The 66,750-nt window shown below is 39.3% G+C and overlaps 9 protein-coding genes, 4 long non-coding RNA genes and 1 pseudogene across 29 annotated transcripts; 6 read left to right on the top strand and 8 right to left on the bottom strand.

The window, feature by feature from the left end:
• Window positions 1–8,740: 8,740 nt before the first annotated feature.
• LOC123470593 lies at window positions 8,741–17,078 on the bottom strand. 2 transcript variants are annotated; one of them, XR_006644359.1, is made up of 3 exons: window positions 10,410–10,861; window positions 8,921–10,337; window positions 8,741–8,847 (listed from the first exon to the last, which is right to left on the bottom strand). It is a non-coding gene; the product is annotated as an uncharacterized LOC123470593 (long non-coding RNA). The 2 variants fall into 2 exon arrangements; XR_006644358.1 differs by lacking the exon at window positions 8,741–8,847 and adding an exon at window positions 17,068–17,078 and having other exon boundaries at window positions 9,036–10,337; window positions 10,410–11,281.
• LOC116918907 (ribosomal RNA-processing protein 8) lies at window positions 11,527–12,882 on the top strand. The gene is made up of 6 exons (XM_032924705.2): window positions 11,527–11,673; window positions 11,775–11,994; window positions 12,050–12,211; window positions 12,282–12,441; window positions 12,507–12,583; window positions 12,641–12,882. Exons 1-6 carry the CDS (start codon window positions 11,652–11,654, stop codon window positions 12,846–12,848), a joined length of 849 nt encoding a protein of 282 aa, XP_032780596.1. The 5' UTR covers window positions 11,527–11,651; the 3' UTR covers window positions 12,849–12,882.
• Window positions 12,872–14,803, bottom strand: LOC116918906 (vesicle-associated membrane protein 7). 2 transcript variants are annotated; one of them, XM_045171025.1, is made up of 7 exons: window positions 14,611–14,803; window positions 14,307–14,519; window positions 14,107–14,244; window positions 13,957–14,047; window positions 13,816–13,883; window positions 13,647–13,739; window positions 12,872–13,056 (listed from the first exon to the last, which is right to left on the bottom strand). In XM_045171025.1, the coding sequence occupies exons 2-7, from the start codon at window positions 14,511–14,513 to the stop codon at window positions 12,985–12,987; spliced, it is 669 nt and encodes a 222-aa protein (XP_045026960.1). In that variant the 5' UTR covers window positions 14,514–14,519; window positions 14,611–14,803; the 3' UTR covers window positions 12,872–12,984. The 2 variants fall into 2 exon arrangements, with proteins under 2 accessions (XP_045026960.1, XP_032780595.2); XM_032924704.2 differs by having other exon boundaries at window positions 14,676–14,696.
• A 2,346-nt stretch (window positions 17,079–19,424) lies between the features above and the next one.
• On the top strand, window positions 19,425–23,627 carry LOC123470590. Of its 2 annotated transcripts, XM_045171019.1 has the most exons (3): window positions 19,426–22,924; window positions 23,137–23,334; window positions 23,407–23,627. In XM_045171019.1, exon 1 carries the CDS (start codon window positions 20,480–20,482, stop codon window positions 21,776–21,778), a length of 1,299 nt encoding a protein of 432 aa, XP_045026954.1. In that variant the 5' UTR covers window positions 19,426–20,479; the 3' UTR covers window positions 21,779–22,924; window positions 23,137–23,334; window positions 23,407–23,627. The 2 variants fall into 2 exon arrangements, with proteins under 2 accessions (XP_045026953.1, XP_045026954.1); XM_045171018.1 differs by having other exon boundaries at window positions 19,425–23,334.
• Window positions 23,615–26,745, bottom strand: LOC123470591. Of its 4 annotated transcripts, none has more exons than XM_045171020.1 (7): window positions 26,588–26,745; window positions 26,274–26,514; window positions 25,877–26,212; window positions 25,448–25,813; window positions 25,291–25,376; window positions 25,154–25,222; window positions 23,615–23,837 (listed from the first exon to the last, which is right to left on the bottom strand). In XM_045171020.1, exons 1-7 carry the CDS (start codon window positions 26,612–26,614, stop codon window positions 23,736–23,738), a joined length of 1,227 nt encoding a protein of 408 aa, XP_045026955.1. In that variant the 5' UTR covers window positions 26,615–26,745; the 3' UTR covers window positions 23,615–23,735. The 4 variants fall into 4 exon arrangements, with proteins under 4 accessions (XP_045026955.1, XP_045026956.1, XP_045026957.1 ...); XM_045171021.1 differs by having other exon boundaries at window positions 25,448–25,810; XM_045171022.1 differs by having other exon boundaries at window positions 26,583–26,722.
• A 121-nt stretch (window positions 26,746–26,866) lies between these two features.
• Window positions 26,867–30,009, top strand: LOC123466476. 2 transcript variants are annotated; one of them, XM_045171028.1, is made up of 5 exons: window positions 26,867–27,012; window positions 27,085–27,223; window positions 27,284–27,414; window positions 27,500–27,568; window positions 29,901–29,939. In XM_045171028.1, the coding sequence occupies exons 2-5, from the start codon at window positions 27,090–27,092 to the stop codon at window positions 29,903–29,905; spliced, it is 339 nt and encodes a 112-aa protein (XP_045026963.1). In that variant the 5' UTR covers window positions 26,867–27,012; window positions 27,085–27,089; the 3' UTR covers window positions 29,906–29,939. The 2 variants fall into 2 exon arrangements, with proteins under 2 accessions (XP_045026963.1, XP_045026961.1); XM_045171026.1 differs by having other exon boundaries at window positions 26,868–27,012; window positions 27,496–27,568; window positions 29,901–30,009.
• A 2,246-nt stretch (window positions 30,010–32,255) lies between these two features.
• On the top strand, window positions 32,256–42,850 carry LOC116918908 (ATP-dependent DNA helicase DDX11). 3 transcript variants are annotated; one of them, XM_045171016.1, is made up of 12 exons: window positions 32,256–32,651; window positions 32,737–33,183; window positions 33,285–33,466; window positions 33,524–33,755; window positions 33,867–33,953; window positions 34,013–34,662; window positions 34,720–34,963; window positions 35,032–35,082; window positions 35,153–35,342; window positions 35,445–35,575; window positions 35,703–35,940; window positions 36,002–36,388. In XM_045171016.1, exons 1-12 carry the CDS (start codon window positions 32,526–32,528, stop codon window positions 36,031–36,033), a joined length of 2,610 nt encoding a protein of 869 aa, XP_045026951.1. In that variant the 5' UTR covers window positions 32,256–32,525; the 3' UTR covers window positions 36,034–36,388. The 3 variants fall into 3 exon arrangements, with proteins under 3 accessions (XP_045026951.1, XP_045026952.1, XP_032780597.2); XM_045171017.1 differs by lacking the exons at window positions 35,153–35,342; window positions 35,445–35,575; window positions 35,703–35,940; window positions 36,002–36,388 and adding exons at window positions 41,616–41,805; window positions 41,907–42,037; window positions 42,165–42,407; window positions 42,464–42,850 and having other exon boundaries at window positions 32,305–32,651; XM_032924706.2 differs by having other exon boundaries at window positions 32,311–32,651; window positions 35,703–35,945.
• LOC116918911 (phosducin-like protein 3) lies at window positions 35,220–36,933 on the bottom strand. The gene is made up of 3 exons (XM_032924711.2): window positions 36,600–36,933; window positions 36,329–36,534; window positions 35,220–36,251 (listed from the first exon to the last, which is right to left on the bottom strand). The coding sequence occupies exons 1-3, from the start codon at window positions 36,722–36,724 to the stop codon at window positions 36,100–36,102; spliced, it is 483 nt and encodes a 160-aa protein (XP_032780602.1). The 5' UTR covers window positions 36,725–36,933; the 3' UTR covers window positions 35,220–36,099.
• On the bottom strand, window positions 37,816–40,945 carry LOC116918909 (delta-1-pyrroline-5-carboxylate dehydrogenase, mitochondrial). The gene is made up of 12 exons (XM_032924707.2): window positions 40,788–40,945; window positions 40,351–40,526; window positions 40,200–40,288; window positions 40,004–40,137; window positions 39,888–39,935; window positions 39,610–39,824; window positions 39,481–39,553; window positions 39,322–39,417; window positions 39,077–39,264; window positions 38,788–39,010; window positions 38,230–38,716; window positions 37,816–38,169 (listed from the first exon to the last, which is right to left on the bottom strand). The coding sequence occupies exons 2-12, from the start codon at window positions 40,410–40,412 to the stop codon at window positions 38,054–38,056; spliced, it is 1,731 nt and encodes a 576-aa protein (XP_032780598.1). The 5' UTR covers window positions 40,413–40,526; window positions 40,788–40,945; the 3' UTR covers window positions 37,816–38,053.
• Window positions 41,694–43,716, bottom strand: LOC116918910 (phosducin-like protein 3). Of its 3 annotated transcripts, none has more exons than XM_045171024.1 (6): window positions 43,555–43,716; window positions 43,353–43,491; window positions 43,062–43,287; window positions 42,791–42,996; window positions 42,560–42,713; window positions 41,694–41,975 (listed from the first exon to the last, which is right to left on the bottom strand). In XM_045171024.1, exons 1-5 carry the CDS (start codon window positions 43,558–43,560, stop codon window positions 42,562–42,564), a joined length of 729 nt encoding a protein of 242 aa, XP_045026959.1. In that variant the 5' UTR covers window positions 43,561–43,716; the 3' UTR covers window positions 41,694–41,975; window positions 42,560–42,561. The 3 variants fall into 3 exon arrangements, with proteins under 3 accessions (XP_045026959.1, XP_032780600.1, XP_032780599.1); XM_032924709.2 differs by having other exon boundaries at window positions 41,694–41,971; XM_032924708.2 differs by lacking the exon at window positions 41,694–41,975 and having other exon boundaries at window positions 42,426–42,713.
• A 2,088-nt stretch (window positions 43,717–45,804) lies between these two features.
• LOC123470592 lies at window positions 45,805–47,352 on the bottom strand (annotated as a pseudogene).
• Window positions 47,353–56,342: 8,990 nt separating this feature from the next.
• Window positions 56,343–57,378, top strand: LOC123470594. Its single transcript, XR_006644366.1, has 3 exons — window positions 56,343–56,522; window positions 56,593–56,738; window positions 56,821–57,378. It is a non-coding gene; the product is annotated as an uncharacterized LOC123470594 (long non-coding RNA).
• A 746-nt stretch (window positions 57,379–58,124) lies between these two features.
• On the top strand, window positions 58,125–63,556 carry LOC116918383. Of its 6 annotated transcripts, XR_006644364.1 has the most exons (13): window positions 58,125–58,179; window positions 59,182–59,316; window positions 59,414–59,691; window positions 59,752–59,894; window positions 59,954–60,202; window positions 60,623–60,720; window positions 60,786–61,002; window positions 61,584–61,835; window positions 62,330–62,520; window positions 62,598–62,796; window positions 62,857–63,008; window positions 63,070–63,239; window positions 63,298–63,556. It is a non-coding gene; the product is annotated as an uncharacterized LOC116918383 (long non-coding RNA). The 6 variants fall into 6 exon arrangements; XR_006644365.1 differs by having other exon boundaries at window positions 59,752–60,202; window positions 62,598–62,777; XR_006644362.1 differs by having other exon boundaries at window positions 59,752–60,202; window positions 62,598–62,790.
• On the bottom strand, window positions 58,931–61,330 carry LOC116918384. The gene is made up of 4 exons (XR_006644367.1): window positions 60,778–61,330; window positions 59,760–60,718; window positions 59,212–59,677; window positions 58,931–59,143 (listed from the first exon to the last, which is right to left on the bottom strand). It is a non-coding gene; the product is annotated as an uncharacterized LOC116918384 (long non-coding RNA).
• Window positions 63,557–66,750: the final 3,194 nt, after the last annotated feature.

Raw genomic sequence — 66,750 nt, 5'->3', positions numbered from 1 at the left:
ATTTCCAATTTCCTCTTGCCACGTGAGCGCCTTGCCAAACAAAGAATTTATGGCCGCTCGACGCTTATCGTCGTCTCCCCAGTTTTCTGCTAAAGCCTTCCGATTAACTAATTGCAGCCAATCTTGTAAACACTCGTTCGAAAAATCCGTTGAATTTTATATCCGCGTCCAGGACAGCTCGAACTGCTACGGCTGGTACAGGTTGGACGACGGGAAGAATGGGAGCGGGAACGGCTAAGAGCCGGTTAGTTAGAGCCGTCAGTAAATCCTGTTGTTGTTGCATTTGTTGTTGTTGATGCTGTTGGTTGGCAACCAGTGCTGCTAAAGCGGCGTTCACTATATCCGGATCCATTCCTTCTTGTTCTAATTCTACCTCTTCTTGGGCGTCCAGAAACTCTTCAAACCTTCTATTGGAGCAACGTTCTGGGAAGCATAAACAATTTCCGTCACACCGTTTGTTTTCTCTCACACACACACACCTCACACACCGTCCTACCTCACAACGACAGTGACGCATCTAACAAATCTCGACGATTGATTTAATTCCCTTCCGCACAACCAGTAGGGATGTTAGCTGTAGCGACGCAGAATGTCAGCCACTGCAACACCAGCCACTGTTGTATAACAAAATTACCCTTCCGCACAACCAGCGGGGATGTCAGCTGTAGCGACGCAGAACGTCAGCCACTGTTGTATAACAACAAAAATACCCTCCCGCACAACTAACGGGAATGTCAGCGGTAGCGACGCATGAACGTCAGCCACTGCAACACTAGCCGTTGTTGGTTTACAAAAATGCCCTTCTGCACAACCAGCAGGGATGTCAGCGGTAGTGACGCATAAACGTCAGCCACTGCAACACCAGCCGCTGTTGTCTCACACACAAAGAAAAAGCGCGCCAAAATACCCCACACAAAACAAAGCCAAAAAAATATAAATAAATAAATAAATAAAAAAAAAGGGCTGAAATCTACTTGGAAACGTCCTCTCGACGAATTACCAGCAGCAATTGAAAAACACACACAAAAAAAATGCAACGAGAAATGTCTATTCACCGATCCGCCATGTTGGTTTGGCGCCAAGGATGGGAAGAATCCGCCACAAAATCCAGCAAATCGGGATGAAATTCGCTCCCAAACACCCAAATGCCACGTTCAGCGACAAGATTTTCTTCCGGAGAATGTCGATGGATGTTGAAATCTGCCTCAGCAAGCTGGATGTTTCCGATAAAGCCGGATGGTCAGTTTTAGCAAGGGGTCACCACGCCGTCGCCGCCACGGGAAGCGAGCACTCGATCACTTCTTTCACCACCTCTTTCTCTCTTTTTTTTTTTTTCTTTAGACAAGGTATGGTGGCATACCACAATACAAGAGTGTACGATCACTTCACCTAAACGATCTGTATGAAATCAAAGAGTAGTCAAGACGTTCCGATGTCACACACCCAAAATGGCGTCCTCCCGCGAGTTCTCTACCGGTACCAGTAGCCAGTTTTCCGAACTATCTGGGGACCGAAATCTCGCCACTGCCACCAAATGTTGCGTTTGCCAAACTCGGATAACGTGAACGAACGTCTTTTTACCAGAATAAATCAACACAATCGGACCGTTTTCGACTTTAAACCACGTTTGTATTGGGAACAAATCTCCAACGCTCGTCACACGAGCTTCGCCTGAGTCTGACTGCCCTTTCTTGCCCGTCCGCTCGCTCTCTTTTGGCAGGTCGGGGCAACGTTGTCAGACCGACCAGAAATAATACAACATTTGTAACACATACATTTCTTCTTCCCTCATTTCTATAGTGTCTTCCGTTTTTAATGCACCATCTTTCGTATACCCCATTAGTCTTTTCTTCACCGTTTGTACCACCTTCTTCTGATATCTTTAAGCGCACTTAATACACACTTTTCCCCCTGCAAATAATACGCCTTTATGTACCACCGTCCATTACAAGAGGTACTAACTCTCGCCTCAGCCTACGGACCAAGAAAGGGGTCTAGGCAGGGGCACGGGGGCAGTTCCGAGTGGCGCTCAACTATGAACAAGGCAATTATGTCCCCAAGATACACTGCCAATGGGGAAAACCATAAACGCGCAGACTTCACACCAAAAAATCGAAACGATTGGAAAGGTGAATGATGGGCTAATGTACAAAGCAGAATACAAAACACTACAATGACGGATGCAAAATAGATTATACTGTCATGTACTTCGCTCCTCAAATACCGCAAGGTATAAAACTTCAACGCAATCAACAGGGAAAACTTACCAATACATTGCACTCTCAAAACAACTTGACCAACAGGATTTTTCCCATATTTACACGAAGGTATTGTGCTATGCACGTCTTGTCCCTGAGTGTAAATATTGAAATACTTTAGTATTTTAATATTACCGAAGGTATTACCGGATTTATGCCGTAAAATTTACAATACGCTACAAAAAAAAAGAGGAGAAAAGATAAGGGGGAGGCAAGGGGGAGGGACGAGGAGGGAAAGGAGCTGCAGCCAGACCAAAACCGGGTTCCGGAGAAATTCGGCGGAAAAAAGGCGGCAAAATTCCTAAGAACCGTTTATAAAATTCCGGGAAACGGGCCTTTTTCCGCTGAAAATTTTGCGCACTGTTGCCATGTTTGACCGTGAATAACTTTTGTACGTGAACTCGGATCGCCCTACCAATGGAAAAATGACATATGAAGCCGGGCAGGAGCAGCTGGACCGTGAATTCCGCGTGAAAATCAGACATGCCGAAACCGGCCGAGTCAGCTACCGGAAAAAGCGGTCGCACGGCTCCTCATCTGCTACCGCTGGATAGAGCGCAATCACGCGATCGCAGCTGTCGAATTATTTTCGCGATCCGACGCACCGTTCAGCCGCTATGAATTTTTGAAAATCAATCTCGAACGCGGCTGCGCTTGGGACCTGCAATTCCTGGAAAAGGGCAGGTAGAGGCCCATCATAATTTCCCTGCTTTCAAAATCCTCTGCGGCCGAACGGTGGATCCGATCACGGCGGGACCTGCACCGTCGGAACCAGCTCAACGAGCCGCATCCGATTATACCGGTCTCGTGATGATTCGTGACCGAAAAAATATTTGAACGGAAAAAATCCCATGGCCGCTAGATGGCGTTGGTGGATGGTGATTATTTTCTGCAAAAAAAATAAATGGCCCTAGCCGAGGTGCTGAAATTTTAGGGGGTAATTTGGCGTTCCATAGTTGCCAGGTAATGCGTCACCGCCATAGGAGGTATACGAGTTTACAGGCATTGGGTTTACGCGGCGAAAATGATAACTAACCCGGGTAGTCAGCGCCCCTAACGGATGCCCCCAAATTTTCTAAAGGTTTAGCAGACGAGATGAGCAAAACAGCCCTAGCAGACGACAGTTCTTCGACCTCCAGTTTATAGACCACTGAACGAGATGGAGTTGCGAATTGAGCTGCCTATCTCTTGCTGCAAATTGAGGCCAGGGACCTGAACCCTACCAGGAGTTGTCGTCATGTTTTGCCTGACAGGGTTCAGGTCCCTGAACGAGATGGAGTTGGGAATAGACCTTCACCCATATAGCACATTTCTGCCGTCGGATGTCCGAATCATGGCCGAACATCCGTTAGATATCTATGTACTCAATGGGTAGTTCCAGGGATGTCCGTCGGCTAGTCACCTTGGAAGTGCAATGGATGTGCGAAAATTATATTCTACGGACCTCCTTCCAACAGCCAAAAAGATTTTCAATTGTTTCATTTAAGGATCGGCCTCGAGCCAATCGGGGTGCTTTTTTGCAAATCGGGTTTCTCATTTCGGGCCAAGGAGGCGTGGCTCAGGGTGGAAAATTCTTCTCCCCGAATTCAATTGGGGTTTGCAATCAATTGGATTGCAATCAATCGATTCATCAATGCAAAAAACATTATCGATTGACCCGATCTATCCGATAACAACCCCGATAATAGCTCGTTCTACCCGCTTGCCCCGATTTTTACTCTGAAACCGAAAGAACGGCATTTTTTTTATTGCTTCAGGGCAACGGGTTAACCTCAAATTTTTCCCCGCACCGCCCAGGTTGAAAAAGTGGCACCTTATTTCAACCCCGAATGCACTTTATCGGTGCGGGGCGGTTAACTCGATTAGAACTAATTGGGGCCGATCACTAAGTTTCATTATTAATTGTCAAAATTTCTTGAGAGGAAGAAAACTTAACCGTGTTCAAATTTTTCCCTTGAACGTATTTTTATTTGAAGTCCAGCATTTAAAATGAAAAATTTTAAAAATAAAGGAGTAATGATCTATTTGCCGGATGGTTTATTTTAAAATTTATTACAAAAAATGAATAAAATATATGAAAGTCGTGAGTTTGTTTGCACAAGCTTTCCGTTTAGCTTACGGGAACCAAGCCATTGAAAATTAACTCACAGAAAATAAATATTATTCGGCATCTAATAATATTAAAAGCAAGTATACTTATGATAGGATTATAATTTCAAATAATAAAAAACTACTTTAAACTTAATAAATCATGCTGAAGTTTAAAATTCAAAAAATATTTAGCATAAATTGTTTAATTTCAATTTATATACCTCTGGTTTAACCTAAGTTCGACATCATCTTGACTTCTTAAAAATCCTGTATGTGATTTGTTATCGAAAAAGCTCAAGTGTTTTACAACAATTCGATTGTATTGTTCGAAAATGATATATAATATATCTGTAGATTGGCAAAGTGGAATAAGATTCGACTGTGATGCGGGAGACCCGAGTTCGAATCCTGGTATAGCCTAATGTTTTTTCATGAATAGATGTCCAATACATGTCATATTTATAGCCAAATGAAAGCCCGTTCGGATATCCTTAGAATGTCTGACGGCGCTGTTTAGGGCGGTCAAAACCAAAATAAAATACATCCGTAGGACATCCAAATCGGATATCGGGCTGTCCGGAGGATATCAAAAAGATGTACTCAACATCCGACCCCGACATCTGTCGGACATCCGACGGACTGCCTTGTGTTATGTGGGCAGCGGATGCTGAGTTGCACCATATCGCAATTCAGCCCAATCCCATCTGGTGTTTTAGTCCCATAAGGCCCTCTTGAGAAAAAGTGTTGTTTTATCGGTTAAAGTCTATTTTACCCGACTAGATTTACTTAACTTTTTAATTTACTTTTACTTAATTGTAAGCCTGTAATATATATAACTGATCTGAGCTTTGTTGATTCTATGTCTGCAAGCAGTACTAATGTTACATTGTTGCCACATATTATATAATAGGGTAAATAATTTATATTTGTTTTTACTAAATCTGCTATTGCTACTGTATTTATTACTAAAATTATCAGCATTGCATGCCGCTTTGGTATAACACTTGATTGCGGCGATCGAGGTTATGAGTTGGTGAAATGAAGATGATTTAGTACTTGGTATTTATTGTTTGTTTTTTTTACTAAATTTCTTGATTAATTGATTTTACTTTATAGAAATAGTAAAGTAAAATTTTTACTTAGTTTAGCAAGTGAATTTTTTTGTTGGTTTTAAGTAAAGTAAAGATTAGTTATTCCACTTATAGAAAAAATGTATATAGGATTATGATACTTAATTGTTTAAGTTAAGTGTAATTTTTTGAGTTAAGTGTGGTTATGCGCGTATTTATTATTGTAAACAGTTACGATATAGTCATGTCAAATAACGGTTCAATGTTTCTTAGCTCGTCAAGTGAAATAATAAAGAGTTACAGTGAAGCTCTAGAAAGTTTTGATTTAAAATGTAAAAAAAAAAGAAATCTACAGTAAAATCTTTAATTCCGTTTGATAATTTAGTATGGACGTCATTCACAATCACAATGATATGCCTAAAAAAGAAACCAGATAGAACTAGGGCTAGAAAAAAAATTGGGAAATGAAAAAATGAATAGGGTATCCACTGTTAGGAAGAAAAGGGGGAAAATCTTAATTATATTTATGAAAACTAATTTTTTAACATGAAGAAGTTGGTTTCTCCATAAGACGCTGGAGCCGCAGCAGACCAACTTGAACACAAATGAGATTTTCGCATTTGTGAAGAACGTGCAACGTAGGATGTCGCTCTATTGAGATTTGTATTAACTATACTGTCAGTTTGCTATACTTTTTACTTTTTACTATATTGGCTACGATGTCTTGTTATATTAAACGTTGTAATAAATGTTTAAATGTATCGATTGTATTTATATATTTTTTGTCATTCTTATTTTATTTTTTTATTGACATTGTAAATAAAATAATTAATAATTCAATAAATAATAATTATTAGTTTGACCATACAACAGTGTGGTATTTCAATTAGCAGACTGTTTTCCAAGACCATTTTAGTTTTTTCCTCATAGCTTTGATGTTGTTATTCCTGTGCTGTGAAATTATACAGCAAATAAAAATTATTTGTAATTTCTCTATTTGGATAATTTAGTCTTGTAAGGTAAATATTGTTTTAATTGTAATGTTTTAATGCTATTGGTGTTTATTAATTTTAATTTCACTATAATTTATTCTATACTTTACTTAAGTTATATTTAGAATACTTTATCTATTACTGGTAGGTTTTAAATTACTATACTTAAAATGTAACAGTTTAGTTTAGTTAAGTTAAATTCTAGTACCACAGACTACGAAGTAAAGACTGCAATCGCCTATAACCCTCCTGAAGCGATACTCCTGCATGTCGGTAGTGGTCAGGTCGTACGGTTTCCAGTGGATATCTGTCGTTTCCCCTTTTCCTTACTGATTACGTGCTTCACACACACGCATTTTCGGGTATAATGTAATTCATATGGATTTTTAGTTTATATACTATAATTTTATATAGCCCTTCCCCGTGTCCCTTGAATTTCTACTTAATTTTACTTTTAAATTCGGGTGTAGAAAAAATTAATTTTATGTGACCCCCTTTTCTCTTAAATATACTTCGTTTTAAAGAAATCGTGAAACACTGGTTGTTGTTTTTTCGAATTCAACAGAAGGTAGTAGTAGGCGCGAGCTATAAACTACACTCATTGCATACAACTAATTTCGCCGTTTGTATCTGCCCTATATTAATATTTTAGTATATAAAATAAATAAATAGACATTAAAAATTAATTTAAATTTAAACCACAACGTAAACCACAATGTAAACAATGTAAATGACGCCTACAATTCACAAGTGTTTCAAGATTTCATTTAAAAATCCAAATATTCAAGAGAAACGGTGGTCACATAAAACTTTTTTTTATACACCCAAACTTGTAAGTAAAATTAAGTAAAAATTCACGGTGCACGGGGAAGGGATATATAAAATTATGATGTAAAATCTAAAAATCCATATGAATTACATATACCCGAAAATGCGTGTGTGTGAAGCACGTAATCAGTAGGGAAAAGGGGAAACGACTGATATCCACTGGGAACCATACGACCTGACCCCTACCGACATGCAGGAGCATCGCTTCAGATGATTCCTCTCAGGCTTATGGAGCCGATCACCGTCTTTACTTCTTAGTCTGTGCTAGTACCATGGCATAATAGGTTAAGGTACTTTCACTGGGCTCTTTTCAAGTGTCTTCGATTTCAGGCCCGTAGGTGGTTCAGGAATAATTCAGGAATAAAACAATCTTTTCCCCTATACCTACAATGTAAATCCGGTCTGCTCCTTCAATCAACACCACCTACGGGCCTGAAATCGAAGACATCGCTAGGGTACTCAATCCTCTCGCAGTGAAAGTACCTTAACCTATTATACCATGCTAGTACCATGGTATAATAGGATTTCCAGTATTAATCTTGCATTGGTGAATTATTGGCTCTCACGCAAGAAACAAAGTGAAGTTCAAGATGATTTTGGTCTTGCATTGGTGAATTATTAGCTCTCACGCAAGAAACAAAGTTAAGTTCAAGATGATTTTGGTCTTGCATTAATGAATTATTGGCTCTTATGCAAGAAACAAAGAGAAGTTCAAGATGATTTTGGTCTTGACTTTTGTTCTTTACTGGTTAGTTGAATTTGTCACACATTGAAAAACTTTAATCTGAAGAAAGATTCTTCAATAGTTGTTTGAAAATTGATAATTTTCAATAAAAATGATTTGAAAAATGATTTCCAATTCTTAAGTTAATTTTCTTATAACTACTTTTTTGTTACCTTAGAATAACGCAGTAGGTTTGTTTCCATTTCAATTATTAGGCAGCTGCATGACAGTTGACTTTTTGTAATCCAATTGTGTAATGGAATGGAGCACAATCGTCGTTCACAATCCTTTCGTAGTTACCAAACTTTGTTTACATCGTTAAAAATGTTTCGTCTGCTTTGTTTCCACAGTTACCAAAATATTTGGCGCGCCGCGGAAGTGAAAGTTTATAATTTTTTAAAAATAGTTATATAGGTGTGGCTAACGCAAAATTAACATAAATGTATTTCTGACAGTGAAATCTACAAAATAAAAAATACGACACTCACCAAATAAAAGTTTTTAAAAACAATTCAGGAATAAAACAATCTTTTCCTCTATAGATCTTATTGCAATTCAAAAGTACGCGACAAGCCAAAAGTCGTGCGCAGCTTACGCCGATGCGCACCACTGTGGCCTATAGCTGAACTAAAAATTGTTTTATGCTTGACTATAACCATTCGTACGATGCTTTACCGTTAAGCAGACAGATCGCACTCATGGTCATGGAATCTGCAAGTTTGTTTTCATTTCATGCAAGTTTCGTTTCATCATCATCTCTACTTGTTACTGGTACAATTTTAATTCCAATAACATTTATTTCATTGTAATATAAAGTCATGTTACAGGGAAAAAAACTCGAGGCCGTCCTAAGAAGATCTCACAAGAAAATGTCAATAGCACTCCTGTAGTTGAAAAAATCAATGTTTATGAAAGTAGAAAAGCAACCAAAAGATCATCAAAAAGTATCTCCGTTACCTGTGATACAGCAATAGATAACTCTTGTAACGTATTTAAAGATATCACCAATAACGTGGGACTGAGTAGAGGGAAAAAATTGAAAGTGTTATCTACAAAGAATACAAGCCGTTAATTTGGAAAAAAGGGTTTTTTATTTTGAAATTGGAAACTTGGTACATTAATGGAGAAATTAGCGAATTGGTACAACACTAGGGTTTGCGTTACTTAAGCAGCAACACACAAAAACAATTTTATCAAAAAAAGAAATTTTATCTTTGTCTCCTCCTACCAAACTTACAGGCACTCTGTCTCTCAAAATTCTGAAAGTTTGTCTCAATTTACCAATGACTCTCTCAACGTGAATGCGTACATTTGAAACTTTTCTGGAATAATTTACTTCACTACGTGTAAGTCGTGTTCTTCTTCCGAGAAACGCAGGAGTGATCAATTTTGCACCCCTCTTTCGAACTTCTTCTTCTACTAGAAATCCTCGATCGGCCAATACAACGTCATCTTTTTGGAGCTTATCCAAGAAATTCTCATCATCAACTACAGCAACATTTTTTTATCCAAAGTAATATGCACATCTGTACTTCTACCGCCATATCCCTGAGATATGTACGATATAGATCCAACAGGTGTTACTGAAATTAGATATTTAATAGTGTTCCTGCCCTTGTAAAATGAAAAAGTTGAAGACCTAGCTAGTAGATTGTTGAACCTTTCCAAAGGGATTTCGAAAGCATCAATTATGCTCACGCATCCAGGAAATTTGTTTCGAAAATATGTTGGCGTTGATTTCCTTAAAGCTTCCCTTGTTGGCCAAACCATGAAGTTTCTGGATAGACGAATGTACATTACATCAATCCATTTTGCTAAATAAGAGGAAACAGATGTTTGAGAAATATGAAATCGGTAAGCTAAGTCTTGTTCGGATAAGTTTAGTCGCAGCCTCATGAGGACTAACAGAAATTGCTCTTCTGTTTGAAGTGATCGTTTGGTAGATAAACTGCAGTGATCAATTCCAGGTAAAAGTAATTTGTACATTACTAAGAACAGTTTCCAAGACTTGAGTCCTGTATAAAACTTGGTCATTTTGTCATTGTCGGTTATTCTATTGATTAATTTTTCTTTTTTGAGTTTTTCCTCCAAAGAACCAATTGTTTCTTTTAGCTTTTGGATTCTTCAATCAGTGAATGCAGTTGTGTGTCGTTGTAATTCTTGTCGTAATTACTATCTTCACAGTGAATGTCACATGAAATACCAGGTACTGAATTTGGTACCATTTCAGATTCTGTAGAAATTAATGCTTCACTTTGTAAGCTGCAATCAGCCACATTCTCAATACCAGATTCTTCATGTTGTTGAAGGTTGGATAAATTTTTGGACGGAACCCAATCAACATCATTGTCAAGGTACAGATATGATGGTTTACCTACAAAATATTACCTTAGTTACCTAACTACTGCAACAGTAGGCTAATATTTATTATAAATGAAAAAAATACCTGAATGGAAATGGTTGGAACAAACACATTGAATACCATAGTGTCTATTTAAATACTGCCCAAGAATAGCATTCCAAGCTGAAATTCGTCTTTCCACTAACTGGATCTCATTTGCACGCAATAATCCATGTTTCTTAGGAATTGAAAAAAAAGAGAAAGAACTTTTTCTTGATTGCGTTTCGAATTCACCACAAATACAACAAACTCGTCTCATGTTATTTAATAACAAGGTTTTACGCTGCAGTGACTGAAACAACGGACGAAATGTCAACTGGAAAATAACTGGCAATCCGTCTGTGGTAAAGCATCGTACGAATGGTTATAGTCAAGCATAAAACAATTTTTAGTTCGGCTATAGGCCACAGTGGTGCGCATCGGCGTAAGCTGCGCACGACTTTTGGCTTGTCGCGTACTTTTGAATTGCAATAAGATCTATAGACCTTATTAAGATCCAAAGGTATGGGTCAAGCCTACCCCCTAGCGGCGCGTTTCAGTGTGAAGGGGTGCCGTGAACAGCCGCTTTTTATTTGGCTTGCCGCATGTGGTATGGTAATAGGCTATTCAACGGTAGCAGGCGACTACCACATTTTTCGTAAGTTTCTGTCATATGTTGGATTACACGGTTTCGAACAACATTACAAGAAATGGGAAATACAAGAGTGTGTTGTATTTGTGGTGTTTCTACAGTTTATAAAAAGAAGAATAAACTTACGAAAAATGTGGTAGTCGCCTGCTACCGTTGAATAGCCTATTACCATGCCACATGCGGCAAGCCAAATAAAAAGCGGCTGTTCACGGCACCCCTTCACACTGAAACGCGCCGCTAGGGGGTAGGCTTGACCCATACCTTTGGATCTTAATAAGGTCTATACCTACAATGTAAATCCGGCCTGCTCCTTCAATCAGCACCACCTACGGGCCTGAAATCGAAGACACATGAAAAGAGCCCAGTGAAAGTACCTTAACCTATTATACCATGCTAGTACTGTTCGGTTTTAAATTACTATACTTAAAAAGTAAGAGTTAAGTTTAGTTAATTTAAATTTACTAAGTATAGTTAAGTAAATCTAGTCGGATAAAATTTCAGCCATGCTGACACGCGAGAGGCGAAACTATGTTGTACAGAAACAACAATTCCCTCCCCACCACGACATCTGCTGGGTAATACATCAAAACGAACCATACTGCAATAGGTCTCAATTTTTAACCGCAACGGATGATTGCACCCAGGTTCTATAAAAAATGGGCAATAAACAACGGTTAGGTATAACAAGCAACATTTTAAATAATTACTACTAAGCGCATATAATCTACGTACGTAGAAATTCAATGTGCTTCATTTACCCTAAATTCCCAAACTGTTAGTGTCCACGTGTGTCAAAAGGGTAACTCCAACAAAAGCGAAAAATGTCCGATCCAGTGCGTCATCGGCGTACGTTAAGCGACTAAAGGCTGCCCTAGTAAAGAAGGAGATCTATCCTTGTACCATACAGCAGAAAGCTCATATTGAGACATCTAAAGCCAAACCAAAACCAAAAGATCTTGCAGCTGATGCTAGAAAAAGACTGGAATCTGCACGTTTCAGGTTATTAACTATCATTTCTTATTTTCCCATGGCATCTAATAGTACTTTGTTACAGATATCTTAATGAAAAGCTTTATACTACAACCAGTAGTGAGGCATGGGAACTTTTCCAAGAAGATCCAGAATCATTTGATGTTTATCACAAGGGGTTTAAGAACCAGGTTTTAAAGTGGCCAGTAAACCCATTAGATATAATCATTTCTGATATTTTAAAAGGGTAAAATTAATTGTAACCATGTATAATTAGCATTGCTCTAATTTTGTTACATGTTGTTTTATTGTCAAAGACCAAAGCACTGGGTAGTTGCTGATTTTGGTTGTGGTGAGGCTCAGATGGCACAAACAATACCTAATCAAGTTCATTCTTTTGACCTTGTAGCAGCCAATGACAAAGTCACTGCATGTGACATGGCTTCAGTTCCATTGGCTATGAAAGTTGTTGATGTGGTATTTTCTACTTAACATAAAACTAGCTTAAATGTTGTTATAGCAATATTCTTTATTTGTGGCAGGTTGTTTTCTGTCTATCTCTCATGGGTTCCAACATCCATGATTTCCTAAAAGAAGCCAATAGAGTTCTCAGGATTGGGTATGTTGGTCATCAGTGAAAGTAATGTGCAAGTTAAGTAATAATTTTTCTAATTAGAGGTATGCTATATGTGGCGGAAGTTGAAAGCAGATGCCAAAATACTCAAGAATTTTTGAAAAACATAGAAAGATTTGGATTTCAGCTGAAAGAAAATAGTTCGCAGAAATATTTTTTCTTAGCAAAGTTTAACAAGATCCAGAATCTGAGTCCTAAAGCAACTATACCAAGATTGTATTTGAAACCTTGTCTTTATAAAAAAAGATGAATAAGAAAATACAAAATCGATCGTAACAACGGAACAAATATCGTATTCAGTGACCTTTTAAGATTAACCAATCATATACCGAATTATACAAAATTGTTTTCTTGAGATGATTTTCTTACGGCGCATGTACTATTCATCAACTCTGTTTCACGCATGAGTGCCAATCAAGACCTCCACACGCGATGGAAACGACAAAGTAAACCACAACCTGTAAAAGAAAAAAAAATTCTAAGCGGTTTTTAAATGTCGGGATTTTGGGACACAAGACGGGCTATCAAAGGCGGAGACTGGACTATTTAATATTGAATTTAACATAACGCCAATCCGAGATTTGGATTTTTAGTCACACTCTAGTTAACCATGGTGCGTTACTTTTAAATCAGGGCGAACAGTCCGCGTATTCACACGTTCCATTGCGTCAACTGTTTTAGGTTTGCAATAAAAGACTACAGCGTGACGTGGTTATTGGTTTCTGCAAGGATAGGACATATCATGCTACGCTCTGCTTAGTACAGAACTGTACTAAGTAATTGTGTTACTGTGGTCATCACAATTCCTGAAATTTTACAATTTTTCCTCATTGGTTGTCGTCAAACCAATATTGGGAAATTAAATCAAGATCTTTAGATAGAAACCCAGACTTCGGTTTCCTTCGTACACGACCTCAGCAAATAAGTTATACATAAAGTCATATAAACATTTCAATTACCAAGAGCTTTCGCTATGTTCTACGGGACGAATACTTTTCAGAGAAAATCTTTAATGCAATTTTAGTTCCCGTTCTATTTTGTAACTTACCAAAATCGCCGTCAGCGTGATTGTAGCTATTTTTATGTTTTTCCAGAATAAGGATTTAGCCAAATTGCGACTTGATTTGCGGAACGTTACTGACTACAATTACCAAGAGCATACTTTAGTTTCAATCCTAGGGAAAATTCATTAATTGATAATACTAAATTATACGTACAGACGCACTGAGACTTTCTGTTTTATTAACTAGCAATTCTAGTCGTTCCCCGCGTGCCGCCAAGGAATCTGATGAGATAATATTGGAATTAGGTCGCACGTAATGCTAAAATGTTTTAAATCCAAAATATAGTTCATTTACCTATGTTCTTCACCATGATATTTTTCAGATCATCTAGATCTCCTTGAACTTGGGAAACGGTGTCGATATCCCGGGATTCAGAGAAGTGTTTCTAGCCAATTAGGAATATGAAAAACTCTCTCAAAATAAATTTTAAAAGTAATGAATTGCCATTAATCCTGCTAGGGTTTTTGAAAACTCCATGTTCATTGCATAAGGTAGTGCAGAATATGCATGTGCTCCAAAAGTGTAAGTAAATTTCTTTTTTATTTCATTCAGGAACAAAAAAGCTCTGGAGCGCTCAAATTCCTAAGAAAATAAAAGACCCATTTACATAACATCTAAGGTGTGCACATGAAAACATGTCATACATCATCAGAGATACACAGGTAGATAATACGATTTTGTAAAATATAGTGGAACAAATAAGACCCATGAGAATAAGTCATTTTGGAATCATCTATTCCGATTTGTGCGAGAACCTGCTCTGTTATTTCAGAAAAATTTCCAGTGCAGTTGTTGGCATATCTAGCCAAGACGGTAGTCCCTCGGCTTACAACACTGTAAAGAAGTGGCATGTTTTTCTACAAAAACATTCGGAGGAAAAAATACATCGTTTTAATTTAACTTATAAAAAAAATATGCTAATATCATTTAGAAGGTTTCAATATTTACGGTGTTATTAGCTCTTTTTTATGTGACATGTAAGTTTAATGTCTACTATTGTCTCCCTTTCTTACATTCATGTACAGCTTAAGTACTAAATGTCAGTAAATTATAGTGTACGCTCAACACGCAATAAGATGAATTGCAATTCTTTCTCGGACAGGAATGTTATGATTCTGAGATGTAAAGAAGGGATTCAGAATCAGATAAAATCGTTGTTTCGACTGCTGAATAAAAGAAATCCGTCAGCTTTGAAATGGCTGCCAATAGATGTCGTAGGGGCTAGGGGCTCTGGTAGCGCTCGGCCCCGCACCAATCGGGGAGCTTTTTAGTCGATCCGGTGCGAGGATAATCTTAATCGGGGAAGTGATTTCAGTGCTCGGTGTGGTGATATCGGATAGCGGTGCTATCGGTGAAGCACCGATTATAGCACCGTTCCGCACCGAAAAAAGAAATCCCCGCACCGAACTTCCCCGATTCATTTTAATCAGGGAAGCTTAGCGGTGTCCCCGATTAGAGTGTGATCGGGGCCGATCCCTAGGCTCTGGCAGAGTCATAGAACCAGGTTGGTTCACGCTGAGAGGAATCCCTATACCGCGTTTCGTTGGTCTGTATGTCTAAAATTTCGACGGTTTTGGGGCGGGGCACAGTGGTGGAAACTAGAATCAGAGTCATCTATCGAGAGAAACTGAGTTATTCAACGGCCATTGTCAGTGTTTCTATTCGACCTTCAATTTTTCTGGTATCGTCTGCACTGTTCGTTTCCTATCGTGATTGGCTGTTGAAGTTTTCAAACGTGTTTCCTGATTGGTGCACTTATCACACACCCGCTGGAGGCTCTGACTGCTATTTCCGAAATTAGACACAACGACAGACGATTCCCCCCATGTCGTGAACCAATCAGGGTTCTATCTTCTATTGTCGATTTCGGATGGCTGCACTTTTCTGCACTGGTGCAATTGCCCCGAGAAAAAGTTGTTCGAGTGGTAATCTTAGTGCAATCCACTTTTTCGGTGCATCGAATTTGTACGTTCCAGTGGCACTCCGGCACCGTCTGAGGTCACTCGAAAACTGCACTTTCTTGCCCGACCTTTTTAGTCAGTGCAAGCGGTGCAGTGCAATTTCTAGCAGACGAATTTAGAGAGTGTGTTGTTTATGTCGATTTCGGATGGCTGCACTTTTCTGCACTGGTGCAATTGCCCCGAGAAAAAGTTGTTCGAGTGGTAATCTTAGTGCAATCCACTTTTTCGGTGCATCGAATTTGTACGTTCCAGTGGCACTCCGGCACCGCCCGAGGTCACTCGAAAACTGCACTTTCTTGTCCGACCTTTTTAGTCAGTGCAAGCGGTGCAGTGCAATTTCTAGCAGACGAATTTAGAGAGTGTGTTGTTTAGTGATAGGAGCCTTTTTTTCTTTCGTCTGCTACTTCCTCCAGGGCGTAAAAAGTGAAAAAAGTGTTCGAGTGTAACGTTTATTTTCTGACAACCCAGTGGAGTGCATGACGTCACATGACCCTTCTCGCTCCGAGCCAGTGTGCACTGGCTACTGCACCGAGTGCAGCCATCCGAAATCGACAAGTGATAGGAGCCTTTTTTCTTTTGTCCGCTACGTCCTCCAGACGGCGTAAAAAGTGAAAAAAGTGTTCGAGTGTAACCTCCATTTTCTGACTACCCGGTGGAGTGCATGACGTCACATGACTCTTCTCGCTCGGAGCCAGTGTGCACTGGCTACTGCACCGAGTGCAGCCATCCGAAATCAACATATGACTCTGGCTCTGGGTTAAGGTAGGGCTCGACCCCGATCACATTCTAATCGGGGACACCGCTAAGCTTCCCCGATTTAAATGAATCGGGGAAGTTCGGTGCGGGGATTTCTTTTTTCGGTGCGGAACGGTGCTATAATCGGTGATGCACCGATAGCACCGCTTCAGCCATAGGGGTTAGTCTTACCAGTGACCTTGAGTTCTAATAGGCCAACGAAAATCACGTGACTAGGATCACATTTTGTTCTTGTTGGCCGCAGGGCAACTGCCAATTTAGATCACTATTCATTGATAATCGGGGAAGGTACCGATCACCGATATCACCGCACCGAGCACCGAAATCACTTCCCCGATTAAGATTATCCCTGCACCGGATCGACTAAAAAGCTCCCCGATTGGCGCGGGTCCGAGCGCTAGGTTAACTATTGACGCGGCGCCGGTCTTGTTTCAGAAGTTGCAACACTGTAAGTCTGCAACTAGCCATGGACTACTCTAACTAAAGGACGGGACTCTTCGACATTTCCTATGCCACCCATGTAATTTTTTTTAATTTTTAATTAAATTAAGTTAAAAAAAATAATTATTGACTGATGAAATGTCCCTATATTGAAAATTAACCCTTAAAGAGATATTAATTATTTTGTATCAGAAAATCGGGAAATTGGGCGGGCCGCCGGTGCCATCTGGGAACCAAAAATCCTAACTCATTGCTTGTTTTCTTTCTACGATAGAGCAAGGGCGAAGCGCGTACCCCCCTTCTTTTACGAACGCACCATATGGTTTTAAGATAGCTTTTAGATTTCTCTCTTAAAATAGTAAGGTGCGCTCGTAAAACAGTAAAGCCTCGCTTACACTAGAGGTTCTTCTTAAGCTTTTAGTTCCTTAATCTTTTAAGTTCTTAAGAAGTTAAGCTAAGTTTTAAATTTTTCAACTTACACTGTCAAGTGACTTTTTTTAAAAAAGAAGGCGGAGTTAGTTTTCATGCAAACGCAAATAAATATAAGCAGACGAAGTGCTATATTTGTGTTGATGTTAAGCGTCATCAAAATGGATAACTACGATTTTTACGTGTACCAGTGGAAACGAAATGTGTTGTTGGATTCACAGCTCTTTTATTTGCGGTAACTCTACTTAAAAAGAAATATCTTATTCGTAAAAGACATCCGAAATAAAACTACAAATATAATAACCTTTTTTGTGGTGGCACCAGTGCAAAAAAATTTACGAAGAAGTACGCACTAGCCGAATATTCCTATTGGCTAGAGCTTAAACTTTCCTAAAAGTTTAACAACTTAAAAGCTCAAATATCAAACCAGTTTGATATTTAAGATATTAAGCTTTTGAGTTATTAAGCTGTTAAACTTTCAAAAATTATTAGTGTAAGCCAGAAACTTAAAAGCCTAAGACCTTAACTTCTTAAAATTAAAAGCTTAAAAGCTTAAAAACCTCTAGTGTAAGCGAGGCTTAAGGGGTACGCGCTTCGCCCTTGCTCTATTTCAAGTTCAGTTGTCAATCAGCAAGATCATGCGATTTTAGTTGATAGATGGCACCCGACAATTTCGAGTTCAGTTGTCAATCAGCAAGAACTTGCGATTTTTGGTTGATAGATGGCACCGGCGGCCCGCCCAATTCCCCCTCCTACCAAAATTAAAATCGCAATATCTTCTTAAATGATACAGTTTATAAAGAAAAAATTAGATGGTTACAATCGCCTTTTAAAGCTGCATTTAATGGTGTATTTTTTTATATTTTCATGAAAATAGCCCACAACGACACCCTTTAACAAGGCGAGATAGGGAAAGAGTCCCGTCCTTTAGTTAGAGTAGTCCATGAACTAGCTAATATTTTCAATATTTTCATTTGGGCCAGTGTAGATCGTGTACGCATCGTCGTGTACGTGTACTGGGTACATCGTGTATTATACCGTGTATTTGCCAATCTCCGCCCCCTAGTGGGAAGTGCTTAGCACGGCTTGTACACGGTTTATCACTAGCAGACGACGGCAGAAATTGGGTAAATCGTGTACGGAGCCTTCCGTGTACGTGTATTGGTTTGGTTTGGTTGTCAATTTTAAATAAATACGATACGATACGATAGTTTAAAATGAAGAGAGAAATCAGCAAATTTGGTCTTATTTTAATAAATATAATATATATATATATAAATAATTCTTTTAACAAATCAACGATGGCTAACCATTGCATTTGCGCATTTTCAAAAACGAAATGATGAATGCCATTGAGCCTTGCCTATTGGAAATGACCATATGGACGTTTTTGTTGAGGATCATTCCCTTGGGTCACTCGTTTTGGGGAATAAGTCAGTGGTGTAAGTTGTGAGCAAACTAATTAACCGTTTTTGATTGGATTTAAGTAATCTGTTCTCTGTTGTGTTTCTTTCGCGTTTCAACCAACGGAAAATGGTTTTCAATAAAAAACAAACTGACTATATGCTGAGCATCGTTTCTATGTTTTCGGATAATACTTTACCTGCGTACATAATCAACGAAGAAACAAATTTGCCACCGCATGCTCTTTTGCCAAACCCAGGTAAGATTTCTGTTAAAGATAAACATAGCAATAGAATGTTTCATAAATTGTCAAAATGTTTACCAAAGAGTTTTTTCTACTTCATTGTAGAAAGGTTACGTATTTATCATAGAGGCAATTCACATCGCGGTTTCGCGTGTCAATTGTTTCGATGTCCGCCATTTTCTCTGGTTGTTTATGTCATGTTTTGCGTTGTTTGTATTGGCTGAAAGTGTTATTTCCCAATACAAAGTGGATTTTGTGAATCAGTGTTCAATTTTTTTAAATTTTTTTTTGTGTCAGGTAATTGCTACGTATCTTGGTTAGTATGTGTAGCAATTTCTGTTTCCAGATCACATTTCTTGTATTTTTAAAAAAATCTTTTCTGTAGGGCTTTCATGGGTTTTCAATATTGTTGTGCCCCGGGTTGCAAAAACAAATAACATTAGAGTTTGTAATGCACATTTTGTTCTAGGTAAGTCTCGACAAATTTATTAATAGTGAATGTGTCTATCTAATTCTTCTATTTGAAATCACACAGGAAAACCTTTTTAGTACTGTTGCAGACGGCCCCGTCTGTCTCCTTACTCCACCTATGAGTCCCTTTCTGTATTGTTTGGGTGCCCTGAGGGCCCTTGTGATTGTCCCTTGTGACCGTCAGTTGGCGTGACTGTCACGTAAGCCGGCCGGCGCACGAGTAGGACAGTTAGACCTGGCGTAGCAGTCGAGACAAGTGTGTCTCCGTAAGTCTTACTGTCGTAAGCAAGTTTAAGAGAGAGCTTTGGCCAACACCTGGCTCCTTCGCGCGCATTGTGTTTCTCGTGTTTAATATATTCGTGTAAGAACCCTAATTCATTTGTCGTTTACTTATTTATTCGTGTAATTTAAACAATCTGATTAGTCGAATCCGCTCGTCGGCTGAGCAGATTGCAACATTTGGTGTCAGAAGTCGGGCACGGGCCATTGAATAGCTCTCATTTTTTGTTGTTTTTTTTTTTTTCTTCTCCTCTCTCTCTTTGTAAAATTTTCTTTGTGAGAGCTGCCCGTGCGAAATTCACGTAGTTTTTTTTTTCTTGTCGTGTCACCAGCCCCCTCCCCCAAATTTTTCGCATCCTTTTTTTTTGGGTTGAAACGCCCCCTCCCAACCCCCCAACTTTTCGCGCGTAAAACCACGTGGCCCGTTGAGGCCTGGGAATAATTCGTGTCATTTTTTTTTTTTTTTTTGGTGTGTGTGTGTGTATGTGTGGCTTATATAATCTGCGTGATAGCCGCCATTTCTTTTTTTTTCCTTCGCGTTAATACGCTTTTTGCTCCGGTATTGAGCAGAGTTTGTATTTTTTTTCGTTTCTTTTTCTCTAGTATTGAGCAGAATAAGTATTGATTCTGTCCTTTTTTGCTTTGTTTTGTTTTTTTTTCTCTTTCCCCGATCACGTTGTCCAGTTGTCGTGTGTCGTAACGACAACAACCACCCGTATCTGTATTTCATTTATTTATTTATTTTTTTTTTTCCTTTTTTTTTTGTATATTTAACTAACATTTGGTAGTAAGTAAGTGTGTGGAGTCCTATCGATAGGTCTTGGGAAATCATATGCCGCCTAAGCGTACAGATTCTTCAGTGCCATTTCAAATAGTAACGCGTTCAACCACCAGGACGGTTGCCACGCCGTTGAAACCTGCACGAGTAGTAGTGCCGACCACACAAGTACCGTCACCGTCCCTGCGTGGTGGCGTGAGTAGGCTCACTTATAATTTACCAGTTTCGGCAACTGCAGTTTCAAGGGTACCAGACATGGCGCTGCCCCAGGATCTAATTGATGCGCTGAGAAATCTCACGACGGCAATGGGCCAAGATCGACTAGCTGCCCAAAATCAGGCGGCAGATCTTTTGAACGCGTTGGACCAACAGCGTCAACAGTCAGCGAACTTGGTGCAACAGCTGGCCAACAATGCAGCAGCCGGACAGAACCAGCAGCAACAGCAAAATCTTCCCCAAGCTCCAGTTTTACCCATTCCACGTATAGCAAATGCGGCTGTCGACTCCATTCCATGCTTTGAAGGTAAGCTGATGGATTTTCCGCAAGATTTTATTGATTTCGTTGATAGGGTAGCCGTGGCCGAGGGCTGGACAGATGCGCAGCGCATTCAAGTAGCAGCAAGGCGTCTGCTAAAAACAGCGTTGGATTGGCATATCCACATAGGCCACACCCACGCAACTTGGAATAATTGGTCGCTGGCATTCACGGCGAATTTTTCACCTCGATTGCACGTGAGTGAATGGCTCCATCTAGTGGAAGATAGGCGGCAGAAAAATGGCGAATCGGGTATAGAGTACGCTTTGGACAAGCATAAGGTATTGCGTGTTGCCCCTATCCCACTTAATGAGGAGAAGATGGTTGCATTTTTGATAGATGGCCTCGCAAGTTGGCAACATGTGGCCGCCATGACAGCGAACCGTCCAGCCAACGTCACGGAGTTTATTCAGAGGATAAGGGAACTAGAGACTCTTGGCGTTGCGTCTCGCTTGGTACCTCCACCAGCACATGGACCAGTGGCGCCACCTTGGGCTCCACCAGTGGTTCCACCAGCGGCTCCGACAGCAACCCCACCATTGGCGCCATCTAGCGCTCCTGATTTAAACGCCACTCTAACAGCATTTGGCAACCAGCTGGTTCATCAACTGACTGCACAGTTCAACAAGATGACAATAGGGAGTCGTGGTACCGGTGGTGGAGGAGGCGGAGGTGATCGTGGTGGAAGAAGCGGAGGTGATCGTAGCGGAGGAGGATGGGTCGACCCTAGCAAACGGAAATGCTACAACTGTGGGGTGGTTGGCCACATCTCCCGTCACTGCCCAGCAAAGTCGGGAAAAGGACCGACCGGAAGTTAGGAGCAAGGCCTATGCTAACCGGTTATGCACACCTTCCTTGTCGTCCCCAGCTTCCACTGGTTAAGGTATTCATAGAAAATATTGGTGAAGTGACTGGCCTGGTTGATTCAGGCGCTAGTTTGTCTGCTATAAGACTTAGTGTAGTAGGGAATGTTTTGGATCCTAATCGTAAGAAACCTTTTGTAAATCTAACTGGGGTGGATGATAAAAAAGTCATTGTTGATTCATTTTGCTCTTTAAAAGTAAAATGTGAAAATAAGGTGGTTGAGTTAAATGAAGTAGCTGTAGTTAAAAATTGTCCATTTGCATTGATTCTTGGGGTAGATTGGATTTTGAAAAGTAAATCAAACTTGATTGTAGAAGATGGTAAAATTGTTTTAAAATCTCTTGATTCAAACAGACCAAAAGTTAAGAAAGTTCGTTTTGCTGGCATTGAAGAACAAAATATTTGTATTAAAGAGGACGATGAGAACATTTTTTTTGTGTCTGACGAGCTGATTGATTCTTTGGAGGTAGAGAATAAAACAAAAAGGTGCCCTCGTGTGATAGGCACAGAAGTTAAAGTTGTGGAATCAGTTGTTATACCAGCAGAGTCTCTTTGTTTTGTAAAAGCTAAAATTTCTAAAGAATTCACTGGTAATGTTATCGTCAGGCCAAATATGTGTGCTCGTCCTGGTATGGAATGGGTTATTCCATCCTGTGTGGTAAAAGTGTCAGCGGGAAAACTTAAAATCCCCGTATTAAATATGAAAATGTCATCTCTTGTGTTACGTCGTAAAGGTTTTATAGCGTATGTAGATGCTGATTTCGATCACAACATGGTAGTCGTCGGGCAAGAAGAACAGCCAGAAAATCCTGTTTGCTCCTTGGTTAACAATGCTGTTCAACCCGATGAGAAGCAGAAGATCTTGATGGACGCTCGCGTAGGCGAAAACTTGTCGGAAGAAGAGAGGAGTGCCGTTTTCGAGCTCTTGAGCAAACACCTACGGTGTTTTCCCTCAGCAGATGGCGAACTGGGATTTACAAACATGGCGGAGCATTCCATTGACACTGGCGACACTCAACCAATTAGTTGCGTCCCGTATCGCGTATCAGCTGTGGAGCGAAGAATCATAATTGAAAAAGTCGCCGATATGCTGAAACAAGGTATCATCCGTCCATCATTTAGTCCCTGGGCAGCACCGGTAGTACTGGTTTTAAAAAAATCAGGTGACTTTAGGTTCTGTATTGACTTTAGACGTTTAAACGCAGTGACAAAAAGAGATGTTTACCCTTTACCCCGATTGGATGACGTTTTTGATCGTCTTGCTGGTGCTAAATATTTTTCCAGTTTAGACCTGATGAGTGGCTATTGGCAGGTACCTGTTGCCTCCGCTGATACGTGTAAAACAGCGTTTGTCACTCCAGATGGATTGTACCCTACTGGCACACGTACGTCCGTGGGACGTAATATACATGTCCGAAGCGGGATTTGGGATATACGGATCCGTTATCCGTGGGATCCCCTCTTGATATGCATACTTCCCCTCCGAGCGATATAGAACCAGTATGCCCTGGTAATGTCCTGTTTTTAATAACTATAGGATATAAAATAAGCAACTAACAAGGATGAAACTGGATTTGTCTAGTGGTTCTAGAGACGTCCGTTAAACGTTCAACGGTAGCATTTCCGGATGTACTGGGGATGTCGTTGGATGAATATACGATACCCTGCTGTGGCCCATAGTATATACATGGTATGTCCTTAGTACGTACACTCTCTATCCAATACCCCTTCCAGTATGTCCCGTTATTTTATTTATTTTTAACCAAAAAATTAATAAAAGAATAATTCGATTAGATTATACCGGTTTATTTTTAAATCAAATCAATGGATGTAAACATTTATCATTTTATCAGATGTTCTTGCCAGTGTTGCTTATAGACTGGACGGCCAGGTATAACAGCACAACAACCGTTAGTAGTACTCCATCCGGCCAACTGCATTTCCGGTGATAATTGATAGAATATTGGACGAGTGTTGATCAGGACAGGAAAGCCGACGGTAATTCTTAAAGACCTGTAAAATTCATAATAAGGTTAGGTTCACAGAATATTCAGGGGAAAGACAACGAAACCGCAAATCAAGCATGGCTGGTATCGCATGAGTGCACTCATGCGACATCTTCAGAGCATTCTTACAAGCCCATGGGCTTGTAAGAAAACTTTTTAACGTACTGAAAAAATTGTAGACCTCAACTAAACAAGCTATGAAAAATAATTCGCCCAGCGTGACGGAATTGGCCATTGTTAAGGGTAAAACTGAACCGCAACACAAACGGTAGCTGCATTGGCTTCCCAGAAGCCTGTAAATAAATATTGATGAGCAACATACCTGTAGAAGATCTTTCCTGTCGAGGCCGGATCACAAATATCTCCCTTTTCATAAAGACCTCCTTCATGACTAACTTTAAATAAGAACAATATAGACACATGCGAAGCATAAGGAATATTATATAATACATGAATTATCTTTACCCGTGTCTACAGCTTGCAGTCCATATCCAAAAAATTCTCTTGACTTTCATATGAGACTGAATCCAGTATTTGATCTGGTCTCGAAGCTTGAATTATCTTTAAACTCATGTGATTCTTGGTTATTCTTGATTGTTTTGTTTCATTAGTTGAATCTTTTAATATAATAAATCAATCGAGATCCTGTGCAGGAATACACCGACAGCTGATTCTATGTCGATATATGTTCACTGAAATCTTAACTCAGTCGCTGTCTTCTTCATCACCAACATGTGATGTTTGCGAAGACGATGCCTTGGCTGGTTTCAGTTTTTCTGGAGCCCGTACGAAACGTTTTTTCGTTTCTTTTTCCAACTGAGAATCCTTAGCGTCTGGTAGTGTTTTACGGACACCCTCTGAAATAAAAATATTGTTTAGATATTAACAATCTTCAAAAATTATACTCCTCAACTTACTGTGAACAGCATCAACAATTTTAGAGCCTGAAATTTTATGTTTCTTCACACCCTTTTTCTTAATTCCAATTGCAAGCAGATCGACACTCCTTCGTTGTTATTCGATCCCACGCCCTAGTTACCGCTTCAGCAACAGTATCGCCACCGCATCTTTCCACTAGAAGAACCTTAGAATTCAAATATATAAAATACTTGATTTTTTCGGAATAATAAAACTTTGAGTTTACCACAGCATCAAACGTCTGGGGGTCCGACAATAACTTTTTCTCAAATGCTTGAAATTCAGTTACGTCTTTAAGTGGAAGTCCCTCCCAATTATTTCCTTCAATTTCAGGAGTAATTTTCCGATCAATTTTGTCTTCAATATTTCTTATTCTCAAATCAATCTTTTTGACAGCTCTATTACTTGCTGAAGAGCCTTCATGACCATCAAATGCTCATAGGATGGACCATTATTTATGCTGACATTTGCTTTCTGAAATAATAAACTAATTTCAAAAGAAAGTTATTTGTTGTTCCAATTCACGCATTTTACATATATACCTTAGTGTTCGTCCAATTCATTGAGCCACCATTAGATGCATTCACCGAACTTACACCACTTGACAATAGGCCCGTTACATCGGCATCTAGTCAACAATTTGGGTTGATTAACATGATTCATAGTAGTAAAGGATTGCACAACGAATGTTGAACTTGCCTGTAGTATTGCATGAAATGAATTGTGGTGTCTCGTCGACAAAATCTTCCGTATCTTGAGATTTACTTTTCGCCTTTTTCAAGTTGTTTTGGACTCCAACTGATGTACTATTCAACTTCGCCGTGTCTGATGAGCAATAAGTCTCTTGTCTTTCGGCGTTCCGACTCCCAGTTGAGCTTGCCAGCAAGTCTTGGCTATGTAAGTTCTGAGACCCACTTGGACTTGTCAGCAAGTCTAGGCTTTCTAAGTTCGAAGACCCACTTGGGCTTGCTGGCAGAAGTTCTTGACTTGCTTGAATTTGGCTTACTGGCGATTGGTTTTCTAAACTTACGTAGGTCTCACGAAACATGTCAGGTGATGATTCTTCTAAATTGAATCAATATTTGGAATAAATTATTACAAACATATTTCACACAAACAATGAATTACCTAAAGCTGATGCTGTTGAAGTTGAAGCTGGCAAAAAGTGCTTTGGTACTGATGGTAATGCGTCAGCCAGCATGGTGGCAGCACGTCTTGGACCTTCATCATCGGATGAAGACTGTACATTACCCTTTTGACTCTTATTCTTCTGACTCTTATTCTTCTGACTCTTATTCTTCTGATTTGTATTCTTTTGAATCTTTTCCTGATGATTTTCAGGACTATATGGCTCAGTTGGCTTCTTCGTTCTTCCTCCTTTACCACCTTCCTGCACTGGGCGTGTGTCTAAATCTGAATTCTTTGTAGCCTGGTCTAAGTTTTGCCTCGCTAAATTGTAAGATTCTGAAAGAGAAAAATGGAAAAGTTAGACTAACACAACTACAAACATGGAATTTCAGAATACCAAATGGGAATCGAATATCTGCAAAATAATTTTCCCAATGAGGTCCACCATCTGGGTCAGCTCTACGAGTGCATCTTAACAAATAATTGTCTGTTGGCCAATAACAACATGAAGCCATTTTTACTCCAACGACACCACGAGTAGGATCAGGAACTTCAATTTCATAAATCCAATTTGACGGTACCACGCAAGTTTCTAAGCCCCAGTTACGTACATAATCGATAATCCAAAATAGTCCATCCTACATAAAAAATTGTTTAGAATCAAAAAGTCCACAGTGAAAAGCAGTAGATTGCAGAATGTTACTACCATACATCTTTTTTTTGCGATTGCTGAGACATTCTAACTCCAGAGTGTAATGGTTAATTAATTTCTTTTTACCCACGCTTCCGATGCTTCTTAAACCGATGAAGTGTGGTCTTCAGCCAGCGTCACTTTCATGCTTGAGTGAAAACAAATGACTGTATTAATCCGCAGTACGTTGCCAGATTGAAATCAAGTAAAAGAAAATGAATGCTGAATTTCTTAAAAACTGTAATTACATTCTTATTACATTCTTATTATTAAATTAGAAATTATATTATTTGTTTCATTGTTAAAATGAAGTACAATATCTTGAATTTGTAATCAGCCAAAAATCCAAAATGGCAGCCTCTTAGTGTGTTTGTTGTATGATAGAATTAGTCTGCTACGCCTACAACTTTACGCCGTTCACGTTTCTTCACACATATTCGTACAGGTATATTTAATTTTACATATTTGTTACCTTCCTTGACGTTTCATATGAGATCAATTTTTTGGAATATTGTAGTGAAAATGGCTGATCCTGGAGATCGAAAGACGAAAAAGTCTTTTGTTTCACAAAGGCAGATGAGAAACAGAATTAATGCAAGATTGGAGGATTACGTGAGAGATTTTTCTGACAGCAACCTTCAGGAAGGCATCCCAAGGTAAAATGATAGTTCCATATTTCACACTACAACATAATTAAAAATATTTCTATATTGCAGTGAGATGCAGCAGATAGTACATAAACCTCCAACAAACGCTGCAGCTGAGCAATTGGTCACTGCTTATTATGTCAATCCGATTTCACCAAATAATTTACCTGCTCCCTCTTGTGAGCCTGTACGCAATGAAAGTAAGTTCTTCAATTGGTTACCAATATAGTTAAGCATGACTTTCTCTTACACATCATTAAATGTTATCTCTTTATTTTTAGGTAGTGACTCTGAGCAAGCTCATGAACAAATCGTCCCTGAAAGTTATGATGAAAACAGCTTTGATGATGAAGAATCACACAACTATCGAATCATCTGATGATTCAGATGATTGTTACGACTACTCTGAGATTGACTGGAGTTTATATTCAAGTGACGATGACGATGACGTTAATAATTTAGCCTGCCTTGTACCAACTGGAGATTTTGGCTCATCTGTCAGGAACAGTTTGGCTGAATGGGTCGTCACATCAAGAGTCTCTCGAGTTCATGTGAACAGCTTATTGAAGATTTTGAAGAACAAAGCACTACTAGACTACTTACCACTCGATACAAGAACGCTACTTAAGACATCACGAGGGAAACTGGAATTTATCGATGTACCACCTGGAAAATATCACCACGTTGGAATTGAATCTGTTTTGGTAGCATTTCTGTCACATTTAAAAAGAACGGGGAGACCAATTCCAGGAGAAATAGTGATTTTTTTTAATGTTGACGGAATCCCTCTTACCAACAGCAGTGCTAGTGAATTTTGGCCAATCATCTTTCGAGTAATTGGTAAGAAAGTTACAGTTCAAACATCCTTCTAGCGTATACCGTATTGATAAATTTAAATAAAAGCGAGGAAAAGGCGAAGCGGTGTTCTTGGATTTGCTTTGCTCCAGCTGTAACATCTGCTTCTCCTGTGCTTGCATGTAGATACTTGTTTGTGAGATTCCTCGGATTTGTCCATGAGAAAAAAACTGGCGACGTTTCAATTTATCAGATTCTTCCTGCGACGCACAAGCGGATGTTACTTCTGAAGCAAAGCATAGCAGGCAACGCCAATTCCTGTTTCGCTTGCTTTCATCGCATATAATCTATAGCCATTTACTTTTCAGCTTCTCCAAGTTTACTTTTATTCATTGGAAATATTTCGTTTATTTTTAGGGTTTGACTTCGTGTTTGTTGCGGGGATATATCATGGACGCGGAAAACCGAAGGATGTCAATCAATTCCTTGCACCTTTTCGTGATGAGTACATCCGTCTGAAAATCAACGGCCTTAATTTCGATGGGAAAAACATTTCAGTTTCCATTAAAGGAATGTCATGTGATGCTCCAGCTACGACGTTCTTGATGAACATCGCTTCACATAATGCCTATTACGGCTGCAGAAAATGCATTTCCAAGGGCGTGTGGGTAGCAAATATCTCGACATCCCTAGAAACCAAAAGAGGTGGTAGAGTAACTCATCCGGACGTTAATGCTAGTCTCCGGACAGACCATTCCTTCCGCCAGAGATCACAGATTCAACATCATAACAAAAATGGAGTCAGGTCAGTCGCAGAAGACCTTTTCGAAGACATTTTGAAAGCCGTAGTTATTGACCCAATGCATTGTGTAAATATTGGGGTATATAAAAAAATGTTGGGAATTTGGTTTAACGATCCGTTTGATAAAATAAGATTGAAGAAGGATGACATTTTAGATATTTCAGTTTTCCGTGTTGGCTTAAGTAAGTTTGTCACTTCAGATTTTGCTAGAAAACCTAGGGCAGTTGAAGACTTACCTCGTTGGAAAGCAACTGAGCTTAAGTTGGATCAAAATTATTTAGGACCCGTAGTATACAAAAAATACTTGAGCTCCACCAGTTACGACCACTTCATGCTACTTCACGTGGCAATAAGGCTGTTGACTAACAGAGATTCGTGCGGGCGAGATGCAAATTATGCAAATGATTTGTTGAGATTGTTTGTTAGCAATAGTGCAAATATTTATGGAGAAAAATTCATTTCACACAATGTTCATTCGCTAATCCACTTATCTCAGGACGTGATGATACATGGATGTTTAGACGACTTTGCAGCATTTTGCTTTGAAAACAAATTGCAAACAATGAAAAACATGTTAAAAAAAAGTGGTCGGCCTCTTCAACAAATTGTTAGGAGATTAGACGAGGAAGCACGCCATACTTTTATGAACCAGAACAGTCGACGATTTGTAGAAGGCTTTAAGCTGGAAAAATCACATACATCTGGTCCCATAATCCCTGCGCTCATTTCCGGGAAACAATTCAAATTACTGCTATTCAAATATTCTAAGTTATCCGTCGCTATCCCTGATAATTGTGTCCTTATTAATGGCCCACCAAAAATGATCGTTTTGATTGATAATTTTGTAAAAATGACTGATGGAAAGATTTATGTTGTGGGAAAAAAATTTGAACAACAAGGGGATTTCTTTACATACCCGTTATCATCCAGTTGTTTAGATGAATTTCTTGTCTCTGGTTTGTCCCTCACAAGTGAATCATTTTTATTGTCATCCGTTCTGTCTAAATGTATTCTTCTTCCAACTAGTCTTCCAGAAACAGGGTCGTTTTTCGCATCTGCCATAATTAATATGAATGTGAATTGATTTCGTGTAATTATTATCAAAATCAATACATGGATAGTCCCTTGTTTGTACGGCAATCAGAAATTAATTTATTCAAATCAGTACCCATAAATGAATCGACTATTGTTGTCCATCCATCTCGGATACACAAAATTTGTGATTTATATCCTAGTTAGTACATAGTACGGACATACTTCGTCGATAACCTGCGATATCATTATCTCATTCCAATTGCATTCGAAAAAATACATAAATTAGACATCCGTTTTCTATTCGACTCGGACAAGGCCATTTTAAAATCAGATCCCATTTTATATATTGTCTGGATATTCCTCTCCCATGACTATTGGATGTATACGCTTTATTCAAATAGCAGCCGAATTTTTACCAAAAAGGGACATACCTAGTTCATCCGTGTAGGAATAGTTCATTTATTCAAATCTTATCCAAATCTTTATATGGAAGGGACGTACCATCTCGGTTGGTAATGATTAACCCAACTTGGTACATCTAACGAATGTTAAAAGTATGTTCGACTCGGATTACTTTATTCATTCAAGTCTAATCCCACTTTTTGCATAAAAGGCATATACAAATCATGTACCATCTGGGATGGCAATCTTTAACCCGACTTGGTACATATAACGAATGTTATAAGGATATTCGACTCGGATAACTTCACCTTTTCCAAAAACCATCCCAATATTGACGTATTATTAACGTACTCTGATCATCCCATCGCCGACGTACTGGATCGGGATGTGTTTATGTTGTTGGGACGTCCCAAGGATGAGGCGTGCCAGTAGGGCGTCGTCCAAATCCGCAAGTTCCATCCGAGAGAGGATCCTGAGTGGGACGATTGGCAAGACGAGCCGGACGATCCAGATGAAAGCTTGGTCCACCAAGCGGATGAGGAAGATAATGTGGTGGCACCATCACTCGCCATTTCACCAATCGATCCGCCGAATGAAGTCGTGGCTCCTCCCCCTCCAACGAAAACGAGAGCTGGAAGGACAATAGTACCCCCTAGTTGGTTGAAAAATTTTGTAAAATAACCCTGAAGCATTTCGTATTTGTTTTCTTGGCTTTGCCATAATTTTTTTTTTGTTGTTGTTGTTTTTTTTTGTTTTTTTTGTTTTTGTTTTTTGTTTGTTAGCTTAATAGCTTTTGCCCGTCTATTCCCACCCCCATCCATCTCCATAAGTTTAGTTTTTTTTTTTTTTTTTTTGTATTTATTTATTTATTTTTTTTGGTGAGATAGAAGTAGGGGAATGGAAAGGTTAGACTTAAGGTCCCCAATCTCGTGTTGACTATTTATTTGTTTGTTTCGATTTGACAAATTGCGTGTGTGTCTTTTGTAAATAGTTTTGTTGTCCTATTTGAATATTTGTGTCAAATCGAGTCAGGAAGGGCCGAATGTTGCAGACGGCCCCGTCTGTCTCCTTACTCCACCTATGAGTCCCTTTCTGTATTGTTTGGGTGCCCTGAGGGCCCTTGTGATTGTCCCTTGTGACCGTCAGTTGGCGTGACTGTCACGTAAGCCGGCCGGCGCACGAGTAGGACAGTTAGACCTGGCGTAGCAGTCGAGACAAGTGTGTCTCCGTAAGCCTTACTGTCGTAAGCAAGTTTAAGAGAGAGCTTTGGCCAACACCTGGCTCCTTCGCGCGCATTGTGTTTCTCGTGTTTAATATATTCGTGTAAGAACCCTAATTCATTTGTCGTTTACTTATTTATTCGTGTAATTTAAACAATCTGATTAGTCGAATCCGCTCGTCGGCTGAGCAGATTGCAACAGTACACTGGAGAAACACACCGAGACTGGGCCCCATCCCTGAATCTTGACAAAGTGTATGTTAACGCTAAGTCAGCCATAGATAGAGAGTCAAGAAGAGTAATTTTAAATGTTCAAGAGGTAATACAAATTATGAAGTATAATTTATTCATACGTTATTACAACAAAAAGTTATATGTTATAGTAATGTTACAAATAAACAAATGAAGAGTAATAACCTTCGCGGAAAATTCCACAAACAAGCTTTAAAAGTTCCTTTACAGTTGACAGCTAACGCATGAATTCCACAAATAAAATTCCACAATTCTCGTACTAACTGACGCGGAATAGTAAATGTGGAATTTTCCGCGTATTTTTTTCAAACTATTTATAGTGGCAGTGGCAACTGAAAAAGACCTGCTGCAGGTTTCGCGACATTTTCGCAGTTTTATTTTTTTTTTTAATACTTTAACATTTTATTATTACGTTTTGTTTATTGAGCTATATACGGATATGGTTTGCACATATCAATCAGAATTTTTTTCATCGAAAATAATATTTTAAAGAACAATTAAGAGACTTTTAAAAAGTTAGTCCCATAAGAGCCCATATAAAAGTAGCCTACATAGTTACACACACTGCCAGCGTTGCCAATTTCAGCCATTCCAGTTTTCGTCCCATTTTTGCAGACGAGGGCTCTCTGAGTACGCTTACCATAGACTCCTATACCTTGCCTTCAGTAACCAATAAAATTAGAAACTAACTTAATTACCAACCCGAAGGAATTTACAAAAATCTATGCTAAGCGGATAAAACACGTGCGATTAGTAGGCTTTTTATTTCTATTTTTATTAGAAAACGTACATGAGTTGTTCTCTACATGGAAGTTCCTGAGGTGTTTCGCTTTCCGTTTGAACCATATCCAATTCAGTTAGATTTCATGAAAAATTTGTACCAGTGTATTGAACAAGGAAAGTTGGGTATTTTTGAAAGTCCAACAGGAACGGTAAGTATCTTGGAATTTGTGTTTTTCATAACATTTATAACATTGACAAAAAAATAATTACATAATTTGGTGTCGTGTATTTTAGGGAAAGTCATTGAGCTTGATTTGTGGAACCCTATCATGGTTAACTGACCATGATCAACATAAAAAATTACAGCTAGAACAAAAATTGAATATCCTTAAAAAGGCTGATGAACTTGAAGTAACATCAAAGCCTTCAGCTAATGAATTGGGTGAACCTAGGTGGTTCACTTTAGCTACAAAAAATGTCAGAAATTCTCATGAGCAACGGCGTATCATGTCTGAACTGAATAAAATTCTATGGCAAGAAGAAAGAATTAAAAAACTGAAACAGAGAGTTCAAAACATTTCCAGCAATGCTTTAAACAATTCTGAATCTGAACTCCATGTTTTCGCTGCAAATACTAAAAAGTATCAAACTTCAGAATTAGTTACTTTGGAGGATGATGATATGTTGATTAAGGATGACAGCGATGAAGAGTTGCCAGTAGAAGAACCATGTGAAGAAATGGTAAAACATGATGCTGTTCTGTATCTGAATTAGTTTGGTTTCATTAATACCCCTGAGTGACTTGAATCAGCTTTTTTTTTTTTTTTACTTTTTACTTTTAGTTGGATGATACAAAGATTATTTTTGCTAGTCGGACACATTCTCAGATTTCTCAGTTTGTACGAGAGGTGAAGAAAAGTCCCTTTGGAGATAGCATCAGACTAATTTCCCTTGCTTCTCGTCAGCAACTCTGCATCAATGAAGATATAACTAGCTTAAAGAACAGTACCTTAATGAATGAAAGGTATTAGAATGATGTTTCTCAAAAAGAAATTATGACTAATACTTTCTTCAAACGCAGATGTCTGGAAATGCAGAAAAACCGATCGAGTTCAACGTCGAAAACTGATGACGGGCGACCATTAAAAAAGGCAAAAAAATCTTCGTGTCCTTTTCGTGATCACAAGCGAATTCAACTCCTTCGTGACATATCTGTAACCGAAGTAGCTGATATTGAAAGCCTAATACTTTCAGGGAAAAAACAAAATGCATGTCCGTATTACGCGGCCCGAACGGCTATCTCTGACGCCCAGGTATGATTGACAAGATATAGGTATCAAACACTAATAGTTAGCAGATATTTTTTCACGCAAGAACCGTTATGTATAATTTTATCCATTGATATGTAATTTGAAATTTTCTAGTTGATTGTTGTGCCTTATGCAACACTACTAAAAAAAAACACGAGAGAATCATGTGGTTTGAAGCTTCATAATAACGTTATAATTATCGTAAGTATTCCTTGTCTAGCTACATGGATTGGAAGTTTATTTTAAAAATTGTTCTCTAGGATGAAGCTCACAACCTACTTGACGCTATTAGTTCTCTTCATACAATCTGTATTTGGGGGCACCAGATAAGTCAAGTTCATTGGCAGTTGTTGCAATACCATCAAAGATATAACGCTTGTCTATCAGCGAAAAATGTGCTACCAATCAAACAACTACTGTTCTTCTTATCTTGTCTCATGAAGTCCCTTGGTATGCACGGAAAGCCATCAGAACACAATCATCAAGTTGGCCTTGAAGTTGAATGTAAAGGGGATGAAAAAATGTATGAATGCTCAAAATTCTGCGTTGAAGCCGGTTTTGATCATATTAACATACACGCACTTGTTGAATTTTGCGAAAAAACCAAACTTCCCCAAAAGCTACTTAACTTTAAGCCGGTGACAGCTGAAGTCACTCCAATAGGCGCTTTTAAAACATTTATAGGAAAACTACAGTCAGATCGGGTACAAAAGGATTGTGCGCCTATAGGGGAGACTGATTGGAAAGGCACTAGTCTTATGCCAATCCTAGAATTTATGCGATGTCTTCGCAATTCTGATCAAGATGGAAGAGTTCTCTGTGTTAAGAAGGTTCTTCCATCAGGTGGTTACCTTAAGTACCTTTTACTTAATCCTGGGGCACTATTTAAAGATTTTGTTAACGAACCTAGGTAATACATTTCATTGTCATGTTTTAAGTACTTAACTTAACAGTTTTGTTATCCTAGAGCTGTTATTGTCGCCGGTGGAACCATGCAACCCAACAGCGAATTTCGATTTCAGCTGTTTGGTGCTGCTGGCTCTGCACAAAGCAGAATTATGACATTTTCGTGTGATCATATAATCCCTCCTGATCATGTCTTACCTTTGGTATTGACAAGAGGACCATCTAACAAAGAGTTGGATTTTTCTTGGGCTAATCGGAGTAATTTACTCGACGAATTAGCAAACTTCCTCTCCAATATCAATCAGGTATTTTGTTCTTTTCCCTGTTCGTACAAATTTGAGGTTCAATCGTTGTCAACGTGCTACATATCTAGGTAGTTTCAGGGGGTGTCGTGTGTTTTCTTCCTTCGTATGATTTTGAAAGGGTAAGTTCAATACCGTTACAGCTTTGTCCCTTAACATTTATTATTTTTACACGTTTTTACTGGATAATAGCAAGTTTTTGAACATTGGATAAGAAACAATTACATTTCGAAACTTGAAAATCGGAAAAAGTTGTTCCGGGAGCCAAAAGAAGCAAAAGATGTTGAACATGTACTGTCGGAATACGCTCGATCCATTAGACAATTCACAAATCCATCTAGCAAATGCGGGAAGAATGGAGCTATGCTGCTCTGTGTTGTGGGTAAGATTTTTTTCAGTTGTAAGGCACAATGGTAGTTGCCCTTCAGGTTTAACTTGCTGGCTAGACAAAAATGTAACGTTTGTAATTTGTTGTTGGTAATAGGTGGAAAGCTAAGTGAGGGAATCAACTTCAGCGACGATCTGGCTAGATGCGTTATTGTAGTTGGCCTTCCTTACGCAAACAGTCAAGCAGCAACATTAAAGGAAAAAATTGATTATTTAGATAACAACACGGTACGTTATATACTCCTCACTAAACAAGAATTTGCAATGTTTTTGCGCGCCACAGCAAATAGGACCGATATTCGATATTTTCGAAATAGTAATTTGCTACATTAGCTATAAAATGTTTTCTTTACAGGCTAGCTTTTTACCAGAAGGAGAAGTCAGGTCCCCTGGCCAAATTTATTATGAATCCTTATGTTTCAAGGCCGTCAATCAATCTATTGGAAGAGCAATTCGGCATAGCAAAGATTATGCTGTATTAATATTGGCTGACCACCGGTATTCCCGCCCAAATTCTATATCAGCGCTTCCTGGTTGGATAGCTAGACATCTTAAGGTTAGCGCGAATTTTGGACCATCTTTGGCTTCGATCCGTAAGGTAAAAATTTTCAGTTAATTACACATAGCAGTTCGTGTAATATCTTCGTTTTCAAGTTTCTTTCTATGCGCAAACAAGTAGAGGCTGATGCCCTTAGAATTGGCACACAAGAAAATGCTTTATCTGGAGGTAAAACTGATAGCACAACTTACTCTCACTCTGAATCATCGTTATAATCTCGACTTTCTATCGATTGAGTATTTCCACCATTTAAGTGTGAGAAGAGTGCATCAGGGATTTTTGGTCGAGGGTCCTTTTCGATTTTTGTTTTCAAAGCTCCAGTTTCTGAAAGCATCCATTCTAGTTCTGCTCAAAATAAAATATTATTATTGTGATAGATTAATATCCCATCAACATTTGGGTTCTTCTGCATAGCATTGTACCATCTTGTTTAATTCCAGAGGCAAAGCAATTGGCTCCAATAAATTGATGTTTGAGATCTCCATTGTGGTACACAAATATTGTTGGCAAATTTTGATCTGGATAATTAGCTATACACAATCCTGCCAGGCTTTTCACAAACTTCAACATTGGAAACTTATTGGCTAAATTTCGAAAATGTTCATTTATCAGGGAAGAAAGTGGAATCCTAGAATACATCAAATAGATCAAGTGAAATTTTGCTGGATAACTTAACACAACCACGTTGATTACCCTTGTTTGTATAGATGCAAAATAACCCAAATCCCTTCACCTGCTCTGTTTACTTCTTGCACATGATCTTTGCCAGTAATTTCTAACACCTCTCTAAATTTATTAAATTTTATTGATGCTTTCATCTCTGCAATTCTTTTCTGGCGATGTTCAAGAAAAACTTTTTCATCTAATTCATCTTCAAGACCATCTAAATCATCAAGCTCTAGCTCCTCAGGTTTTTTTTCTGATTCCAGAAACAATAATATCAATAAAAGTGCTCAAATAAGATCTGATTAGTTTAAGCGCGTTGGGCGCATCATAGGCTTTACCCCCACCTCCCTTTTCTTTTTTATTATGTCACTGTTGCCATACTTTTAGTCAGACTTGCTATAAATATGCTAAATATAAAGGGTCACAAACAGTTCTATCGAACGAATTTTACTAAATAATTCTTTTTAACCATCTTTAATAAGTGTATCAATAAGAATGTTTCACTCTTATGTAGATTAAGCACTTTATTCTTCTTTCATTTATTGAGACAAAATAATTAAAATCAATTGCGAGAAGACATGCATGGAGCTTCGATTGAAAGAAAAAATTATTTGTTGGAATGATGACCGAAAATTTCCCGATTCATTAATTTCCCACGTGATTTGGTACTGTTACAAAAGTATATGATAATTATTTTTCATTTTAACTCTTCCGAAACTCGAATGCTAGTTCTATGGATTAAAACGGCAATGCTGAACCACAAACCCGCAAATAACTTTAATTGATTCACGAAACTCTAACTTGATTTTATGGAGGTAACATATAGACACATTATTTAAGTTATTTTATAATAAAAATTCGTTTTACGCGCTATTGATGAAGTGAATATCTATAATCCAGTTGTGTAAAACTACTACATTACCCCCTTTGGAACTTAACGATTCTATTATTATTTTGATTGTTTCGAGACTGGAACCCTGCATTTTCAACATTCCACACCGAACCTCAACCACAGAGCCATGAACATTAGTAATTCAAATGCCTGTATCTTATAATTTAAGAAGAACATTTGGGCATTAACAAGAATAATGGAAATAAGAATAGAAGAATTATGGCAAAGGACTTTCTTAAATAAGACCGAAAACATTAAGTCGGCTTTTCCTTTTTTTGTCTGTTTAATTGCAAATCCCAAAAGAGAATTATAAACTGAAGTCTGATAAATAAAGAACTAATAACGTATATATTTACCATTAAAACAACATATATTTCGATTGGCAGACTAGATTAAAAAATGTATAGTTTTTACAAAGAAAATAATCAATGCTACAGAAAATGTTCCAATATATTTCCTTAATTGGATTATTATTTATTAATTCCTTAACTTTATTATTAAACTGCCAAAAAGTTTGACAAAGTTTCTAACGAGTTATGCTCGTCGTTTGAGTTAAGATCGTTGTCACTATTTTTATTTATGGAACGATTCATTTTTCCATATGAGGATACTGGAACTGCGTCAGATGACTGAAAGACTGCTTTATGGCCTGTGGACTTGTCCACCGAAGCAAATAATGCGGGCTTCCCGCTTTGTCATTAGTTCCTATGTTTAGATAACAGTAAATATTTGGAGCTTATACTATAGGGCGCTGAAATTTTCTACCTGACAACCGACCCCCTCCGAAAGGTTGCTGACCGACAACAGCCCCAGTCGACTTGTCGTTGATATAGAAGTTTCCAGCAGACATTTTCAGGCGTTCTGCGGCTTGTGCTAGGAATTCACGATCCTCTGCAAACACTGCTCCCGTTAAGGCGAAGGATGTGGAAGAATCAACTAGTTCTAAGGTTTCGTCCACTGCGTTGTCGTCATAAACGAAAGCCGTGAGAACGGGTCCAAAAATCTCCTCAACCATTATGCGATCCCGCGGATCTTTGGTTTCTAATAACGTCGGGTGGATAAAATAACCGACACTCTTATCGCGATGTCCCCCAGCAATGATTTCGAGGTGAGGGGCCTGCTCAGCGTGCTTGATGTAGGAAGCTATACGATTGTATGCTCGTTCATCAATGACTGATGATGTAAAACTATCAAAATCGGTAACCGGTCCAATTTTCATTTGCTTCATACCCTCTACAAGGCCTTCTTTTATCTGTAACGATAAAATAAAATAAATAAATAAAGATACGAATATACCGTTGGTTACGAAGCTTTTCGTTCAACCTGTTTCCACAATGAAGATGGAACATAAAGCCTGGAACAAGCCGAGCATTTTTGTCCAGAATACTCAAAAGCACCACGAAGGGTAGAGTTAACGACGTGTTCGACGTTTGCAGAAGAATGGACAAAATGATAGTTCTTTCCTCCACACTCGCCGACCAGCCGAGGCAAATTCTGAAAACGGTCCACGTTTTGTCCCACTTGCATCCACAACCAATGAAATGTTCTGCCTCCGCGAAAAAACAAAATATTATGTTTCTTTGGGTCTAGTATAACAGCTTTTTTTACTTACGGAACAGATCCGGTAAAATTAATGGCACTTAAGTGGGGTGAGGTGGTAATAGCACGACCAAATGTAGGCCCCTCTGCCGGCACGAAATTAACCACTCCAGGCGGAATACCACTCTCCTCCATCAATCGGAACACGATATAATTAGATAACATTGCTGTATCCGACGGTTTCCACAGCACCACATTTCCCTGAAGGCAGAACCCAATAAATACTACAAAATGCTAATTTGTTATTAGGAAATAAACCATAATAGCAGGAGCGTATGCAAGGTTTCCTCCTATTGCTGTAAAATTGAAAGGTGAAACGGCAGCTATAAATCCTTCGAGTCCTCTGTGTCGTACCTACACATAAAAAAGCACACAATGAGTCACTTTGCTTCAATGGTGCATATATCTTTGCCGGACCGAATTCCTTATAGACGGATCGACATTCACGGGTTGGTAATCATACAACCTCTGAGCAAAATCTGCGTTGAATCTAAAAATATTGATTTTATAAATTTCGAAATATTGTTACCAATCGCTTTGCCTTACCGTAAAAAATCGGCCAACTCACACGCTGCATCGATTTCAGCTTGAAAAACCGTCTTTCCTTGGCCCAGCATAGTTGATGCATTAAGCTGGCTTCGATATTTTGTAGATACCAAATCTCCTGCTTTTAGAAAAATGTCGATTTTTGTGTTCAAAGGAACCTTCTCCCACGACTTTCTAGCTTCTAGTGAAGCACTGATGGATTTTTGTAGCAATTCCTAATTTTACAATGCAACAATTACAATAAAGAAAAAACAATTTTCGATTGGCTGTCAAATTACAGGGGTGGCATAACAAAATTTTGCTATCTTTTTCTGGTGATTAAATGGCTATATAAAGAATAAAAATAATGAGTTAGCTATAACATGATCCGTAAAACATAAAACATGTAGGATACCATCGTCTGATAATGAATATCATCAGTCCAATATTCTTTGCCTGCAATAACAATTGGGATTTCTTCACAAGTTGCCTGTCTGTGTTGTAATGCATCTTCCAGCAAGGATCTTTCTGAACTACCTTTCAAATAACCTAAGATAATCACAGACACAGGAGGTAAAATACCATTGCCAAATAGCAGATCGTTTACATACCGAGAATAGGTTCATTCACCAAATTAATTGATTGAGCAACAGGATTTTGTATGATGGGTGGTCCACTGAGACATCTCAAAAAGGATTTCCTAAATGAATAAAGACTTGTAGAGATTATTCATGTAGCTTACACAATTTGACATGTTCTCACCCCACATAGAGTCTTTTGGTAGATGAAAGATGAAGAGTAGATTTTGTAATAAAGGAAATCATTGTAGGGGCTAGGTATGTCAAAAGGGCGAAATATAAAAATGCAAAGAACAGAAAGCGCAGCTACAGTAAGAAACTTTTGGTTCTCTTTCAGCTAAAAAAGGCAGCACCCACAACCTGATAAGCACAAATATATTTCAAAGTATGAATAGTGAAGGTCACGTACTGTAACTCGACAACATGTTTTAAATTCTGGGAGCGTGAGGGGTGGGCGGGCTGGTTGCAGCAGACATCATATTATCAAGGTTATTTTGTTTCACAGTATGTTAGATTGAATGCTACACAGTTTAAGAGAACACATATAACAGCACATCATTCGATTTGAACACGTCCTAAAAAAGAAAGAAATAGGTAACGTTATTAGTTTATTAATGTTACCGTAAGTAATTCGCATATTAAGATCTTTATCAATTCAGACGACGGAATTTTTTTTATTTGTTTACGTTTTGGAGGTTTCACGATTCAGACACTAGATGTCACTGTCTAAACAAATTAAATAAGAACAAAAACGGAAAAATTTTCGACGATGACAATAATTTTGGAAAAGCACAGGTTCTAGTCTTATGCCAATCCTAGAATTTATGCGATGTCTTCGCAATTCTGATCAAGATGGAAGAGTTCTCTGTGTTAAGAAGGTTCTTCCATCAGGTGGTTACCTTAAGTACCTTTTACTTAATCCTGGGGCACTATTTAAAGATTTTGTTAACGAACCTAGGTAATACATTTCATTGTCATGTTTTAAGTACTTAACTTAACAGTTTTGTTATCCTAGAGCTGTTATTGTCGCCGGTGGAACCATGCAACCCAACAGCGAATTTCGATTTCAGCTGTTTGGTGCTGCTGGCTCTGCACAAAGCAGAATTATGACATTTTCATGTGATCATATAATCCCTCCTGATCATGTCTTACCTTTGGTATTGACAAGAGGACCATCTAACAAAGAGTTGGATTTTTCTTGGGCTAATCGAAGTAATTTACTCAACGAATTAGCAAACTTCCTCTCCAATATCAATCAGGTATTTTGTTCTTTTCCCTGTTTGTACAAATTTTGAGGTTCAATCGTTGTCAACATGCTCCATATCTAGGTAGTTTCAGGGGGTGTCGTGTGTTCTCATCCTTCATAGGATTTTGAAAGGGTAAGTTCAATACCATTACAGCTTTGTCCCTTAACATTTATTATTTTTACACGTTTTTACTGGATAATAGCAAGTATTTGAACATTGGATGAGAAACAATTATATTTCGAAACTTGAAAATCAGAAAAAGTTGTTCTGGGAGCCAAAAGAAGCAAAAGATGTTGAACATGTATTGTCGGAATACGCTCGATCCATTAGACAATTCACAAATCCATCTAGTAAATGCGGGAAGAATGGAGCTATGCTGCTCTGTGTTGTGGGTAAGATTTTTTTCAGTTGTAAGGCAAAGGCTAGTTGCCCTTCAGGCTTAACTTGCTGGCTAGAAAAAAATGTAATGTTTGTAAATTGTTGTTGGTAACAGGTGGAAAGCTAAGTGAGGGAATCAACTTCAGCGACGATCTGGCTAGATGCGTTGTTGTAGTTGGCCTTCCTTACGCAAACAGTCAAGCAGCAACATTAAAGGAAAAAATTGATTATTTAGATAACAACACGGTATGTTATATACTCCTCACTAAACAAGAATTTGCAATGTTTTTGCGCGCCACAGCAAATAGGACCGATATTCGATATTTCCGAAATAGTTATTTGCTACATTAGCTATAAAATGTTTTCTTTACAGGCTAGCTTTTTACCAGAAGGAGAAGTCAGGTCCCCTGGCCAAATTTATTATGAATCCTTATGTTTCAAGGCCGTCAATCAATCTATTGGAAGAGCAATTCGGCATAGCAAAGATTATGCTGTATTAATATTGGCTGACCACCGGTATTCCCGCCCAAATTCTATATCATCGCTTCCTGGTTGGATAGCTAGACATCTTAAGGTTAGCGCGAATTTTGGACCATCTTTGGCTTCGATCCGTAAGGTAAAAGTTTTCAGTTAATTACACTAAGCAATTCGTGTAATATCTTCGTTTTCAAGTTTCTTTCTATGCGCAAATAAGTAGAGGCTGATGCCCTTAGAATTGGCACACAAGAAAATGCTTTATCTGGAGGTAAAACTGATAGCACAACTTACTCTCACTCTGAATCATCGTTATAATCTCGACTTTCTATCGATTGAGTATTTCCACCATTTAACTGTGAGAAAAGTGCATCACGGATTTTTGGTCGAGGGTCCTTTTCGATTTTTGTTTTCAAAGCTCCAGTTTCTGAAAGCATCCATTCTAGTTCTGCTCAAAATAAAATATTATTATTGTGATAGATTAATATCCCATCAACATTTGGGTTCTTCTGCATAGCATTGTACCATCTTGTTTAATTCCAGAGGCAAAGCAATTGGCTCCAATAAATTGATGTTTGAGATCTCCATTGTGATATACAAATATTGTTGGCAAATTTTGATCTGGATAATTAGCTATACATAATCCTGCCAGGCTTTTCACAAACTTCAACATTGGAAACTTATTGGCTAAATTTCGAAAATGTTCATTTATCAGGGAAGAAAGTGGAATCCTAGAATACATCAAATAGATCAAGTGAAATTTTGCTGGATAACTTAACACAACCACGTTGATTACCCTTGTTTGTATAGATGCAAAATAACCCAAATCCCTTCACCTGCTTTGTTTACTTCTTGCACATAATCTTTGCCAGTTATTTCTAACACCTCTCCAAATTTATTAGATTTTATTGATGCTTTCATCTCTGCAATTCTTTTCTGGCGATATTCAAGAAAAACTTTTTCATCTAATTCATCTTCAAGACCATCTAGATCATCAAGCTCTAGCTCTTCGGGTTTTTGTTCTGATTTCAGCAATAATAATATCAATAAAAGTGCTCAAAAGCTATTAGAGAGATAAAAACCTAACCTTTAGAAGTGTAAGTCTTCACAACATTTTCAACCATATTCTCAATCTGTTCCTCAGTTATTTCAGCTTCCTTGGGCTTAGGTGGTATAATCCCTTTCTGGCGAAGAACATCGTTCCACTGGGTGTCTTCTGTTGGGTTCTTTAAGAAAAAAGCACCAAAAAAGTAAGAAAAAGACATAAGAAAATCTTACAAACGAACAACCTCCATAACAATGCTGGGACTGATTTTGACGAATAACCAAAGAAAAACACAATCAACACTATGTAGCCAGTAGCCACCAATGGAACTCAACTAGTACAGAATTTCTGCTTCGAGCTTATAACATATCAAGCCAAATAAGGAATTCCGCGACAGGGCAACGGGTCAGGGTAAACTGCGGACTTTGAGATGCGGAGTTGCTGACTGTCTAGATTCTACCAGAGTAATAGCAGGGTACAGTGCCGGTCCAGTTATAGAACCGCCTAGCTATGGAACCGGCTCGGTTATCGAACCGATTTTTCTTTGCCGTGTTTCAGCGCCACCGTTGGCCGTATTAGGAACTATTTCGATTTTCTAAGGCGGGAATGAATGGGTTTTGCCTTTTAAAACATGCAAAAAAATATTACTGTAATGGGTTTTATCTTTTTAGGCAATGTTGTACATCGGTTTAATGACCCAACTAATAATAATAGGCGTTAAAGTTATTCATACCAAATACAATAATAATAATAGGCGGTAAAGTTATTCATACCAAATACAATAGAATACAATAGCTTCCACTATTCATTCTTATCTTCTAGCACCTTGTTCCATTCCAGTCCTTCTACCAACTCTAATTTCTTTTTCCTTCTGGTATAACAACAGTTCTTCTAGTTCATCAAACCACTTCCTCTGTGAATGGTCCCCCACCAATGAAGATACACTAGTATCTCACCATTCATAGCCATAGACTATATTACACATATATTAAAAATCTTTTTAAGTTAGTCATAGCAGCGGTTCGAACACGGGACTCTAGATCTATAGAGAACAGCATTACCACTCTGCTGTGTGCCCTTACATTCTAAGACCGTCAAAGTTTGAGGGATGAAAGAACCGACGATAGGTGGCACTAAGATCGGGTGCTTGGTTATAGAACCATTCAGTTATAGAACCGCGCACAGGCCGGTTCTATAACTGGACCGGCACTGTAATAGAATACTGGTGTAGCCACCAGAGTAATAGAATACTATTACCAGAGTAATAGAATACTGGTGTAGCCACGCTTATGGCGGGCCCTCCCATTGCCTTTTTGGCCTGAAAGTCTTTCTGTCCCATAACGAAAGCGCCACAGCGGCTGTGTTGTGAACTTGTGATGTATTACGTTTTCGCTATGTTTTTGCTCATTTTCGTCGTCTGTACTTCAGAAAGTAAACAAAAAGTGGCTTAATTAATTAGTGTGAAAAAATGTAAGTATAAACATATGGGTTGTTATAACAATAACAACCCTTAAAACTCAATTCATAGGTGGCAGTTACGGTTATGGGACACTTAAATCGATATCTTGCCTCATTTTCTCACAATCGATACGCGAAATTGGCAACAACTTTTGGGAAAAAATCCGAGAGGGGGAGTTAACATGGCCGTGGCTACACCAGTATTCTATTACTCTGATTCTACCTAAAATTTGGGGGTAGAATCTATTATAAGGGTCTACATCCTTTCATTTTGTTTGGACGGAAGGGATACTATGGTGCCTACCATACCCGGCAAAGCGACACAAGACCGTTTTACAAATAGAACTTTTCGTACTCGACACTAGAACGTTTGGTCCCGACAGTAGAACTTCTGGCGCCGACACTAGAACGGCGGTGAAGGGGACACACTAAATGTTAGCCAACCAATAGGGAAAGACTCGAAGTTGGAAGAAAAGTTCCGACAATAGACCTTTTTCCTCCGACTGTAGAACTTTACATGGCGACCCTAGACCTTTTTGCTCCGACACTGGACCGTTCTAGAAATAGAAACTTTTCGATGCCGACACTAGAACTTTTCGATCCCGACACAAAAACTTTACATGCCGACACTAAAACTTTGCATGGCGACACTAGAACTTTTCGATAATGACACTTCAACTTTTCCATCCCGACACTATAACTTTTTGATCCCGACAATAGAACTTTACATGCCGACACTAGAACTTTACGTGGCGACACTAGAACTTTACGTGGCGACACAAGAACTTTACGTGGTGACACTAGAACTTTTCGATCCCCTTTTCGATCCCCCCTGTATTTCAGTAAAAAAGGGGTAAAAAATTGGGTTTTTTCGATTTTGGACAGGGAAATCAAGAGGGTGATTTCAATTTCGAAAACGGGTGAAATAGGGTAATCTGGCAACTACTGTAAACTTTGTAATACTTTTTGCGGTGTGTCGTACCGTACTTACAGTTTAAGTTGAGAATTAAATTGACACTAAGAACTGTGTCTGGTCCAACCGTCTATTCGATTTACACTGCTAGATTTACAGTCACTTAGTGGGGGGGTAACAATTAAAGGAGGGGAAACAATGGGGGTTTGGGGCCACCTATCGGGGGCCCCTGAGACAATAGTCGCGCAAATGCGCGGGTGCAGTCGTCCGGCGGCCGGATCGGGTTGTCGTCGTCTGTTGGGCGATTACATTCCCAACATACTCCCCACTAGAGCCCGTACCATCTGGCTCGACTTCTCCGACGACGTTGTCCGTCTCTCCGGCGGCCGGGACCACATTTCCGACCGCTGGCTCAATTTCCGGTGTTAGGACAAGTGGAGCTGGATCCTCATCCGGCTCCTGGGTCGGATCCGGATTTTCAATCTCGATGTCCTCATCTCGATCTTCTCTTAGTTCTGTGGGGTGAAGGGACTGAATTGCTCGATTAATGAGGTTCCCGTTGGGAATTTTAAGCATCACGGAACGAACAAGTCCGTCACGGCTAGGTATTAATTCCTTAACTACTCCTATCGGCCACATTAAACGTTTGGAGTTTTCGTCGTGGATTACGACGATTTCTCCTAGGCGGATTTTTCTTCCGGACTTCCCCTTGGAGTGAAAGTTGTCCAGTTGACGTAAATAGTCGTCCACAAATCTGGAGCAGATATCGGCAACGTAATTTCTTCTGAGCTTATCCATTTCTAACAACTTGGTGCTAGTTGAGGTAGGAGCTATTAAATTAGTAGCTGGCTCCGGGTCCGCGCGAGTAGAACGTCGATTGTTGAGGAATTGGTTAGGAGTGATTGGAAGCGGATCATCGGCTCCTTCTCCGATATAGCTGAGCGGGCGTGCGTTAATCACGCTTTCTATCTCAATTAAGCTTGCTTCCAATTCCATGTAGTCCAGACAAGCTCGACCGTTGGAGCGTCGAAGCAGATCCTTGACGCTCCTCACCATTCGTTCCCAGAACCCGCCCCACCAGGGGGCTAGGCTGGCGGAATATATCCAGAGAGTCTTCCTGGCGGCAAGATAATCCTGGACAGTCGGATCGGAGTTGAGTAGTTTTAAATGTCGGTCGACACATCGGAAAGTTTGTGCGTTGTCGGAATACATCACCGATATAGGTCCTCGTCTAGCTGCAAATTTGCGGAGGGCAAATAGAAAGGAGCGTGCGGTCATGTCCGGCATCAGTTCCAGATGAATCGCACGAGTGACAGCACATGTGAAAAGACAAGCATAACTTTTGAGCTGATTAGTCTTCTTAGCTTTAGTCGTTGTCGGTGGAATATCTTGGATTTCGATATCCTCTTCTGTTGGCGTTTCTTCGCCTGCGAGCGGAGCTTCATTTGGAGCGTCTTCTTCTGCGATAAGCTCCTCAGCTGGCTCTTTATTTGGATCGTCTGTTGAAGTCGGATCCTGGACTGATGTCAGGGCTTTCGCTTTCCTTCTGGATGGGGCTGGTTTGTAAAACAAATGTCCAGCGAAATCCACTCCTGTAATATGGAATGCTTGCGCCTGGCGGAGTCGATTTAACGGAAGTGGGGCTGCTAGTTCTTGGAACGGTGGTGACGTTAGTTTTTGACATTCAACACAAGCGAACCAAGCGGTTTTAACTTGCTGCCGTCCCTTCACTATCCAGAACTTCTCCTTTAGTTCCGATAGTGTTCCTTTTACTCCTGCATGTAGTAAAGACTCGTGTTTGTCTGTAATTAAAAAGGAGATTACTAAATGTTTTGCAGGAAGCAGAATTGGGGGTTCGATATTTCGATCCCTTAAAGCAAGTGACACTCTTCCCTGTACACGGATGAGTCTGTCTCTTTGGTCCCAGATTGGGAGAAGAGATGCGATTTTCTCCTTGGGTTGGATTGTGTTGTCCTGCTGCAGAGATTCAAATGCCTTGGGGTATCGCTCCCGTTGGAGCTGCCGATAAATAGTCAGCTCCGCTTCATCCAATTCTTCTCTAGATAGTCGGTTAATTTGGATCACCTTTTCGAATAATTTTATTGATTCCATAAATTCTTGTCCAGGGGGTCTTAATATCCCTTGACTCCTTCTTAGGAATCGTGCGATCCATGCCGTTCTTCTTACTAGTCGATTCCAAGTAGATATTCTGTCCAAATTCCATTCAATGGTGGTTGTTGGAGCTGTGATGGCTGCTGTCGTGCTGACCGTCGTACTCCTTGCTTCTGATTCAATTTCAAATTGAATTGTTTGTGGAATTTGGGTGTTGGGGGAATCTGGCCATTCCGATTCATCTTCTTTGAGCCAGATCGGGCCGTTCCACCATAGAGTTGAAGTTACCAGCGTTGGCGCTGGCGCTCCCCCGCGAGGCAAGATCGGCCGGATTTTGGAGACCTGGACAGTGTCTCCACCACTCGGGCTGAGAGAACTTTCTTATCGTTTCTACTTGGTTTCGAACGAATGGCTTCCATTTGTTTGGTTCGCCTCTGATCCATCCTAGTGAGACTAAAGAGTCCGACCAGTAAATTGTCCTCCAATGCTGGATTTGCATTGCTGTTTTGACGACTTCACCTAGGCGTACGGCTAAAAGCGAGCTTAGTAATTCTAACCGAGGTAAAGTTACTTTTTTCTTGGGTAGTGGTGCAACTCTGGTCTTGCTCGTTAGTAGGACGACGTACGGTTCTTCGTGTCTCCTTTGAAGTCGTGCGTATGCTACGGCTCCGTACGCTGCTTCTGATGCGTCTCCGAAAACGTGGAGTTCATGGGAGATGATCATTTCTGACAATCCGATCCAGCGTGGAATTTTCAATTGGGTGAAATCGATTAGGCTCGTCATCACCAGCTTCCATGATTTCTGGATTTCGGCTGGAGCAGTTTGGTCCCAACCTATCTCCTTTTCCCAAAGTTTCTGGTAAATAATCTTTAATAGAAGGACAGTAGGTGCTAAAAATCCGATTGGATCGAAAATCCTTGCCGAGATGCTAAGAATTTTCCTTTTTGTGATCTCGGTTCCTACTTCCTCTACTGCTTGAATTATAGCTGTTGGGTCGAATTGAAAGGAGTCGGATCCGGTGTCCCACCGGATTCCTAGCACCTTTTGTTGTCCGTCCAACGCTGGGGAGAGTAGGCCGACGACTTGGTTCGACAGCCCTTTCTCCTTCAAGTGTTGTCTTAGCTCGTCACTGTTCGTTGCCCAGCTTCTCATGTTGAGTTGGGCGTCGCTGAAAATCTCGTCGGTTTCATCGACTCTTTGTTTGGCGATTGTCACGTCGTTCGCTCCGCCAAGGTAGTCGTCTACGTATAGATTCTTTTCCAGCTGCTCTATTGTTTCTGGAAAACGAGATTTTAGTGATTTAAGATGTTTGTTTATGGTTACACGTAGCAGGAAGGGGCTAGGACTAAGGCCGAAGGGCACCCTTTTCCACTTGTAAGCTTTGAGCGGGGATCCAGCTACTGCTGGATCCTTGGGCCATAAAAACCTGATTGCCTCCGCGTCTTCAGGCTGTAGGGCGATGTTGAGAAAGGCTTTTTCAATGTCCGCAATCCAGGCGATCTTACACTTTCGAAATCGCATTAATACCGATAGGAGATCGGGATTAAGGTTCGGTCCGGTCTCCAGCACGTCGTTTAGACTAGGACCAAATTTCGTCTTTGCCGCTCCATCGAAAACGGGTCTTATTTTCGTTGTTGTTTTGTCGACTCTGAAGACCGGATGATGTGGAAGGTAAGTATGGGGCTGGTCGTAGTCCATATTTGCTTCTTCCACGAATTTGCTATCGATCAGTTTTTGGATCTCTTGGTGATAATTCACCAAGTCTCCTGGATTTTTTCTCAATCTGCTTATTGTGCTTTCTACTCTTCCAGTGGCCAACGGTAGGTTTTTCTGGAGTCTCCATTTATCTGTTGACCAAGGTATTGGTGTACAGTATCTTCCGTCTGGCCATCTTGTTATTTTCTCGTCGAAGGAGTCGAAACGATCCTCTGACTCCACTGCTTCAGCGCCTTCTAGGTTCGCAAAATTTTCTATTTTCCAAAAGTGGGAAAGGTCGAAATTGGTTGCCGTTATTTCGTCGTGTTCAACCCGTTTGGTGTCTGTTTCTCCGCAGGATCCGGTTGGTGCATCTGAAAATGATGTTCCTGGTTGTGGATTTTCTTTCCTTTCGATTCGGCTGCTTGTTGCGAATGATGACGTTATCTGCGGCACTGGATAATTAGATGTTAAAATTAGGTGCTGGATTATTTGATTGCCTGTCTTAGAATTAGTTTCTTGTGAGGGACCGGCTATCATTCTTCCCAGCTTCGTTTTGAATGCGCGTAGTCCGCACGGACTCTGAATTGCTGCTTCATTTGACATGATTTGGAACATTTGGTCCATTCCAACCAGAATCCCAATTGGGTCTTCTTCCTCATGTGCCATTTCAAATCTGTCGTCAGCCATTTTTTCGTTTTGGATCCAGAGGCTCCTTGCAAATTCGGATCCTATGTAAGGGCCAGTATCTGCAATGTGGTCTGATTCTAAAGCGATTAATGTAATTTTTGGGGCGCCTTTCCAGGTGCCCCTTACTTGCATTTCAACGGTTTTTGTCATTTCGGGTTGGCTAGCTTCCTTTTTCTTGAACACTCTCGTGCTGATATTTTCTACCGCTACTGTTTTCAATTTGAGTTGTGATGAGAGCGATTTTAGCACCCATGATCGATGACTTCCGTCGTCAGCAAATAAAATTGCTCTAGTTTCGTTGCCGTCTGGTCCATTGACAATCACTGTTGCCGTTTTTAACATTAACTGCCCGAACGTACTTGCGCAGGCTGTAGTGGCCGAGATGGAGTTGCTGGCCACGATGCTTGCCGATTTTGATGGTTTGGAGACTCTGATGTCTCCTTTATCGCAGAGGGCGGAATGGTGTCTCCCTCCACATTTGTTGCAGTTCCGGGGGGATGTGCAATCCTTGACCTCGTGCTTCCCTCCGAAACAATTCACGCATCTTTTTAAATTGTTAATGATTGATTTTCTCTCCGCTAAGTCTTTTGGACATCTTGTCGGCCAATGAATTTGCCCGCAAAATATACAAGGCCTTTCACATTCAATCCAATTAGGTCTAAATTTAACACTTTTAGATGTTAAAGTTGGTTTGAACTGTGGAGCTGGCTTTGATTTAGCGCCAACGGCCAGTTGGGACGCTGTTGCTAGAGGTGGGCTGAAAGGCTTTGGTTGTTTAGAAGCTGGAGATGGTTTTTCCTTTTCTACTCCTCTAATCCTGTTGAATCTTTCGGCTGCATCGATTTGGTCGCCGATGAACTTTATTACTCCTTCAATGTCCGTTGATTTGTTGGACTCTGATTTTGCCCATTCTAGCTGTAAACTTGAAGGAATTAATTTGATTAGTTGAGTACCGAGGAGTCCCCCGAAAGAAGACGTTGGGACTCCTAATGTCTCCAAGGCACTGATGTGCGATTGGAGATTCAGCTGAAAACTCCTGAGGGCTGGCACATCATTTCCGTCTTTCACTGGCTGCAAGGTATGCAGTTTGTTGAAGTGAGCGTCGATCATAACCTGTTTTTTGCCATATCTTCTTGTTAACTCGTCGATGGCTACCTGGTAGTTAGCATCTGTTAATTCAAGATTATTAACAATTAAGTTAGCTTCGCCTTTCAAATACTCTTTGAGATAGTCAAACTTTTGAACGTTGGTAAGGGTTGAGGAATGAATCGCCGCATTAAACGATTCCCAGAATTGGGTCCATTCTAAAATGTCCCCTTTGAAATGTTTAATTTGCCTTTGTGGTAGCCTCATCGAATGTGTCGATTGTGGTGGAGCTGCTGCGGTTACGTTAACCACTGGCGCTTGAGGCGTAGGTATGGCTGCAATCACTTGTGTGATTATGTCGCGGGTTATGGTTGCCTGATTCATCACTTGTTGTTGGATGAGGGCTAGAATTCGTTTGTCTCTTTCTTCTTCTTTTTCTTCTTGTTTTCTTTCTTCTTCCTCTTTTTCTTTTTTCTTTAACATATTTAGCCATTCCTGACGTTTTAACTTGATGACTGCGTTGGCATTTGATACCTCATCTTGTGTTTGGTACGTGATGTCAGTTTCGGCGTCGTATTCCGCCTGAGCTGCATCCGCTTCATTGAGTTCGTCTTGGATTGCTGTTGAGTACCCTTTGTAGGCTTCGTAGCATCCTTTAAGCTTAGTTTCCAGGACTTCTAGGTTGCTGAGCTCTTCTTGCGTCATCACAGTTTTCAACCCATTGATTAGGTTGATTGTTTTTGTTATGTGGCCCTTAATGGCCGTTCTCAGAGCCTTTTGTTGTCGGAGCCATTTTCCTAAGAGAGGTGGCTCCTAAGGGCTTTTGAGATTGAGAGTTTAGAAGGAAGGAGAAAATTTAAATAGTTTTAACCAAGAACCCTTCTTTTTTTTTTTTTTTTTTTTTAGATGGTACCGCTTGTTGTGGTAACACTAGTGTGAAGAGAGAGAAATGGTGTTTTTTTTTTTTTTTTTTGCTAGTAGCGCCACATGCGGTGGTCACTACACAAGAGAGAGAGAAGACTTTTTTTTTTTTACTAGTAGCGCCACATGCGGTGGTCACTACACAAGAGAGAGACAAGACTTTTTTTTTTTAGTAGTAGCGCCACATGCGGTGGTCACTACACAAGAGAGAGACAAGACCTTTTTTTTTTTTTTTTTAGTAGCGCCACATGCGGTGGTCACTACACAAGAGAGAGAGAAGACCTTATTTTTTTTTACTAGTAGCGCCACATGCGGTGGTCACTACACAAGAGAGAGACAAGACTTTTTTTTTTTTTTTAGTAGCGCCACATGCGGTGGTCACTACACAAGAGAGAGAGAAGACCTTATTATTTTTTTTTTTACTAGTAGCGCCACATGCGGTGGTCACTACACAAGAGAGAGACAATACTTTTTTTTTTTTTTATTTGAAGTCACCGATTACCCGGGCTCCTTACACTAGAAAAAATCTTTTTTTTTTTTTTTTTTTTTTTTTTTTTAGGAAGAATGGACGGCGTTTGCAATTTTTATTTTACCAGATGTATTTAGCAGTCTTCATTTGCTGCCCTCTCCAATGAATACAATGCTGGTATTACCGTTGTTCCCTTCCTCTGGTGTTTCTTCTAGTCCAGCTCGGACCCTGTCGACCGGTGAAGTTGCCACGCAATTGTCTTGTCTGGTCTGCTCTGAGATAAGCTGCTCTCCCTACTGACTGGTTGTATCCGCTCTGGTCCTCTTCCGTGGAGGTATTGTCTTCTTCTGACGAGTCGCACGAACTTATCCAGCAAAGTTGTAGTTCGTCTTCCTCCTCAACTGGCCTACAAACTAGCGGCTTGGTTGGACCAGCAGCTGTAGCTGCTGGATCCTGGGGCGCGGGTCCTGGTTCTGATGCTGGTGCGGGTACTGGCACGGGCACGAGTTGCGGTGCAGGTACTGGTACTGGCACGGGTTGCGGTGCAGGTACTGGTACTGGCACGGGCCGCGGTGCAGGTACTGGTACTGGCACGGGTTGCGGTGCAGGTACTGGCACTGGCGCGGGTTGCGGTGCAGGTACTGGCACTGGCGCGGGTTGCGGTGCAGGTACTGGCACGGGCACGAGTGCAGGGTAACCCACCGGAATTCCTGGAGGTGCGTAGCGGATATCGCCGTAGTATCGTGGGCGGGTCGCTTCTACTAGTTCTTCGACGGTGATGTGTCTACGGGCAATTTCCAAGAATGGTTGTAGACTAGGAGCGAGGGCTCCTGCTGGCAACTGCTCGTCCGGAATACGCTCTCGTGCCGGGGGAGGACGGGGCGGTTCCACCCATGCGGGCAAAAGCCCTTCTCGGCGCAACTGCGCCCTTTTGATTCGCTGACTCTTCTTGCCTATTTTGATTTTTGTTTGGAGACCTTACGGTACTCCTCTATAATTCAGGTGAGAAACAGATAGAATTTGTTAATATCAATCCCAAATAACAATAGGGCGAGATAGCCAATAATCAGAAGGGGAAAGTTAGAGAGACGTGATAGTGTTTTTTCTTTGTGTGTGAAGGCGATTAAGTTTAAGAAATTAAAGAAAGAGAGAAAGAACGGTGGCTATTAACTGTGTGCGGTAGTGGAAGCCTTAGGCTTACACGTGACTTAAGCGTGGTTAATGGCCGCCCCTCTTTACCTAATTGTTCAAAGAGATTTTTTTTTTTTTCAAGGATTGTTACTCCCCTCTTTTGAGGGGCCTTTCTAGTAATGGCCCCAAACGGCTTAGCAATTAAATTTTTGAATGTGATGGATGGGAAGGACACAGTACTTCACTGGCTTAAGTTAACTTTTTAGGATTCGAAGGACCATGTAAACTTTGTAATACTTTTTGCGGTGTGTCGTACCGTACTTACAGTTTAAGTTGAGAATTAAATTGACACTAAGAACTGTGTCTGGTCCAACCGTCTATTCGATTTACACTGCTAGATTTACAGTCACTTAGTGGGGGGGTAACAATTAAAGGAGGGGAAACAATGGGGGTTTGGGGCCACCTATCGGGGGCCCCTGAGACAATAGTCGCGCAAATGCGCGGGTGCAGTCGTCCGGCGGCCGGATCGGGTTGTCGTCGTCTGTTGGGCGATTACATTCCCAACAACTACTTTCAGGTTGTGGGCGCTTTGGCCGTGGCAGCCCTGGATTGGACAGAAATGTTTGTAAGACAACAGGCTGACATCCGGGAATTTGTAGGACACGGCGAATCTCGAAACAGTCCTTTTGACTGTCAACCCTTAAAAATTTTCTTGAAACAATTTCAAAAAATAGATTACCGTAACAGTGATAATAGTTAATGCAAAGTGTTTCAAATGTGAACAACAAATTTATTGTCCATTTGCAACCTAGTTTTTTTTTCAATTAAGAAAATGTTTGCGTTTACTTTCAGTGTATCCAAAACTGCAATTTTTTCCTAGTTAATGGTTGTTTACCAATTTGACGGACTGATGGAAATAAAAAGTAAAAAAGAATTTCACGCATATTTAATTATCCGCGTTTAAACAGCAAAAAAGGGATGTTACAATGCTCACATTTTTAGAGTTGTAACAGATAAAAACACCTTAATTAGGTGGTTATAAACCCCCTATAAGTTGTAGTAGAAAAAATAATCACTTTTCGGTACTCATAACCCCCCTCCAGTTTAACAAGTTTTGGGGGGGTTATGAGCACCCAAAATTGAAACAAATTTTTAATAGTGTACTGAATTTCACTACTGTTCATGGACGGGGATTTGAACCCAAGATATATCCGCCACTTCCGAATGTCTGGATACACTTTGGCCGTTCATTATTACTAATAAAATGAGAGAGACGAAGAGAAAAATGGAAGAACTCACAGCCCCCATCACTTTTTCAAAACTCCCCTCCATAAAAAAAAAATGAACGCAATCAAAAATAAAAAGTTGTAATGTATTTAAAAAAAAAATAAAAAATACAAAACAAACTAATTAGTTTTCGGTTTCTTTGTTGGCCGTTGCCTTGGATTAGGGCAAGTATTTGCCATATGGCCCTTCTGTAGACACTACAAAAAAAATAATAAATCAATTTTTTTTAATAAAAATATTTAAAAAAAACATCACTTACGTTGTGGCAAATCCGGTCTTTGGCAACCTTGTCTACATGCCGAACCCTTTTCTTTTTGGATTTAGTTTTCTTTTTTTTGCGTTTTCCCTCCGGATTAGGAATTGCAGATGGTGGAGCTGGAGCTGGAGAAGTTGGAGCTGGAGAAGTTGGATCTGGAGAAGTTGGAGCAGGAGAAGTTGGGGACGGTGAAGTTGGGGACGGAAAAGCTTGGGACGGAGCAGTTGGGGACGAAAAAGCTGGGGACGGAGAAGTTGGGGACGGAGAAGTAGGGGACGGAGAAATAAGAGGTGGTAGAGAAGATGAAGAAAAAGAAGATGGAGAGGAAGAAACTGGACGTGGAAGAGGAGAAAATTCTGGAGAAGGAGATGATGGAGTCGGAGAAGGAGATGATGGAGTCGGAGAAGGAGATGATGGAGTCGGAGAAGGTGAACTGGGAATGGGTGAAGAAGGATAGGGGGCAGAAGGCGAACTTGGGGCCACAGCATCTTCATTAGTTCTACTTGAATAAAAAATAAGTATTAATTTTTAAATCTAAATATTATTGATTATCTATTATAAATTACCCGAATTCACGCTCTTTTTTATTCCGATAATATTGCCTCACGAGGGCATGGCAATTACAAAAGGAAGCCGGCAGCCATTGATTGTCCGAGTCTGGACAATTTTTAAATTTAACAAAATACCAGACTCGGAGCTTACCGTCATCACACACAAATTTCCTTTTTGAAAAAAAGTAAGTAAATTTCAGTAAAAAAAAATAAAAACAAACTTACCTGGAATCTAAAATTTCCTCCACTTCGAATTCAGGGTCGATATTTGCCGCCATTTCACCGTCAATGCGTCAGCTAAACTAATGAAAACAAGATTCAAAAAAATAACAGCGCCGTGGTGGTGACCGTTACAATCTGTCTGGGAGAGCCAATCAGATTGCCGGATAGGTGCTCCCTCACACAAACCGAGGGGGTGAGACGTCTCGCGGCGGCCATGTTGCATCTAGTCATCAACAGTAGGTCAGAGTGGAAGGTTCTGAATTTATCTTGGCAACAAAGTAGAAGGTTTTAGATTTGAGCAGTATCCAACCAAAACTATAGTTAATGTGAATGACCATTGTGAGTTTGTTCTAACGGACACCACAACTCTTTTTTAAGCACTTGTTCTTTGTTTCACGCAAAATCTGATTGAATTCTAATGTAATTTCCATCCAGTGAAATGTCTTGAGGGGGCATTATGTTTAAAGTAATATAATTATTGTTTCCGTAGGCATGTTTCTATAGATCATCGAGCCGCACATTTTCGTTTTTAAATTGGTGGCAGCAACCTCCTTAAAGGTGAATAATCGTACGTGGCAAACAGCAGGTCTACCCTCTACAGTTTTTACGCAGTTAGACTTGATAAAGAAAACCAAGGTAAGAACACACCCTTCATCCTTGTGATGTATTCATACTTGTCAACGGCCACTAACGTCCCTTTCTCCTACACACAATCCAGATGCTTTTTTTCGAAACAAATGGAGCCAAGTTGCATACCATTAAGTTGAATGGGTCTTCTTTATTTCATACTAAAATGTGCCGTTCTTCAGAGGATGTTCCCATAGAACAGGTTTGACGTAGCAACTGCTCAAGTTAAATAATTTACATGCATAACCTTGTGGTTAAGGGACGAGATTAATACCAGTTGAGAGGAAGTCTTTGTTCGGATGCTTTGAACTCACAAAGTATGAAAAAGTAAGTCAGAGCTGCTCCAACTACTTGCCCATAGCCAGTAGTAACTTAAAAACAAACAGAGAACTTTTAAACTTGAATTTTTAAACAAATAGAAGGATGGTCATTCACGCGCCTACCTGCGGTAAAAGTTTCTTGTCGACATTGAAATAATTGCCATTGGCACTAATTTGCGGAATGGTCTGCGCCATTTTTGTTACGAGAAACTCCGTCTGCGTAAAAATAATAGTAGGGGAGACTGGAGTATGCCGGGAGTATGCCGGGTCAAGAGGGACAGTAGGGGGAAAATAGTAGATTTTAATAAAATAAAATTTTTTTTTAGTATGTTATTTAGATACATACAATCTACTTTGGCATGAAATTTGGTTGAGTTTTGTCAATAACTGTATCAGTTATCAACAAAACTAAAAAACGTTTTTTTTTAGTTAATTTTGTCTCCGCCATTTGATGTTTCTAGAAAAAAATAATCGCAAATGGCATGTAAATTTAATATGGAAATGAAGCTTAATCATTTCTTTATAGTTAAAAACAAAAATTATAATTTTCGATCAATTACTGTAGACAAGATTCCTTCGGTAATGTCCTTCGGGCAATTTTTTTGAAAAAAAATGTCTATAGACATGTAACGTGGGCCAAAGACAAACAGATTTTGTATCCAAGATTTCTAAATTTTAATCAATTTATAGTGTTTGCTTCGTTCTCCGTCTTGTATTCTTTCACACTTACGAGTCATGACGTCACCGTTATCAAAATAATCGGTAATAACAAGCCAAAGTCTTTCAACTTAGGCTTTTTCGCAGAAGCGTCAATTATTGGCGTAAATAATTGGACCAATAAACTAGTTTTGAATTAGAGAGTAATTGGCATTAAACTATAAAAACTAATTTACATATTGTTATATTTAAATATTTTTAATATAATAAATAAATAAATATTTTCAAAATATATTTAAATTTGCAATATAAAAAAATATATAAAAATCTACTGTTTAAAACATTTTGTTAAAGAAAAAACTTACTGTTTAGGGACTGTTATACAGCCTTCTGCACTGACTGCAATGCATTGACAGTTGTAAGGTTACGCAAACAAAAGCGAATTCACTGCCTAGGATTCGGCAACCAGCTAGGTAACAATTACGCAAATTAATTTTTTAATACTGTAATAGAATCAAATGAAAAAACCACTATACCACGTATCAAATTTTGACAGAATTTTGTACAAAATTTGAGGACGATTGGTCATTCAGGGAAGAAACGTATATGGAAATACATAATGGACATTAAACCTTCTGAGATCTACTACTACTACCCTACCCCCTATACCCCACACCCTAAATTTGTTATAGTCCTTCAGTATATATACATATATACCCTCAGGGATAATATTAACGTTTTAAAAAAATAGTCTTTATCGGGAAATCGGGACAGCTGTTTTTGACTAAAAGGGGACATTAGTGGGCGGGTTTGGTCTTCAAGCCCATCACTCATCACCGAGCTCATGACGCCCTTACTGTTCCTTACAATGATAACAAGCAATCGATTATTCAGCATACTAATCGATTACAATAAGTCCAACCCCCACCTATCTTTAATAAGGGTTTTTTTATCATATAAGAAAAAAATTTTATTAACACAATAATCAAATTGAAACATTTATTAACTTATAGAGTCTATGCAGTGGGACGCTATTTCAATTTTTACAAATTTTTTTAATGAATTTTAAGGCGAAAACGAAGGACGTCCCTCACCACCCACCCTAGTGTCCTCACTTACCCCTCAAAATAGGCTCCTTCCACAAATCTAAGAAAACTTTAAAGGTCTTATATGGGAAAATAGTTTATTATTAATTATATAAAAAATATGGGGGGTACATTACAGTATGGAATACATAAAAACAAAATAATAAATTAATTTAATGATTAGTTTGGGAGATATAGGGGGAAAACGAAAACCGTCCCGGCTAACTCCAGTCTCCCCTACTTGTCTCAATTCCGCATCAAATCTTCTTTTTGTTGTTACTTCCATTTGATTGCCAGCTAACGGTGTGTCAGCCCATTTAAATTTTAATAATTGTCTTATAACATCTCCAGCCTAAGTTTAAAAGAATTAATTTTATTTTTATTTTTCAGAATTGCTGCAGATCGACCAAGAAATTGTACCTTGTTGGAAACACGATCTGCAAAGGAACACATTAAGATCAGGTGGACCAAAGCAAACAACAAAAAGGAGAGATTCGTTGCCGTTTTGAGTTCCATGCCAAACAGGTAAAAGCTCGAATTGATAATGGCAACAAAATAAAAGGTTGTAGATAGGAGCAGTATCCAACCAAAACTATAGTTAATGTTATCGACTGTATCACAGGCCAGGAAATATCTTTGCTTTACTGCAAAAACGAAATGTCTGACGTCTTCGTGCTGGCTGTTTAATAACTGAACTTCACGTCGCTCGATTTCCATCTGGATCAGCTCGAATGCAAGAGACGAAGCATAGCAGTGAACGACAAACAGTAGCAAGGCAGTCATTGGATAGATGGCTGATAATGTCGAAATAGAAGTGATGAAGATTGTTAAAAGAAGTTCTCCTGCGCAGATGATAATCCGTGACCAACAAAAGAATCCCAGACACCTTTAATCATTCAGGTAATCGTATTATTTATCACGAAATACAGATTCATTTAAAACTTATTAATCAATTAAAAGGTTCTTACCACCAAGATGATGTAAACGATTCCCAACGAAGATATTCTGCGAATTCGATTGTAATTGTCTGCAGCTACAACGAGTTTCATTCGATTGAAACTTTCCAGCAGATCGAGTGGTCGCATGGCAGTCAGCAAGATAACGTGAGTTCTAATTGCATGAATACCATAATTAATGAAATCGATTATTCAGTTCCACGTAGCCGTTTCTGTGCTGAAAACCATTAGCCCTTGGGGCGGATCAAGCGAGGCCTGCATTCGTATGGTGTGCAAAAAATAGAAAATGTCCGCAAGACAAGTGACGTGCAACAACAAACAGAAAACTCTGTATGCAAATGTAAGCCACCGAAAGGTCTTTCCGGCTAAAGGTGAAATCTCTGCCAGTTCAACGCCAAGAATCCGGTTCCAGATTAACAACGGACGAATGGCCCATGCCCAGCATTTAGTTGGAGGTAATTGGATGTGTGTCCCGTGTAATAGCGGACTTTCTCGTACGACCATTATGGTTTGACTAGAAAGGGCAATCCAAGACGGCTGCTAGGTTACCTTTGTTTCTTTTCTTCATTCGAAACTAATCGGTTAATGGGAATGATTGCAATATTTTATGGTCAGTTGACACACGACGTTCACAGAGTATTAGACATGTTTAATCAAATTGAAAAATGAAAGTGGGTTTGTTTTTTTTCACGTCCTTTCCTGTCGCGAATGCTAATGTAAATTGTATGTATGAAATGACAGGCTATTTAATTTTAATAGCCATCTAATTCCACTTGGAAAATTAGTTACGTCCAACCTCTGAGTAATAGCGTGTAGCCTTACTTGTTATCGTCTATCAAAACTGCTGTGTAAAAACTTTTCTTTTTTATCTACAGATGGATTGTCGTCTCAGTGGAATTTCGATTCGGCAATGATGTCTTTAAGGAGCTGAATGTTTAAAACCCTTAACAGCACGCAAGGAGGGGCAGCATCTGTAAAAAGAAAAAATTCACTCCGTATGGCGATTAAATCTAACGTTTTCAACAATTACCTATCTAGGACAACAGATGAGCCAGCAGCAGCCGTGTGTAAAAAAAACGAAGAATTTATCTGGCAACGAAGAATTTATCGGGCAACGTTACTTTGCTTGCACAAAAGTGGAAGCATCTGTTAGTGACGACAAGTGTTAGTCTTCACTTGCGTCATGAACTACGTCGTAACAGAAATATTTTCATTGCTGCACACCACACCGAATCAATCCATCACAGAAGGAAAGGTACGAGTAGGTTAATCAGTCGTTGTGGTTTTTACCAATGGCATACGATTAACCTGCTCATTTAAAAAAAAACTAAAGTAGGTTAATCAGTCGCCGTGGGTTTTACCAATGGCATAGGATTACTTGCTCATTTTTAAAAAGTAAAATAGGTTAATCAGTCGTCGTTTTATCAATGGCATACGATTAACCTGTTTAACTAAATACATTCTTTGATTCCATATACAGTCATGCGTCTAGTTTCTTTAGCAGGCAAATGGGTCTATGTCCTTTCATTTTGTTTGGACGGAAGGAATACTATGGTGCCTACCATACCCTCGTTTTCTTTCCATTCTTCTCTTCCCCTACGTTTCAGTCAATTTTCATACTTTTAATGTTGCACCTTTTTCGCGGGTTGCAAAGAAACAGAAATAGGAATAGCATAAAGGGGTACGGTAGCCACCAAACTATCCCCTCCATCAAAAAGAAATTGAAGGATATAGACCCATTTGTCTGCTAAAGAAACTTCCACGCATGACTGTATATTAAGAAATATAGATAATTAATAATGAGTATTTTGTAACTACCTGTTTCTCATTGATTAGTGATAGTTTTGCTGTAGTTGGAAGTACCTTCAGCAACATACTCTTGTCTCATTTCCACATTCCTTGAAGATGGCATCCGCATGTACTTCCAATAGAATGAGCAGAGAGAATACATGGACATCTCTTGGGGATGTGGTAAGTTCTTGGCCGTCATCATCAACCTGTTTGGACAACTTGATGGTAGTTTCATGCTACTCCTTCGTTGGAAGTTGATATCGCCAGTGCCCAAAGTTTGGCATTGTGTGCATGCAGGTATTTTAATTTGTGTAGTGATAGGAAGACTTGTGTTCATATCTTCTCTTACAGGGCTGTGGCAAAAAAATTATTCGAAAATCTATCTATAGATAGTACAGTGTGCTATAGTTTAATGACCTAAAGAGTGGTATAACATGAGTAGTGTAACAGATTCACTGGGTTTAACAGATGTATTTAGTCATAGACAGCTTACACGACACACACACACAGCATTACACAGTAACAGCACTGACAGCACTAACAACTAGTCTGAATCACTACATTGGACTGCCTCTCTGGCCGGTATAGACGGGCTTTTGAGTCCTCTAACATCCGGCCAGAGTGGCAAAGTCCATTGACATCGCACATTTACATCTCTTAGCATCCGGTGCTAAGCGACAAAGTACATTGGCGCTACAGTAGTAATAATGCTTCAACCATCCAAATGTGTGTGTGCTCAAAACCCCTGGTAAAGGTAATAATAGTGTATATTACTTTTGTTTTTTCTTTAGCCAAAGATTAGAATGGCATCATTTGAGAAGCAAACTAACAACTCAGCTAGCCAGTAATGCCCTTGGAGATCATACTGTAAAGCAACTATCCATCATATCAGAGAAACGGATAGAGAAAATTCGTGAAGAACGAAATGCAGAAAATCTTATTGAGGGATTCGAAAGATATGTCTACAGCTTTGGTGCAGAAGGTAACGAACAGAGATGCGTGACAAATGACAAATGCTCAAATCTATAATTTTATTACATAGAATTTTTTCCTTTCAAGTCATTTTTGCCATTATTGTGGACCGACGTCTGGAAGCCTTAAGTAAGAGTTGCTTCCCGCCTATTGCTGAGCGTTTAATGTTTGCAACGAAAAATCTGTTTGAAGTGTCTCATGAAAGTACGCATGAACTTCCATGGTGGAAATATTTTCCTACAAAATCTTATAGAAAACTAGCAAAATGTGAGGACATCATGTACGAGTAAAGCCAAAAATATCCAATTATATAGTTTTCGCCACGTCATGATTTTATTTTTAACAGCGTATTTTCAGATTTGATTAATAAAGACCTTATCAGTGGAGAGGCTACTGAGACGCAATCGTTGGTTTTAAATCAAATTTTGACTGCTGAAGGTGTTGACACCCGTGATAATCGTCTCGCTTATCGATCTTGTTGCAGCTGGTATTGAAACGGTATGTACTCTCTTCCACGTATAGAATCGAAATAATATTAATTCCGTTTTCACTTATTCAGACGGGAAATGCCACCATGTTCCTTTTACACGATATCTTGAACAATCCAGAGGTAAAGGTTCACGTTTACGAAGAGCTGGACCAAGTTCTTCTTTCTCCGGAAGACGCAAAAACTCCTCCGATTCTTTTGAAGTTAAAATGCCTTATAGCGTGCATCACTGAAAGTCTTAGGTATTACCAATAAAATGATAATTGGTCTTTTCCTATTGGTAACATCTTGAAAATTTAGGATGACACCTGTGGCTCCTAATGTGGCGCGCATATTAGAAAACCGTTTATCTTTCGATGTTATTACGTTGCTGTTGGAGTCAGCTTTTAACTTACTTTAAATTCTTCCTACCTCTCATTTCGCAATTGGACTTCTCTTCCTCTGCGTTTCAGTCAATTTTCCTACTTTTAATTTAGCACTTTTTTCGCGGGTTGCAAAGAAAGAGAAATAGGAATAGCAGAGTAATAGAATACTGGTGAAGCCACGCTTATGGCGGGCCCTCCCATTGCCTTTTTGGCCTAAAAGTCTTTCTGTCCTATAACGAAAGCGCCACAGCGGCTGTGTTGTGAACTTGTGATGTATTACGTTTTCGCTATGTTTTCGCTCATTTTCGTCGTCTGTACTTCAGAAAGTAAACAAAAAGTGGCTTAATTAATTAGCGTGAAAAAAGTAAAAGTCTACGATTTTAAATAACAACCCTTAAAACTCAATTCATAGGTGGCAGTTACGGTTATGGGACACTTAAATCGATATCTTGCCTCATTTTCTCACAATCGATACGGAAAAAATCCGAGAGGGGGAGTTAACATGGCCGTGGCTACACCAGTATTCTATTACTCTGGGAATAGCACAAAAGGGTACGGTAGGCACCAAACTATCCCCTCCATCAAAAAGAAATAGAAGGATATAGACCCATTTGCCTGCTAAAGAAACTTCCACGCATGACTGTATATCTAGAGCGCAAAAACTACAAACAACTTTTCGTCCAAAATTTTTTTTGTTTATAAAAATTATGTTAATTATTTTCAGAAATGGATAGCCCTTACCAAGAGCTATCCATTTCTGTACAATTTATTGAATTTTGCCTTATAGTTTTCCCGAAATAAATTATTGAAATATTACGCATTTTTAAGGGGGGGGTACGTTTCCCACTAAACCACACCAACCTACCTAAAAAAAGGCGAAGCGGTTTACTTTAATAATTAGTACACCGTAAGCAATATTTTTTCAGAATTGGACAGACCTTATCCCTAAGGGATTTAGTTTACTAAATTACCGAAGGTTTAGGGGCCTTTAACGCAGCACAACTTCCAATAGGCTCCTCCTCCAGATAGGGACCCGAAAAGCTTTATTGGAATTTTTTTCACCAATAGGAATGAAGGAAAGCGAAAAAACAGCATTAACGATATTTTAAAGCTGAAATTAGTATATTTAAATTATGACATAGGTAACAAATGATAATGCACCCCATTTTATTGTCTTAATTGCTAAACTTTGTGACAAATAGAATCTTTTTTCGTATATAACAAAGTTAACAATCGGCCATTTTGTACTGTTTTGGGTGCTTCAACATTTGGAAAACAGATGGCACCTTTGTACTTTTTTTCTAATTCAAAATTTAAAACTAGATGTCCCTATTTCTTATGTAAACATAATTGGAAAACAGCAATTGAGATTTGAGTCCGGATAATGTTAGGTTTCAAAGCCGATCAATAAAACAAACACGAAAATGAGAAAGAAATGTTACATTGCTACATGTAGCAGTAATTGTAATTGAAACCAAACTAAATTGATTTGTATTTCGCTCAACGAAAAAAAAAAAAGATTGAAAAACGTGTCCGAGTAACAAATTAAGAAGACAGACTTGGATTACGAATCTTGGAAGTAAAGAGATAATTTAACAGCTATAACAACTAAAACTAACATTAAATCCCGAAGGTGCCCAATGGCCCAAGGGGCTTTATTTAACACTAGAAATTTTTTTTGTAGCTTTATTTTAATTTTTACTACCCAATTTCCCTATCCGCGCTACACACCATTCGCCCTAAAACGCTGGGTTAAATGGCCCTACCGTTCGGATACTAAGGGTGAGACCTGTAGTATAGAAGATTAAATAAGATAGTGTTGCCAAATTCTTTTTAGTTTTTCCCCCGGTTATGTCTTAAAAAAACCAGAATGATCCCGTTTTTAGATTTTTCTCAAAAATCCCGGAAATTGATGGGAAAAATCTCGGTTTTAAATTTAAATGAATTTAAATTCTATTTTCGCTTCTTTTTCGAAAGATGGAAACTCTTTCTTCTTTATTGGAACACAAAAACTGCATTAAACGAATGAGACCACTCTGGTTTAAATCACTAACATATATTGCTGAAATTAAAAATAACACAATAGTTTGTATCATTAATAGCAATAGATCTGACATCTTATCACAGAAACTTACAGCTCGTTGGTGCACAAGTGATTGATTGAGATTCTTGTGCCTATGTTTTTCCTTGTTCCGATAAGTTGTTGAATGTGATGGGGAAAAGCCTTCACCCCCAATGACCTTTAGAGATCTGAATGTATGTCACTTCTTCCATCAAACAATAATAATATTATTTAACTCCACAATGTTGTCTGAATCATAATTCAACAGTCCTTTACAAGCCGTTTCAGAACTCTGTGGCTTTGTCAGTTTGGCTGATTTACATTGAGGACGAAAAAAATTGGAAATGACTTGAATTCCAGCACTAGATATTTTTGCCATTTTCTTTTGATATATAATAAGTCATTAAAATAACACATATTATTGCCTTATTATGTTTACAACATATGCTTACCAAAAAAGCTGGGGAAATGTCACAAAAAGATGTCACTCAATCACAAATTTGGGAAAACTTGAACTTTCAGTTTTAACCTAAAGGGTTCAGGTCTGGGATGGCACGTGGCGCCTGCTCTTGAATCTGGTATTCTGATAGGTGATAGGCACGTTCATAACAAAGGTATGCAACGACACCTACCGAGTATCGAAAAAGGATTCATAAAACTATCGAACAAGATATTTTCAAGTGTAAAAAAAAACTATTTTACGATTTATACCAGAATTTATTTTATTACACACAAAAATAATTTTACTCTGCAAAAATGTTAAATTCTTGGAGAAAACCCGGTTTTTGTCGGATTCCAGCATTTCACCCGGGTGCGACTTAAAAACCTCTAAACGGGAAAATAACCCGGCCAGTTGACAACACTGAATAACAACCAAAAGGATCAAGAAGCACTAGAACCATGTCTTACCGTAGCTACGGTTATCTGGGTACTGTAGAAGACCTATATGGGCCTAGACAAATGTTGAACGTATGATAATTGTTATGAGTGACGAGAAAACCAGACACAAAAAAGAAAAAAAAAAATGAAAACAATATACAATTTTCTTTGACTTTATTTAACACATCAAAACCGCGATTATCGTGTAACAGCTTCATTAATCAGCAAGGAGATTCATAAATCGTTCCCAGTTCTCGAGAAATTGTTCGATTAGCATAAGCTTCTCGACTAAAATTCGTAGAGGTATGGGTCTGTAGAAGATTTCATTCAAAATCTCTTTTTGATTTTTAATTTTTCCCGTTTGATATCTGTGACGACCGCTTTCACTTCGACTGCCTCGGTGGGCTCTGGGTTCACCAAATCCAGAATCGGTATTTTTTCTCCTCG

The sequence above is a fragment of the Daphnia magna genome, linkage group LG3 (genome assembly GCF_020631705.1).
Source record: "Daphnia magna isolate NIES linkage group LG3, ASM2063170v1.1, whole genome shotgun sequence".
Classification (NCBI taxonomy): domain Eukaryota; kingdom Metazoa; phylum Arthropoda; class Branchiopoda; order Diplostraca; family Daphniidae; genus Daphnia; species Daphnia magna.
Note: the sequence above shows the minus strand (reverse complement) of the source record. Positions and strands in the feature narration are given on the sequence as shown.

Coding starts and splice junctions, on each gene's coding strand:
- LOC123466476 (XM_045171026.1), top strand. CDS start 27,090: ATGGCTGATCCTGGAGATCGAAAGACGAAAAAGTCTTTTGTTTCACAA. Junction 27,415..27,495: donor TGAGCCTGTACGCAATGAAA/GTAAGTTCTTCA, acceptor CTTTATTTTTAG/GTAGTGACTCTGAGCAAGCT. Junction 27,569..29,900: donor AACAGCTTTGATGATGAAGA/ATCACACAACTA, acceptor GAATTGATTTCG/TGTAATTATTATCAAAATCA.
- LOC116918909 (XM_032924707.2), bottom strand. CDS start 40,412: ATGATTTCCTTTATTACAAAATCTACTCTTCATCTTTCATCTACCAAA. Junction 39,011..39,076: donor AATTTTACCGGATCTGTTCC/GTAAGTAAAAAA, acceptor TCGCGGAGGCAG/AACATTTCATTGGTTGTGGA. Junction 38,170..38,229: donor CGGAGGGGGTCGGTTGTCAG/GTAGAAAATTTC, acceptor ATCTAAACATAG/GAACTAATGACAAAGCGGGA.
- LOC116918910 (XM_045171024.1), bottom strand. Junction 42,997..43,061: donor TTGCATCTATACAAACAAGG/GTAATCAACGTG, acceptor GATGTATTCTAG/GATTCCACTTTCTTCCCTGA. Junction 42,714..42,790: donor CTCTGGAATTAAACAAGATG/GTACAATGCTAT, acceptor TATTTTGAGCAG/AACTAGAATGGATGCTTTCA.
- LOC116918911 (XM_032924711.2), bottom strand. CDS start 36,724: ATGAAAGCATCAATAAAATTTAATAAATTTAGAGAGGTGTTAGAAATT. Junction 36,535..36,599: donor TTGCATCTATACAAACAAGG/GTAATCAACGTG, acceptor GATGTATTCTAG/GATTCCACTTTCTTCCCTGA. Junction 36,252..36,328: donor CTCTGGAATTAAACAAGATG/GTACAATGCTAT, acceptor TATTTTGAGCAG/AACTAGAATGGATGCTTTCA.
- LOC116918906 (XM_032924704.2), bottom strand. Junction 14,245..14,306: donor ACCTGTGTATCTCTGATGAT/GTATGACATGTT, acceptor TTATTTTCTTAG/GAATTTGAGCGCTCCAGAGC. Junction 13,884..13,956: donor TATCATGGTGAAGAACATAG/GTAAATGAACTA, acceptor TTATCTCATCAG/ATTCCTTGGCGGCACGCGGG.
- LOC116918907 (XM_032924705.2), top strand. CDS start 11,652: ATGGGCAATAAACAACGGTTAG. Junction 11,674..11,774: donor GGGCAATAAACAACGGTTAG/GTATAACAAGCA, acceptor CCAAACTGTTAG/TGTCCACGTGTGTCAAAAGG. Junction 12,442..12,506: donor CTATGAAAGTTGTTGATGTG/GTATTTTCTACT, acceptor TATTTGTGGCAG/GTTGTTTTCTGTCTATCTCT.
- LOC116918908 (XM_032924706.2), top strand. CDS start 32,526: ATGGAAGTTCCTGAGGTGTTTCGCTTTCCGTTTGAACCATATCCAATT. Junction 33,954..34,012: donor ATAATAACGTTATAATTATC/GTAAGTATTCCT, acceptor ATTGTTCTCTAG/GATGAAGCTCACAACCTACT. Junction 35,083..35,152: donor CTTCGTATGATTTTGAAAGG/GTAAGTTCAATA, acceptor ACTGGATAATAG/CAAGTTTTTGAACATTGGAT.
- LOC123470591 (XM_045171020.1), bottom strand. CDS start 26,614: ATGTCTCAGCAATCGCAAAAAAAAGAT. Junction 26,213..26,273: donor AGATATTCGATTCCCATTTG/GTATTCTGAAAT, acceptor TTTCTCTTTCAG/AATCTTACAATTTAGCGAGG. Junction 25,377..25,447: donor CATTTCATGCAATACTACAG/GCAAGTTCAACA, acceptor ATTGTTGACTAG/ATGCCGATGTAACGGGCCTA.
- LOC123470590 (XM_045171018.1), top strand. CDS start 21,700: ATGCTACAACTGTGGGGTGGTTGGCCACATCTCCCGTCACTGCCCAGC.